The following is a 72,089-nucleotide window of genomic DNA, read 5'->3' as shown; positions in this document are numbered from 1 at the left end:
CGCGCCACCGAGTGGCGCGCTACGAGCTTGTAGGTCTGCTATTTTTGAAAAATCGAAGAACGACTGACATAGAAACACTGTCAGGATGTAGAAGACACTTTTAGAATCTGATCTCAGGTCAGAATTGGCTAATGGAGCGAGTTAGACCCCCCCCCCCCCCCCCCCTGAGCGACGGCAGACAGACTCGACACAGCTCAGCCGTCGATGGACTGCACTGGTGGCGGTGGGGATAGTGCTCAAATGTTTAACTTAGCTAAGTATTGCAGGGTGGTGGTGGCTCAGCGGTGGAGTGTCCTTATGGCATAAAACGATAGTTACGTATGTAACTACGGTTCTATGAGTCCTGAATGACCGCCAGAGGCGGTGCTTTAAGCACTGAATACGTCCCTTCGCGCATGCGCAGTCGAGTATTTTATACCAACAATGTCGGTTGACCCCGTGATGACCCGGAGTCGTCTATAACTTCCGGCAGTCGTCCGGGGCTCAGTCCCTACAGAATCTTCTCGCGAGAACACGAGGATTCTGAGTGACAAGAGTGCCTCTGGCGGTCATTCAGGACTCATAGAACCGTAGTTACATACGTAACTATCGTTCTATTTCGTCCCTGCTGACCGCCAGAGGCGGTGCTTTAAGCACTGAATGACTTATACCAGCCAAGTCACGAGGAATCCTGATTACAGACCTCAAAGGGTAGAACCGGAGGATTCGGGGAAGAGGGCCACGTCCACTGGGTGGGGAGTGGCAACATTCACCCTGTAGTACCTTGAGAAAGTGCCTGCCGAAGCCCATGAGGCGGCGGCACAAATGTCCTCCAAGGGCACCCCTCTCATGGCAGCCCATGATGTGGAAATGCTCCTTGTAGAGTGGCACCGTACCCCTGATGGTACGGGGAGGTTACTTGCCTCATAGGCGTGGCTGATTGTGTCTACAATCCAGTGGGACAGGCGCTGCTTGGAGGGAGCGCCGCCTTTGTTCACACCACTATGGCAAAAGAACAGCTGCTCTGCTCGCCTGATGCGTGCAGTAGCTTCAATGTAGGCTCTCAGGGCCCGGACTGGGCACAACAGCTCCAGTTTGTCTGTCAGCTCCCCAGGTGGGGGGTTGAATCGAGCCAGCCTGATAGGCCGGTTGAGGTGAGCCTGCGACAGCACCTTCGGGAGGAATGCTATGTTTGGCCACAGCGTGACCCCCGAGCCGTCTGCGTTCCACCTCAGACATGATTCGCTGACTGACAGAGCGTGCAGTTCACTGACACGCTTTGCCAATGTAATGGCCAGGAGAAGGGCTGTCTTGCATGACACCCACTTCAGCTCTGCCTGTGCCAAGGGTTCGAAGGTAGGCCCGCACAGGGCGTCCAGTACCCGGTTAAGGTCCCATGAGTATGAGAATGTGTGCTATAGAGCGGAGCGCACCACTTGCCGCTCCAGCACATTGCCGTGTTCGGCCCAGTAGACTGGCATAAACTTCATATGGGTCCCATCAGATTCAAGACATGTCGACACCCGTCTGTCTTGCGTCACGAGGAAGTATGTAGATCGGACTTCCCTTAGTGTGACTGAGGATATACAGCCTCTGTTGCGCCCTTGGGCAGGAGGACACATCACTCCTGGTCTGATAGTAGGGCTCTCGTCATGTTGCTGATAATGGCCATTTTGACCCGCCGGATATGGGGGGCTGGCGTCAGAAGGCACTGCACAGCCCGGAAAGTCACAGTCACAGTCAGGTCCCTGCGTGGGACGCCAGGGAACACGCTGGCCTCTAGTGTGGGCCGGCGGTGATACGCGAGCTCCGAGGGCAGTCAAGATGATTTCATCAATGTTGGAGCTCGGCCCTTTGGGAGGCGGGATGTGTCGTAGGCCTGCAAGCTGCAGCCTGGTCTTCCCCCCCTGGATGGTTCGCTCCGGCGATTCTCGCCCGGCTGAACCACCTAGTGCTCCTGGCTCCTCAGGGAGAATACGGAGAGTTGGCCTAGGCTCATCAGTCAAGCTTGACTGTGAAAACCCGACTTGGCGACGGGCTAGAGATACGATGGACATCAGCCGCCCACGCTCTGAGGACATGACGCCAATGCCTCCAGTGACACACCAAAGGTGACTGAGCCAGTATTAACGTTGCCACTATTAAGTGTGAACGGGAGGCCCCAGTGAGCAGGTTGTCTGTGCTCCTGCACTGGGGTCGAGGTCACCTAGCGTTCTGCCGCCGGGCCTCGTTGGGGAACACAATGAGGGATGCAATGACAGGCTTGGTGGCTGGCATGTAACCCAGGCCAGCCCTTATCGCCTTGTGCGTTCAAATCTATTAAAGTGTCACGTCGCAACGGGTTGTCTCAGGACACTTTTCCCAATCAGGGCAGGGCTGCCAGGATTTCACCATCGGTATAGAGATGGGAGAGGGCCCTGATCGTTCGCCCGGCAGGCCTGTAGCTGTCTCAGGTACAGGCGTGGGGGACGGCGAAGACAGCAAGAAGAAGGCGCTTGGAGGAGCCGACTGCCTGCTTTAGTATGCGTTCCACGGCTATGCGCATGAGCTGAGAAGTGGGAGGCCGGCTCTGATGCCTGGGAGGCACCGCCTTCTGCATCTTCCTCATAGTCATGGAAGTGCGTAGCTTAAGCTGTCGGGGAGAGCACATCAACCTCGAGTCAGTTGTGGCATCGGAGAGGTAGGCGCTTCGGCACCCTCCGAGGTGCCTAGGTGTTATCTGAAGTGAGCATGGCCCTCATGCGGGCCAACTCTGCAGATAGCTGAGCCCTCTCGGATCTGCTGTAGTCAGCGGTCAGACCTTTTCCTCCTGGCACACGGGGCAGGACCAAGGTCGGCTCACGGCTGAAGGAGAGCTTCACACGAGGTACAAAAGTGGGAGCTCTCCATTGTGGTGGCACCGGTTACTCTGGACCGGCCGGTGCACACAAGTCCCAACTAGCCCAGGGCGCGGACGCTACTGGTTGCTAGGTGTTGGCCATATGCTTGAGGGAGCGCATACGCTGTCTGTACCAGCAGAGGCTTTCGAGGTACGAAAGTGGGTGCTCTCCGTTGTGGTGGCACCGGTTCCTTTGGACCGGCCGGTGCACACCAGTCCCAACTAGCCCAGGGCGCGGACGCTACTGGTTTGCTAGGTGTTGGCCATATGCTGCAGGGAGGGGGCGCGTACGCTGCCTGTGCCAGCAGAGGCTTTAACTTAGATCGGCATATAATGACTTAATCGAAAAACTGAATGCTGCTATACCTGCCGCAGCATGTGAATATGCATTTACGTTTATGCAAATGCTCATTGCAGCACTTTGAGATTCAACCAGATGTAAAGTGCATCATAGAAACAGCACACAAACGTTGCTGTTAGATAGACTGTGCGACCTGCATGGTCGCGGTGGGGGAGGGGAGCTTTACGCTACCTGTACCCCCGGCGGAGGCTTACTTATAATTTATGATAATAAAGTAGCCTTCAGTCAAGGTTTGGACGCTGCTATGTAGCAGCTGTAGTGTTTCCTATGTGACCGTTTATCACGTCACTATGACGCTTATCCAAACTCCAGTGCATTATTATTTATGTTTGCTAGTCCAGAGCGAAACAAAAGACACTTCCAATACACTAGTCACGTGTGCACTACTACGCATTCATGCTGGGAGGAGGGAGCGCTACCGCTGCCTACCCCAGCCAGGTTCGGTTAAATAAACCGACACCAGCTAGTTTTGGAGAAAAGGCTACAACCGATAGCTCCACCGATAGGGGCCACCTGCTGAAGGAAGGGAGCGCGTACGCTGCCTGTATCAGCTGCAGCTAATGAACATAACAAGCTATACACCAATAGCTGTTAATAAATGCTTGAGCTAACAAACGATTAGTAGTAAGTAACATCAAGCTGGCCGTATGCTGGAGGAGCGGAGCGCATACGCTGCCTGCCCTGTACCAGCTGGGCCAACAAACAGTAAGGCAAGCTATATACAGATAGCTTTTTATCTTCCAATAGTATAATAAGCGCTTGGGCTACAACTACAGGTAGCAGCGCCAGTTAGAGAGCTATGCTGGAGACCAGCTAGGCTACTAAAAAACAAGACAAGCTATAGCCTGTTCATAAACAGCTTTAACTTTAAGCTACTGGTAGCAGCTGTGAGCTACGCTGTCAGCAGCGCCAGATACTCTGTGCTGGGGACCAGCTGGGCTAATAGGACCTACAGGTACCCAGGGGCACTAATCCGACCTGTGGGAACAAACTAGGTTGCACCCACTGTATATGCAAAAAACTGTTAATGGAGCTTTGAGCTCCAGACATACTGGTAGCAGCTTCAGCTAGGCCCACTACTGGGGGCCAGCTGGGTTAACAACCAGACAGGCTATGTACACCAGTAGCTGTTAATACTATTTTGCTACAAACTATACTGGTAGCAACATCAATACCCTGGGAGGACGCAGGAAGCTGCTCCTGTACCGGGCTGATAATAACAACAATACAGCTATTCGCAAAAGCAGTTAAGCTTGAATGCTGCCAATATCGGTATATGGCTTTGGCCAGCAAGGCTCTTGCCATCACCAGCAGGGGCTAAACAAAGCTTAAAAAGTAGCGTGTTTAACAAACGAAGGTAATATGACAGTGTTCTTATCCTTCGGCAAGTCTTATAGTCGCTTATAATAAGCGCTAGCGTTCACAGTCGAACAGACCTCGTATGCAGAGCAGGGAGGCGGCGCGAACGCAGCCTTTACCCACACACAGGAGGTTATGCCATGATAAGTATATGATATCATATGAACGTCTGTTTAGCGGGGATAGCGCCGCTTTAAACGATAACGTATCTTCTGTCCGGGGAGGGTTTTGTTAGCCTTCATTACCGGCGAGAGAGATTGGACGCTCCTGCGTCCACGTGACATGGGTTGTCACCGAGTGCCTCCCTCAGATGTTGGGGGCCAAGGCACCCAGGGCAGAGGTCATGCCCATCCTCTGGCCGCAGAGGAGCCTGGCAGGAGGTGCACAGGTGGTGGCGGGGTTCGTCCATTGGAAACCCGCAGATGTAGCCCAGAGCGCGGACGCTAGTGGTCGCTAGGGGTGGAGCCGTAAACTGGTAGGAAGGGAGCGCGGACGCTGCCTGTGCCAGTAGAGGCTACTGTAGCTGCTAAAGGCCGCTTAGCTGGAGGGAGGGGGCGCGCACGCCGCCTATGCCAGGTAAGGGGTGCTCTAGCAGAGACCAGTATATATGATATATATATAATGATATAGTTATATATATATAATTTCAGAAAAACCAACCTATAAAGTGGCAATGGCTCTGTGCCGAAATTAAAGTACACTATTTGAGAACAAGTGACTAAATCAGTCAAGCCAATTCATATAACCGGGGTTACTGACGTAACCTCGCGGTGGTGCTATATAGCTGGCCAGTGCCAGCAAAGACTCATTCAGAGAGGCAGAGTAATATAGCAGTAAATAAGTACACTTATAAGTAGTATAAGTATAAGTATAAGTAGTATAAGTATAAGTAGTAAGCAAATAATAATAGCGTCGACTCACGTGCTGGGAGCGGGTAGCGCTAACGCTTGCCGTCACTAGCACTGCGGCGCAGCCTTCGTGGGAAAACAAGACAGCGTAAGCTGTCAAAGAGAACGAGCTATCCGTTCACTTTGACGGGTGCTAAACGGGACGCTCAGGTCGCCGTTTGTAGCACGCGGCGGTGCTATATAGCTGGCCAGTGCCAGCAAAGACTCGCTCAGAGAGGCAGAGTAATATAGCAGTAGATAAGTACACTTATAAGTATAAGTAGTATAAGTATAAGTAGTATAGGTAAGTAGTAAACAAATAATACTAGCGTCGACTCACGTGCTGGGAGCGGGTAGTGCTAACGCTTGCCGTCACCAGCACTGCGGCGCAGCCTTCGTGGGAAAACAAGACAGCGTAAGCTGTCAAAGAGAACGAGCTATCCGTTCAACTTTGACGGGTGCTAAAACGGGACGCTCAGGTCGCCGTTTGTAGCACGCGACCGTGTGTGTTGCAGGGAAGCAGCGCGCACGCAGCCTATGCGAACAGGGGTTGTCTGCTTACCTTGTTCCCACGGGGAAAGAAGACGATGTGAAGCCCAGCTCCACTCGAAAACGATACAATAATAGTAGTATTAAGTCGCAGTCCCTGGAGGGCGAACGCACGCGTCACAGCTCCGACCAACAATGGTCGCGGGACTACCGGCGACTTAGTAGTAGCAAAGCAATAGTTCTGTTATCGTGCAGTTTAATTCTGCTGTAGAACTCTGTGCTATGTACAACTTGCGCAAAGCGAGAAGAAATTAGGGACTGAGCCCCGGACGACTGCCGGAAGTTATAGACGACTCCGGGTCATCACGGGGTCAACCGACATTGTTGGTATAAAATACTCGACTGCGCATGCGCGAAGGGACGTATTCAGTGCTTAAAGCACCGCCTCTGGCGGTCAGCAGGGACGAAATAGAACTGCGAGGTTGCCAGTTCGAACCCGGGCTCCCCCCCCAGTGTTAGTCTCGGAAACCCAGACGTTTTTTTATTTCCAGGGAGAAAGAAAAAAAAGTCTGGGGCCGAGTCCACTTCAATTCGGCATAGAGTAGCGCAAACGTCGATCACTCTCTGCCTATTTCTGATCGTCTGCACCTTTGTTAAATTGACGCACACACGCACACACACTCCAACACATTGGAACAACACATTTTCAGATGGGGGTCCGCGGCCAAATACAGATAATCCTGGGGGTCCTTGACATGAAAAAGGTTGAGAACCACATATAGAAACATGAAAACTGCATTTGTAGAATCTAGCGTCAGTCAGGTCTCTCCGTGGTTTCTTTTCATGTGAAAGCAAATTCCCAAAGCAGTTGTGCTCAAAAACCCTGACCCCCATACCACCCCCCCCCCCCCATACCACCCACCCAACCGCTGCGATCGACTGAGACGCACGGAGGAAGCGTTTCGCCCGGCGCAGTCAGATCCTCAAAATAATTGGTTCGGAAGCTGACCTGTGTGTACGCACACGTACAGTAGTCTCAGTGTTTGTGTATACAAATAATTGGTCTATATACTGTATACTGTATAGAGGGATAATGTTGATGCCGGTAGTTAGTGGCCCATTAACCCATTAAAACCCAGGAAAGCATCTTTATATCTTTAGACTATAGCCTAGTTACTAGTAGATATACAAGCTCATAGCGCGTGACGTTGTGCCGGTGCTGTACGGGCTTGTCGATCTGCCAGTTTTGGAGAAAAAAAAACAAACATTAATATTTGTTCAAATCTTTGAATATTTATATTCTGTTAAAGCGAACATTTGTATACTGCAATCCTTGTATCTGCAAAAACAGGGGGGGGGGGAAGAGAAAAATGTTTTGAGACGGATGGGCGGCCAGGCAAACGTATAGCAACATATAGTTGTTTTTCAATAAACTGTTTTAGAAGACATTCTGTAGAATGGGGTCGTTAGTTGACTATATATGCACACCGCAGCCATCGTGCCATATAAGTCAATGGCAAAGGTGGTAACTATAGTGTGCAACTTCCCATTGACAGCCCATACAGTACATCCAAACGGAAAAGGGACCATCATGTCTCACTTCCATAACGTAATGCAGCTTCTGACGCATGCATGCAGAATACACTTTGCCCTTTCATCATCTTCAGGGACGGGGCCTTGGATGTTAAAAATGAGGTTCCCTGAACTCATGCCCTGCCTTATAGCTCGTTAGATAATATCACTCAGCTGCCCTATACTGTACGTACACCACCTGTTTTTAACCCATTTTGACCCGGATCAGATTCTAAAAATGTCTTCTACATCCTGACAGTTTTCTGAAAAAGCTATGTTTCTATGTCGGTCGTTCTTAGATTTTTCAAAAAATAGCAGATCTACAAGCTCATAGCGCGCCACTCGGTGGCGCGCTATGAGCTTGTAGATCTGCTATTTTTCAATAGCTAACATAACATAGTGCTAACACCAAAAGGGGTTTCCGCCCAGAATGGGTTAAAATGTGCACATAACGCAGGAGGCAGCAGAGCGTTAAGCTTTACATGAAAACGAGCCCGTCCAAAACTCTGATGGCTGCAGAGACACGGTCTGGTCTGCAAAATGGTCAATGTGTGAAGAAGATGGACGGTAAAAGTGCTGACCGATAGAAGAGACATACTGTATAGCAGAGGTACAGTACAGTATAGTACACACACACACACACACACGCACATGCCCCGTGGTGACTCCTGGCCAGGTTCCAGCAGAGCTCTCTCTATGCGTCTCTAATCTAAAGGCCGCTATGACACGTGTTTATCGACCCCTCTTCTTATCCCATTCTGACCTGAGATCAGATTCATACGTGGTTTCCACTGGACACACACTGGTCTGATGAACCCATTCTGACCTGAGATCAGATTAAAAAAAATGTCAGTCGTTCTTCGATTTTTCAAAAATAGCAGACCTACAAGCTCGTATCGCGCCACTCGGTGGCGCGATATGAGCTTGTAGATCTGCTATTTTTAAATAGCTAAAGCATAACATGATGCTGACACCAAAATGGGTGCCCGGTCAGAATGGGATAATGATGTCTTTGTGACCTCCCCTCGCGCCAATTAACTGGCCCAGGGAATCCACTTCTCTTGACCTTGCCTCTGCACTCCGTGCTGAATCTGTGCCATTATTAGAAACCCCGGAGGAACGCACAGCCCCACGTGTCCTATAGCCTATGGAGGAGGGGTCCCCCCCAGGGGGGCAGTCAGACAGATATTTCGTGAAGCCACTAAGGAAATCGGGACTTCCTGAAAGTTCATATAATGGCCTGTTGTGGCGCTGTCTGTCATTGGGCCCAAAAAAACCCATATCTCCATAGAGGCCCATGTATTTGGGCCCAACTTCACCTAGACTGTATTACCTTAATAAACATGGTCATGAATACTTTCTGCTTCCAGTCACTAGTTTAAAGTCTCATTTCTCATGTCATAATAATCTTTTTGGAGGGCGTGGCTACCGTTACAGTCTATGAACGGGAGCCACCCCCCCGTTCAGTCAAAATAAAAACCAACGAAGAGTAAGGGGGGGGAAGTCCCGCCTCGTTGTCTGGGCCAGCCAATGGCCAGCTGGGCCCAAACGGAGCCAGCCAATGGCCAGCTGGGCCCAAACGGATCTAGAAATATGGCAACTTACAGTGCAAGGACTGACAGGCTTCATTTTACGTCCATGTTAGACCTGGGGAACGCTTTGTCCATATTTTCTTTTACAGTCTATGGTTCTCCCCCACTGTACCCCCTGTGGGGGTCTTCGAAGTGGTCCCAGGGAGGTCCAACTCCTGCAGATACAAGAATGGTATAGTATTAGGTCCCTTACAGATCTGTGACTCTGAGAGTGTATTATTTGTACACTCTCAGAGTCATGGGGGGTCCGTGAAATTAAAAAGATTGAGAACCACTGATGTAGAGGATGGAGGTGATCGATCAGAGAGAAAGATGACCCCCCCCCACCCCTCCCTCCATAACGCCCTTCCTTCGATTCCTCTATCAGGCGGCGAGAAGCATAATATTCCAGGTGAAAGTCAAGTTGTTTTCAGTTGAGTGACTGTCATACAACATATGAGAAAAACACGTTAAGAACACGTTATCGATTCATTCATGCTTGTGGGGCCAACGTGTCACTTCTTGCCCGCGGCAAAGAACCGACCTGCTATAACAACATGTTGTGACGCGACACGCACGCTTTACGAGATCACTTCTCCTCGGCAAACGGCACTGCCGCATGCCGGGGTACAGCATATACGGTATATATATATATATATATTTAACCCGTTCTGACCTGAGATCAGATTAAAAAAATGTCTTCTACATCCTGACAGTTTTCCATTCTGACCTGAGATCAGATTCTAAAAATGTCTTCTACATCCTGACAGTTTTCCATTCTGACCTGAGATCAGATTCTAAAAATGTCTTCTATGTCAGTCGCTCTTCGACTTTTCAAAAAATAGCAGACCTACAAGCTCATAGCGCGCCACTCGGTGGCGCGCTATGAGCTTGTAGATCTGCTATTTTTCAATAGCTAAAGCATGACATGATGCTAACACCAAAATGGATTCCCGCGCAAAATGGGATATATATATATATATATATATATATATATTGGGGGGATTGCGGCTTCCATCTCTGCGAGGCTTTAAACGATAGCCGGCCCTCAGGCGACGGTTGCTTTGCATTAGGAGCTGCCGAGCTTTGTCTGTCAGGTGAAAAATGTCTCTTTCATCTTCTTCCCCCCCCCCTCCTCTCCCCTCCCCACCACCCCCCCCCACCCCCCCCCCCACCCAGCGCAGACCGAAGCGGCGCTATAGGTGCAATAAGGTAGATAGCGCGTTACGTCGCTGCCTGTAATTACAGATAAAAAGAACATTAAGTTGGACAGATACATGTAAGCCGGCTGATGAGGGTGCCCATTTCAATTAAGCAGGACCTAAATGAGAAAACCTTATGGGAGTTTCTCTCTGCCAGACCTAAGCAGGATTAATACACTGAATAGGGCCATTTACTAGGGGCATAATTACTCCCTAATTAGCTATTAGTTATTCTATTACGCCTTTTATCACTTAGTCACGGTCAAAATGGCAGAAATAGTGGATAAGTCATCACCTTGGTACGGTAACAGATGTAATTAACACAGCACGGAGACATGAAAGAGAGACACAGAGAGAGAGAGAGAGAGAGAGAGAGTGAGTTAGTGTATTCAGTCAGGCTCGCTGCATTTCAGACTCTTTCCGCTGCGTGACCTGCTCTGCCACAATCAATCGAATTTCACTAGGAACACATACTGAGTTTTATGCACTGCGAAGGAAGGAAGGATTCTTATAGCTTCATAAGAACGGAAGCCCGTCGTGCTGTTCGTGTTCTTCTGGGTATTTGCTGTATTATTCTGTGGGAACAAACAGCCCCACAGAGGTTGTTATAGTAATACCCTTAAAAGAAAGAAAGACACAAATTAGTCGGATGAAGAGTTGGCGTCTCGCGGCGCGGATGCTGTCGAGCTGCTTCCCGTCTGCTTCTTGTGGGAATCCACTCCGGTGGTTAGACTAATCCACTCCGGTGGTTAGACTATCCCATTTAGAATCCACTCCGGTGGTTATACTAATCCACTCCGGTGGTTAGACTATACAGCAGTGCTTCCCAAATATTTCCATGTCAAGGACCCCCAAATTGACACTAATTAGCCCACGGATCCCCCCCCATTTGAAGAGATATGCCAGGGACCCCCATAAGAGAAGATTTCTACGGCTCTAGCAGTGATTTTCAACCATTTTCATTTCAAGGACCCCGCCAGTTCGATATGCAACAGGCTATGGACCCCCCATTTAATGGCATTTCTATCTATTTCTATTTCTATTGTAAAATCAAAGTTAATTTAATTGTACAAATGGAAGCAAATGAATCCGTTAGGGTCCATTTGGTTCCATTTGTACACTCTCAAGAGTTACAGACCCGTAAGGGAACATTTTGGTTCCTAACTATATCATTTAGCTGGGGACCCCCTGGAACTCACTCAAGGACCCCGTGGGGGTCCCGGACCCCCCTTTAGGGAACCACTGCCATACACTATACCAGCTATAGTGTAGTGTTTGTGCTACGACGCATAAACCTAGAATCTTTGCCCAGAATCTAATCTCGCCTGCATGAGGGAAGACAAAACACTCATGTTCCCCTTCCTTCTAAACCGTTTCCCCTGGCCTGTTTTTACCCCCAAATGCCGTGTGTGGATTTGAGTCTATTTTAACCCATTCTGACCTGAGATCAGATTCTAAAAGTGTCTTCAATTTTTCAAAAATAGCAGACCTACAAGCTCGTATCGCGCCACTCGGTGGCGCGCTACGAGCTTGTAGATCTGCTATTTTTCAATAGCTAAAGCATAACATGATGCTAACACCAAAATGGGTGCCCGTTCAGAATGGGTTAATCCCACATCTTCCCTCAAACATTTAAGCCTGATTCACACTTTATACAGTATATATCTGCGTGCTGGTTTAGCATGCAAGGGGGGGGCTTTTTTTAAACATGTTCTACAATCCGATCTACAAGCAATCCTGTACAGTACAGGATTATATATAAGTATATGCAGAGTACAGTATATGCCATATTCAGGTTCATATATGTGGATATATGTACATACTATCAGTGTTGTTTTCGTCGACTAAAACTAAGACGAAAAATGTTCGTCGACTACCTTTTTTCACTGACGAAAACTACACGGAAACGAAATGAAAACGGTGCTATGATGACGAAAACTAAGACTAAATAATAAGACTAAACAAGAGATGTAATTTTACCCTTGGTTGCATGCTGAAAATAGCCGATCTACAAGCTCACGCGCTGCGACGCGTTGTGAGCTTGTAGGTCTGCTATTTTTGAAAAATCGTAAAAATGCGGCAGAAATCTTTGAATATATATTCATTCAGAGCGAACTTTTTTTTTTAAGCCAGGCTTAAATGGCATTAACACAACGGATGCGCCATGCAGCATATTTCAAAATATAGGCGCTAGAGTAGAGTGCCAGATTTTACTCTGAAAGGTCCCCCCCTTCCTTTCCCCCAAAAAACCGGGAGGCATAATCTTCCGTTCTTACCTCACGCTGGTCACGCTAAAGTCTCTCTAGAAGCGTTTATATTCCAAACGAGAGGCTTCCTGAAGTCGGAAATGAAGACAAACATTGTCCTTCTGGTGGAAAAACCATGGAGAGTTACCTAGATTAGGAGATACGAGACATTCTTTTGGAGTCGTAAGCAAGGAAGTGAACAGCAGCGCGCATGATGCACGAAACAGCAAGGAGTGTGATGCCAAAAAAAAGTTTTATATCAATAAAAAAAGCTCTAAAGGGCCTGGGCCGTGGCTCAGCGGTCCAGGCACCTTGGCTGGTGTGTGCCGCGGGTTCGACTCCCGATCCCGACGGCCTTTACTGCATGTCACTCCCCCATCTCTCTCCCCATTTCCTGTCAAAAAAAATTAAATAAAGGCAGAAGCCGCAAAAAAACAAAACAAAAAAGCTCTAAAGACGGCCTCCTGCGGTTTGATTAGAAAAGACGTGTACAAACATCCTTAGCAAAAATTGTGTTAAGAAAATTCGTGCCACGATGTGAGCTTGTACATCTGCTATTTTTGGAAAGGAGAAGGCATTTGTGGAATCGGTGTTTGGTCTAAATGGGTGAATTATCACACCGCCGTATCTCCTCACCGCCTGCACCAATCGCTCCCACTTTTCACACAGGTATTGACCATAATAATATGGTGGCCACACATGATGCTAACACCGGTGTTAGCATCATGTCGTGCTTTAGCTATTGAAAAATAGCAGATCTACAAGCTCATAGCGCGCCACCGAGTGGCGCGCTACGAGCTTGTAGGTCTGCTATTTTTGAAAAATCGAAGAGCGACTGACATAGAAGACATTTTTAGAATCTGATCTCAGGTCAGAATGAAAACTGTCAGGATGTAGAAGACATTTTTAGAATCTGATCTCAGGTCAGAATGGGTTAATAATCGACTAAATCGCTCATGGTTGGATTAACTTGTTCATCCCAGGACGAAATGTCACACAATAACAGCCAAGAACCATGAATTACTCCATGCCAAACTGCTTCTACCATTTATTACACATTCTTAAATAAAAATGATTCACTGAACAGTTCCTTGCATAGAGAATATTACAATACCAATTTAAAAAAGGAATTATGAAACAAACCGGTAACAAAAATAAATCTTTCTCATTGTTTTTTTCTTTTTTTGTTTTCTTTTAAGTTTTGTTTTCTTCCATAATAAAGGACATTATTGTACTTGTATGTACGTCATAATATACAAATGATAAAATTTCAAACAACCTTTTTTTTGTACAGCGAAAAAAATAAGAGGAGCAGGAGGCGAGGAAGGGAAAGACAAGAAGTGGAATATATGAGAGAGAGAGACAGAGAGACAGACAGAGAGAGAGAGAGAGAGAGATTCAGGGAACAGGTGAAGAACTATTTGATTAGTGAGTGAGGCCTTATGGGAACAGATGCGTCGTGATGAATGATAATAATAATAACAATGTGTGTTCGCATGAAGGACATGATAGCAAAACACGTGCAGAATGAAGTGGTTACGTGTGTGTGTGTGCGTGCGTGTGTGTGTGGCGCGTGTGTGAGTGCGTGTGTGCATAACTGCATATTCACACACACACAGGTATTCCTGGGTGTTATCGCAAGTAAGGTGTGTATGTGTGTGCGTGTGTGTTTGTACAACGTGTGTGCATGTGTGTCAGCTCACATCGGCGCTGATCCATGTTCTCATCCACACATTATAGCCTAGTAGCGTGTGCGTGACAGCGAATGTACGGACAAGCACCAGCAGCGCACGTCACCACAAGGGGGGGGGGGGGGGGGGGAGGTGAGCGGTACGAGGGGGGGTGAGCGGTACGAGGGGGGGGGGGGGGGTGAGCGGTACGGACAGAGAAATGGTGGAAGCGGTGGCTTTCCTCAAGACGGACATCAGAGTGCAAAACAGATAGAAACGTACACAGCAACATTCATTTTGTAAGAAATAAAACTAATAAAAGCCGTGAAACACAGAACCTCCGAACATCAACCACACTGTTCCAGAAAGGACCACGATGCCCATTATGATTTGTACGGGCAGGGCTAAGCTGCGTCACGTGTGTCGTTTCGTGGGAAAGCGTCACATTAAAAAGGCAGCGTATGTGATACTTTTTGGTTAATACGAAAGGTTTTTGTTAAAGTGTTAAAACTCTATAATATCTATATTGTGACAGTAATCATTGCTATAGTGTGTTTGTTCAGTAACAGGGGTCTCCCGGTCTCTTTAATAAACCATCCAATCGGGAGAGAGAACCCAATATCAGCTTCAATTAAGAGTGTTCGAGGCTGAATTTTGTCTGCTCAACTTATTATTTTGTGTCAAAAATCGAATTAGAATCGCGATTCTCATTATAAATGATTCAAATGCGATTCCTAAATTTCCAAAAATCGATAAAAACAATTATATTAATAATAAATATTACTTGCATCAAGGCAACGCTTTAGGTGTCTGTAGCCTCTGTAGACTAACACTAGTACCTGAGGAATACATTATTGTGTGCATTTTATACTACCAGCTAGCCTAAGCCTACCTATTTTAATTATTAGCAGTTTTATTACTTTAATTCTGGTAACTGAATGAGAAGTGGTATATGTCAGACTCAGTCAGAAGTTAAAACCTTTTGTACTAATACATCTGTGCAGGCTTAAATAAATGACATGTTGTTGTCTTGCATGTTTACATCATTCAGTTGATAAAACCTTATCAATTATAAAAGCTTTTTTTTACTAAATGTACTTCGCTTTCATGCCAGAAGGCTGGAGTAGATCCGGCTGAAATCCTATGTATTGAATCGAGAATAATTTTGAATAGAGAATCATTTTGAAAAGAGAATAAAAAATAAAAAAAATCTTTTTTTGAAAATCAATTTCGAATCAAATCGTGACGCTAAAGAATCAGAAAAGAATCGAGGGACACCCAAAGATTCACAGCCCCATATTTGTCGTCATCTCCAATTTCCCTTGTTTCTCCTGTTGTATCCCGTCTGATTTCTCTCTCCTGCTCGGATCAAATCGTTATCCCCATCCCTACCTCTCCTGTTTGATAAAACCGTTATCCCCATCCCTACCTCTCCTGTTTGATAAAATCGTTATCCCTATCCGTACCTCTCCTGTTTACACAAGAGCTGGAGAGGCAGGGAGACTCCGGCTGTTGAACAAACAAACAAATACTCTACACAGCAACGATGACCATCGTAATATAGAGCCGTTCCACATCTATCTTAACCCATTTTTGGGCGGGAACCCCTTTTTGGTGCATTATGTTAAGCTTTAGCTATTGAAAAATAGCAGATCTACAAGCTCGTAGCGTGCCAGCTTGTAGGTCAGCTATTTATGAAAAATCTAAGAAACGACTGACTTTTTTTTTTTTTAATCTGATCTCAGGTCAAAATGGGTTAACATAAAGAATATCACCTTTCCTTTTAAATCAGCATCCGTCAAATCCGACTTAGACTGCCCTGCCATGGTGGGATTTGGGATTGTTTGGTTGTGGTCCTTTTGGGTCTCAGTGTGTGAAGAGGGGGAACGTGGTAGAACGTAGAGGGGGAACGTGGTAGAACGTAGAGGGGGAACGTGGTAGAACGTAGAGGGGGAACGTGGTAGAACGTAGAGGGGGAACGTGGTAGAACGTAGAGGGGGAACGTGGTAGAACGTAGAGGGGGAACGTGGTAGAACGTAGAGGGGGAACGTGGTAGAACGTAGAGGGGGAACGTGGTAGAACGTAGAGGGGGAACGTGGTAGAACGTAGAGGGGGAACGTGGTAGAACGTAGAGGGGGAACGTGGTAGAACGTAGAGGGGGAACGTGGTAGAACGTAGAGGGGGAACGTGGTAGAACGTAGAGGGGGAACGTGGTAGAACGTAGAGGGGGAACGTGGTAGAACGTAGAGGGGGAACGTGGTAGAACGTAGAGGGGGAACGTGGTAGAACGTAGAGGGGGAACGTGGTAGAACGTAGAGGGGGAACGTGGTAGAACGTAGAGGGGGAACGTGGTAGAACGTAGAGGGGGAACGTGGTAGAACGTAGAGGGGGAACGTGGTAGAACGTAGAGGGGGAACGTGGTAGAACGTAGAGGGGGAACGTGGTAGAACGTAGAGGGGGAACGTGGTAGAACGTAGAGGGGGAACGTGGTAGAACGTAGAGGGGGAACGTGGTAGAACGTAGAGGGGGAACGTGGTAGAACGTAGAGGGGGAACGTGGTAGAACGTAGAGGGGGAACGTGGTAGAACGTAGAGGGGGAACGTGGTAGAACGTAGAGGGGGAACGTGGTAGAACGTAGAGGGGGAACGTGGTAGAACGTAGAGGGGGAACGTGGTAGAACGTAGAGGGGGAACGTGGTAGAACGTAGAGGGGGAACGTGGTAGAACGTAGAGGGGGAACGTGGTAGAACGTAGAGGGGGAACGTGGTAGAACGTAGAGGGGGAACGTGGTAGAACGTAGAGGGGGAACGTGGTAGAACGTAGAGGGGGAACGTGGTAGAACGTAGAGGGGGAACGTGGTAGAACGTAGAGGGGGAACGTGGTAGAACGTAGAGGGGGAACGTGGTAGAACGTAGAGGGGGAACGTGGTAGAACGTAGAGGGGGAACGTGGTAGAACGTAGAGGGGGAACGTGGTAGAACGTAGAGGGGGAACGTGGTAGAACGTAGAGGGGGAACGTGGTAGAACGTAGAGGGGGAACGTGGTAGAACGTAGAGGGGGAACGTGGTAGAACGTAGAGGGGGAACGTGGTAGAACGTAGAGGTGGTAGAACACGTGGAAGAACACACATTCACCGGCAAGTCCAAAAGCCCCAGGAATGAACCATGAATGATGAATGCTAGGGGGGAGAGGGGGGAGGTAGGGGAGGGGGCGGAATAAAAAAACAAAAAACAAAGGCTCCCAATTATCACAAAAAGCATATTTCATAACCCCAACCATACACAAACACACACACGCGCGCATGTACACGTGCGCGCGCACACACACACACACACACACACACACACACACACCAAGTTCAACAGGAGACTGTATGGTGCCCCCCCCCCCCCCACGCCTCCCCCCTCCCCCGCTGAAATACTGAAACACACAAATAGAGCTGCCAAAAAACGATACAATCTTGACCCCCAAGCAAACCCCTGGTCAGACAGACAGACAGACAGACAGACAGACAGACAGACAGACACCCACCTGGCTTATAGCAGGAATACCACATCCACCCATCATCACACAGCTTCACATCTGAATGCAGGTATACTTGTAGATCAGTGATTCTCAAAGCGGGGTTCCAAATGGACCCTTACAGGTCTGTAACTCTGAGAGCATACAAATGGAACCAAATAGACTCCATTTGTATGCTCTCAGTTATGGGGGGGGGGGGGGGGGGGGGTAACCCCTTTTGGTGTTAGCATTACGTTATGCTTTAGCAGATCTACAAGCTCTTCTTCAAGAACTTGTAGGTCTGCTATTTTTTGAAAAATCTTAGAGCGACTGAATCTGATCTCAGTTCAGAATGAAAACTGTCAGGATGTAGAAGACATTTTTTTAATCTGATCTCAGGTCAGAATGGGTTAAGGTTATGCTTGAGAACCACTAGAATCTACCGTCTATAAGCCTGACAACGTGACGTTAACCGAATCCATTTGAGTTTTTTTACATTGTGTTTGTGTGTCCGCTGTCAAAAAGACTGTATGATGCAAACCTCATTATTTTTGTACAACATTAATAGCCGTCAATAGAGACTAGTGACAATGCTAATAATAATAATAATAATAATAATAATAATAATAATAACTGTATTCATAAAGCACTATATATCAAAATAAGATTACAAAGTGCTTTACATGAAACTGAATCAAGATCAAATCAGCAACAGAAAAAAACAAAATAAGAACAAGTTAGCAAAGTGTGTGTGTGTGTGTGTGTGTGTGAGAGAGAGAGAGAGTGCATTTTCCGGCAGTGACATCAGTCCGACACTCAAACCCAAACCCTAAACCTATAACCTACAAGCTGCACGACGCAAAGCGTGTTGGACCAACGCACTGCCGCGGAAGCCAGCGGCAGTGGCAGTTTCCCCGGCAGATGCGGCGTGGAGCGGTGGCCACGAGATGGAGCGGCGTTGGAGTGACATAATACCCCGGCAGATGACACACCCCCCCTCCTCCCCCCTCCCCTCCGGCAGCACCACGGCTGTTACCGGCAGTTTACCGGCAGTTGCGGCGTCTGGAGCGCGGCTGGCCAACGAACCGACAGAGCAGCGGAACGGAGCCGTCATAATCCACCCCCCTGGCAGCGTTGCGGTAACCTGACTCTGCCAGACGGGGGCGGTTTTGGGTAACCATGTGTTCCCCAACACAGCATCCATCTGAGATCGCTCAGGGGATTGAGCTAACACCAAACCGCTCCCGGTTCGAACCAATCAGCGTGAGCTAAGGGCGGGATATGTATGAAACCGGATGTCTGGGGAACATGGTTACTCAATATGATTGGTTGTGTTTGCACGCCCACACGGTGATAGACAGACGGTCCCATCCAATCATCTATACCAAGTATCTTGAAAAAAAGGAACAGCCCCGTCATCGAATTGGCTCCCCAGATCCCAGATCCCAATAAGCTGTGAAACAATGTGTAGCAAGCTTCTTGGATCTGGCACATAGAGTTATATATCTATAGAGAAGACACCCGAGTTCTCCTCCCATCCACTTGCATTAAGTTGCTCAAAAGCGCATGAGGCGGATTCACTCCTCCTTCCTGGTAGGAACAGAGTGCATTCTGGGACGGATTGCAATGGTGAGTGGCCCCAAACACATGAACGCGTACAATGTTAGTCAACGGACAGCGCGTTCATGTGTTTGGGGCCAGGCTGCAATACCTTCATTCGGCCACTATGTCCATTTCGCCTCAAGATTTCCTCTGGGTGCCTTCTCTATAAATATATATACTCTAAGATCTGGCAGCGTCAGGTTAGCGTTGCGGCTCGTTGCCGGAGAATGCACTCTCTGCTTCTGGGAGTGTGTGTGTGTGTGTGTGTGTGTGTGTGTGTGTGTTTTCCGTGTGTATTTCTGTGCATTTCTCTGTGGGACCAGGCATAGTGTAGTATGGGTCTCACCACCATATAGCTCCATTTATACTTCGTCGTACAAGAGTGTCGCAACACACGTAAAATACCGCGCGACACCATTGGCTTAGATTAGCATCACCACACCCCCCCCCCTCCCGCCCGCCCGCACCCCCCCCACCTTTCCCACAATCCCATGCAAACAGGTAACCAACGCAGACAGCCACAACCTGCCTCTCCTCTGGGTTCTCGTGAACCCAGCAGTCATGCGTGGACCTTAAAGGGACACTTCACCCTTTTTGCAAAAAGATATATGTTAATGACGTTTAGAAGCATTAGAACACTTTCCTGGGGGTCTTAATGTATGTAATATGTGGTTTTAGATATTTTAGATTGTAGCAGTGAGCACAGTGTCTCTGATGTCATGGACACTGGGCTCACTTCCTTCCTGGACTACATGTCTCAGTAAGACAGCTCTCCCCCTATCCACAAGGATAATTATGGGAATTGTAGTCCAGGAAGGTAGTGAGACCAGTGTCCATGACATCAGAGACACTGGGCTCACTGCTAAAATATAAAATATCTAAAAACACATATTACACACATAAAGACCCCAGGAAAGTGTTCTAAAGCTTCTAAACGTCATTAACATATATTTTTTTGCAAAAAGGGTGAAGTGTCCCTTTAAGAATGTCTTATCGACCGAGCCATTGTCAAAAGCTGCCAAAAAGAAGAAGAAATTTAACAAACTGTCTTTTTTTTTCTTTTCTTTTTTCTTTTTTTTTACTAGCTAACGTTTGGGCCATGTGTCTCTGTCAAGGCGGCCGTGTGCATTTGCAAAGAACAACCGTTCATATTTTTTACTTTTTTTTTTTTTTTACATGGGGGGGAAAAAAAGGAAACTTCACCTCAGACCAATATTATTGTTCTGACAAAATGTCCACTTTTTAGCTCTTCATCCCGGTTCCTTCAATTTGTCAGAAACACATACAGACATACAAAGGGATACATTCATTTAACTTATTGGCTCGGAGAAAACCCCAAATCCATTGTTGTTGTTGTTGTTGTTGTCGTCTGTGACCGTTTGGACACATGATATTTTTACCAACCATTGTTTTTGTTCGTTTGTTTCCAATTGGATGAAAGTTGAAAGTACAGTGTCATACTTTCATGTATCGTTACATGTATGTTGGTATTAACTTGCAACGTGATCTCCGAAATTCCCATTTGAACAAAATAGTCGAGGTGAGTCTTTCTTCCTTTAGAACTAATAATATAACCAATCTCGTACTTTGCTCCGCTGTCCAATGACCATCAGCTGCGCTCACTTGTGCATTATCCGTCTATCCCAATCAGATCCATCATGTCCTACGACGGTCCAATCCATTGCGAGTCCCAAACTGTCTCACCAGTTCGAGACTGTACTACTTCTTTCTTTTTTTTTAAATTATTATTATCATTTTTTTTCTGTTAAAAGAAAAAGAAAACAAAAACAGTTTCCAAAGAGTAAAATTGTGCAACAAAGTTGTGTGAAAATGTCTGTGCTTGTTGTAACAGCTCAGACCGCGGAGAGGAGAAGAGGCGAAGGAGGACGTCGTCTTTTAGTTTCTTTTAGTTCCAGGACGTGAAAAGTGTGTGAGTTGAGTCGAGTTATGACTAATTGTATGATCCATGGTATATAATATACACTTTTCCATGAAGCACGGTGCAACGCGTGCTATAGCGTCCGCAACGTAACTATTATTCAAAGGCCGTGTTGAACCTTCGGCTCATCCATCGAGTGATCTGTGTGGACCTGTGTCGACAGGGTAATGTTCAGGTGGAGTTGCGGTTGTCGCGGCGTCGGTCTTGGGGGGAGGAGTCTCCGTGCGGTGTGGCGTCATGATGAGACGTGCTCTGGCAGACAGGCGAGGAGGAGGAGGAGGAGGAGGATGAAGAGGAAGCTAGTGAGAGAGTGGCGACACTATAGCGTTGACTCCCACTGTAACAGTGGAATGCGGAAGAAGTGCTGATTCTATCTCAATGGGATATAGTTCCAATGTTTGGAACTATAGCCCATACTAGGCACCCGCTTTACGGGCGAGATCAAAGCGTGCCGCCACTCTCATACTGTTCCACTCGGGGGGGGGGGGGGGGGCGTGTCAGTTGTTTTTGCACGAACCGTGACGTAATGATGATGATGATGTCACGCCAAAATCTGTCAGGCTCCTCCAGGCGATGTCTGCGGTCCGCCGGACACCGTTGTCTGTCTGTCTGTCTGTCTGTCTGTCTGTCTTGTCTGTCTGTCTGCAGCCGGCTCCATGTTACGGTATGTGTCTCTCCCTCGTAAATACACAATGAATCAATTACAACAGCGGTTCTCAAAGTCCTCGGGTTCTGGTTCGGAATGGACCCTTTTACTGGTCTGTAATAACTCCTGAAAGTGCACACATGTAGAGGCCTGCAGGGTCCATTTGGTTCCATCTGTGCAACTCGCAGACTTATGGGGGGCTAATTTAAATTAAATATAGTTCAATGTTAGTATGTTCAATGTATAGTTCAAAGTTCGTTTCATATGAAGCAGAACCTCGAAAAGCACTGAATGAATGAATAAATAAATAAATAAATAAATAAATAAGGACTTTCGTAAACGACACGTCGGCATTCTTTCCGAGTGTCCAACGATCATTCCTGGTGCTGTTGTTCAACAAATTATGCTCTTCTTTGCTTCTCCTCTTTCTCTCTCTTCGTGTGTGTGTGTGTGTGTGTGTGTGTGTGTGCGTGCGTGTGTGTGTATCGTTCTCTGTCCTCCCTCTCTCTCTCTCTCTCTCTCTCTCTCTCTCTCGTTGACCCCTCTCCGACCTCCAGAGCGCCTCAGATGTGCCTCTTCATGTGCAACGCCAAGTGATCTGACCGCGAGAAACACCTGCAGGGACAGACGGGGAGACAATCAGAATGAATCACGGTCAGCTGTGTTGTCACGACGCGCACACGGCTGCTTAACCCATTCTGACCCGAGATCAGATTCTAAAAATGTCTTCTACATCCTGACAGTTTTCATTCTGACCCGAGATCAGATTCAAAAAATGTCTTCTATGTACATCCTGACAGTTTTCATTCTGACCCGAGATCAGATTCAAAAAATGTCTTCTACATCCTGACAGTTTTCATTCTGACCCGAGATCAGATTCTAAAAATGTCTTCTACATCCTGACAGTTTTCTGAAAAAGCTATGTTTCTAACTTTCTATGTCAGTGGTTCTTCGATTTTTCAAAAAATAGCAGACCTACAAGTTCATAGCGCGCCACTCGGTGGCACGCTATGAATAGCAGATTTACAAGCTTGTAGGTCTGCTATTTTTGAAAAGAATCGTGAAAATGTGCCTCAAATCTTTGAATATAATATTATCAAACAACATGTTTTCAGATGGGGGTCGGGCGGCCAATTACATATAGTTTTTGGGGTCCTTGACATGAAACATTGAGCACCACTGATGCAGAAAAATAGCAGATCTACAAGCTCATATCGCGCCACCGAGTGGCGCGATACGAGCTTGTAGGTCTGCTATTTTTTGAAAAATCGAAGAACGACTGACATTTTTAGAATCTGATTTCAGGTCAGAATGGGTTCATCAGACCAGTGTGTGTCCGGCGGAAACCTCGTATGAATCTGATCTCAGGTCAGAATGGGTTAAATGTCGACGTCAGGCCTGAATGGGTTAAAATAACAATTTAGCTCCCGACACCGATATATGTTAATTTAGTCCCCCACCCTTTTGTGCCAGGGAAACAAATACATATTCAATGCAAGAAATACATGTTCAGAATCTACAGCTTAATTGGTAGACTACAGATAACCAACACACCAACATAGCCAATGTATGCTCATGAACTACAGATAAAACATCGGCTACTGCCATCGGTTAATGACCGGTAACGGCAATATCTGCCAATACCGATTATGTGGCCGATACATCGGTGCATCACTAGTTTCTGTGCATGGTTCCCGTCATATCGTTATGAAGGAGGAGAAGGAGAAGATATGGAATACTTATGGACGTTAGTGCTATACACCACTTTTCAACCCATCTTCATATAATTGGTCCTCACTAATATAATCGTTTTCTACTCTCTGTCTCACAGGAGGGCTGTGGGCAGTTCATAATAAACCCCTCCACCAGTGACACCATTGTTAGGCAGATATTTAGATTTTTGTTATCGCGAGAACGATGGCTTCCATTTACGTATTGCAACTTGTCATGAATACCGTATAAGCACACCTAGGATTCCATGCGCGGACAAAAGAAGCTGTCTGCCGGCGTCTCTTCCGGGGTTTTTAGACAGCTGGTGGATGAAAATGAAGCTCCACCCACGAGGCAATCTGCCGCTTCGGCCATATTCCCGGAAAAGCTTGCTTCATTTCCATCCACCAGCTGTCTAAAATCCCGGAAGAGATGCGGACAGACAGCTTCTTTTGGCCGCGCATGGAAGTTGAGGTGTGCCCAGGCTGATAGAAAACCTGCGGTTTCTATTAGCTTGGATTCCCCGTCGATGATGTCACTGGTGGACGGGTTTCTGAACTGCCCACAGCCTCTCCTATGAGACACAGACTGAGTAGGAAAATAAATGTGGCGTTTTATCATGAACATTAGTGAGGACCAATTATATGAAGGTGGGTTGAAAAGTGCTGAAGTGGTCCTTGAAGCTGCAAAATGTCACATATTAAGGTAGACTGACACTGGAATAATCCGCAAGTAAAGACAGACAGACAGACAGACAGACAGACAGAGAGAGAGACAGACGGAGAGACAGACAGACGAACAGACAGACAGACAGAGAGCTTGTTAGCGCCGATGACTATCGCAGAGGCGAGGGACGAGAGGAGTTTGTTTAGTCAATAGAGCCAAAATGTTGCCGTTCGCTGCCAGCGAGCGCTTATGCACACGCAATTAGTATATGTGTAATTCATAATCAGCATTTTCAAGCAGCACCCACTCCTAATGACTTCAGCTGGCGCATGAATAGCTTAGCAAGAGGCCCTGCAGATGGATTTGTTTAACGCATTTTGGGCGGGAACCCCTTTTGGTGTTAGCATTACGTTATGCTTTAGCTATCGAAAAATAGCAGATCTACAAGCTCGTAGCGCGCCACCGAGTGGCGCGCTACGAGCTTGTAGGTCTGACATAGAACGACTGACATAGAAACATAGCTTTTTCAGAAAACTGTCAGGATGTAGAAGACATTTTTAGAATCTGATCTCAGGTCAGAATGGGTTAAAGAGTGCAGTTAGGGTGGGCGGGGGAGGTGGAGGGGGGTGCGTACAGTAACAGTACATAAACATGTGCCGCGAAAAAAACAAGAGTTAAATTAGACGAATCGGAGGCAACTACTCTCGCCTGGAATCGGAGCGCCGTTGACGGGAACCACAGTCAGCCTGCGTTAGATTTCCACTCAGCTCGTGTTCCATTTCCACGGATATTACATTATAATACATTACATTATTATAACGCAATTGATGCAAATGGACGTACAGTACCGCACCATGATGGAGGTGTTTACGCATGCAGGTCTACACGAATGACGTGGGGTTCCATTTGTAAAAGAAGACAAAAACAAACAGCTGGGGAGGGCATTGTATTATTACCCATTTCGACCGAGACCGATTCTACAAAATGCCCTTCTAAATCATGACAGTTTTCTGAAAAACCCCATGTTTCTATATCAGTGGTTCTCACACTATTTCATGTCAAGGACCCCTGGAATCATGTATTTGGCCTCCGACCCCCCCCCCCCCCCCCCCGGAAGCAAAGAGTTTATGAGCTTGTAGATTTGCTATTTTTCAATAGCTAAAGTATAACATAATGCTTAAAACACCAAAAGGGGTTCCCTGTGAGAGTCTAGATTGGCTTTGTTTGCCCATACCCGAGGCGGGGTTGGCGAAAGGGCCCTTCTGTGTGGAGTTGGCATGTTCTCCCCGTGTCCCCTAGGGTAGGTACCCTCACATGTTCTCCCCGTGTCCCCTAGGGTAGGTACCCTCACATGTTCTCCCGTGTCCCCTAGGGTAGGTACCCTCTCATGTTCTCCCCGTGTCCCCTAGGGTAGGTACCCTCACATGTTCTTCTCCCCGTGTCCCCTAGGGTAGGAACCCTCACATGTTCTCCCCGTGTCCCCTAGGGTAGGAACCCTCACATGTTCTCCCCGTGTCCCCTAGGGTAGGAACCCTCACATGTTCTCCCCGTGTCCCCTAGGGTAGGTACCCTCACATGTTCTCCCGTGTCCCCTAGGGTAGGTACCCTCACATGTTCTCCCCGTGTCCCCTAGGGTAGGTACCCTCACATGTTCTCCCCGTGTCCCCTAGGGTAGGTACCCTCACATGTTCTCCCCGTGTCCCCTAGGGTAGGTACCCTCACATGTTCTCCCCGTGTCCCCTAGGGTAGGTACCCTCACATGTTCTTCTCCCCGTGTCCCCTAGGGTAGGTACCCTCACATGTTCTCCCGTGTCCCCTAGGGTAGGTACCCTCACATGTTCTCCCCGTGTCCCCTAGGGTAGGTACCCTCACATGTTCTCCCCGTGTCCCCTAGGGTAGGTACCCTCACATGTTCTCCCCGTAGAAGGAAGCACGAGGACCACTGTCACTAGAGAGAGCAGCAAGATGGTTAAGGGCTTGGCTCAGAGTAATATTTTAATCATGAAAAACTTTCATCAAATTAATGGCTTGTGGAAGTTGGCCTGGGGCCAAGTACATGCAACCGCAGCAATATATTTTGGATTTTTAAGATGCACGGCGGTAATGGGTCTCGTAGGGCCAGTGATGTACATCCCCACCACTCAACTGAAGCCGTGAAACTGTCAAGTATCTTTGGCGTTTTTTTTTTCTTTCTGCTTGCAATTCTGACTTTGGATCTAATCATTCTGGGCTATTTTCTCATAATTCATGTGTCTTGATAGTCCACGCTTCAGAGTTTGTCTTCTCAACCAATTGTGAGATATATAGGCAAGTGTCTGTGCGTGTGCGTGCGTGCGTGCGTGTGAGAGAGAGTGTGAAAGAGAAAAAACAAAAACAAGAGAAAATAAACATTTAGGGCCTCATTATACATTCCGCAGCAGCAGAAATTGGCTTCGATAGACCACTGCTGGTTTTCTATTCCCCGTTAATTGCATTCACCTGGGGTCTCTCACGTCTGCATTAGGCTCATGCAGAGCACATGTGTTACGCTTTGGCGAGCTGTCTAGAAGAGGGTCTGTCTGTACGCCATACACTACAGTGTGTGTGTGTGTGTGTCTTTCCACGGCTAATCTTACAAACCAACCAATACAATTTCCCAAATATATTTTTGAGAGGTGCATGCCCAACCGCTCCAATGACTAGCAGGGCACACGCGTGCGTGAGCCGTCTGTCTGTCTGTCTGTCGTATATGAACAGCAGCAATACCGCTGGGAGACATAAAGTGGCACTGTTGAGCCGCCAAAATTGGCCATTCACACTGAGCACTATGACTACAACTAACTGCGGCCAGCCAGCCAGCGGTGTTGTTGAACAGCCTGCACCGCTCAGTTCACATGGGTGTGATTTGTGTTTTTTAACCCATTCCGGGGCGGGAACCCTTTTTGGTGTTAGCATTATGTTATGCTTTAGCTATTGAAAAATAGCAGATCTACAAGCTCGTAGCGCGTCACTCGGTGGCGCGCTACGAGCTTGTAGGTCTGCTGTTTTTGACAACGACTGACATTGTAGAAACATAGCTTTTTCAGAAAACTGTCAGGATGTAGAAGACATTTCTAGAATCTGATCTCAGATCAAAATGGGTTAAAGATCTGACAAAAAAAAACAGGTTTCATACAACAGAATTTGCTTTTGCCTATTTGATATTCTCCTTTTGTTCCTCTTCTTTCCAATTAACCCATGTGCCCCCCCCCCCCCCCTCCTCCCCCCTCCTCCCCCCTCTTGATGAAAGCTGGGCTGAGCCATTACTCCCAGGACTCTACAGACTATAACATGTAGCCAGTGTCTGTGTATAAAATGTAGCCAGCGTCTGTGCCGCGCAGTGTGTATAAAATGTAGCCAGTGTCTGTGCCGCGCAGTGTGTATAAATGTAGCCAGCGTCTGTGCCGCGCAGTGTGTATAAATGTAGCCAGCGTCTGTGCTGCGCAGTGTGTATAAAATGTAGCCAGCGTCTGTGCCGCGCAGTGTGTATAAATGTAGCCAGCGTCTGTGCCGCGCAGTGTGTATAAAATGTAGCCAGTGTCTGTGCCGCGCAGTGTGTATAAATGTAGCCAGCGTCTGTGCCACGCAGTGTGTATAAATGTAGCCAGTGTCTGTGTATAAAATGTAGCCAGTGTCTGTGCCGCGCAGTGTGTATAAAATGTAGCCAGCGTCTGTGCCGCGCAGTGTGTATAAAATGTAGCCAGTGTCTGTGCCGCGCAGTGTGTATAAATGTAGCCAGTGTCTGTGTATAAAATGTAGCCAGTGTCTGTGCCGCGCAGTGTGTATAAATGTAGCCAGCGTCTGTGCCGCGCAGTGTGTATAAATGTAGCCAGCGTCTGTGTATAAAATGTAGCCAGTGTCTGTGCCGCGCAGTGTGTATAAAATGTAGCCAGCGTCTGTGCCGCGCAGTGTGTATAAACTGTAGCCAGCGTCTGTGCCGCGCAGTGTGTATAAAATGTAGCCAGTGTCAGTGCCGCGCAGTGTGTATAAAATGTAGCCAGCGTCTGTGCCGCGCAGTGTGTATAAAATGTAGCCAGCGTCTGTGCCGCGCAGTGTGTATAAACTGTAGCCAGCGTCTGTGCCGCGCAGTGTGTATAAAATGTAGCCAGCGTCTGTGCCGCGCAGTGTGTATAAATGTAGCCAGTGTCTGTGTATAAAATGTAGCCAGCGTCTGTGCCGCGCAGTGTGTATAAAATGTAGCCAGTGTCTGTGCCGCGCAGTGTGTATAAATGTAGCCAGCGTCTGTGTATAAAATGTAGCCAGTGTCTGTGCCGCGCAGTGTGTATAAAATGTAGCCAGCGTCTGTGCCGCGCAGTGTGTATAAAATGTAGCCAGCGTCTGTGCCGCGCAGTGTGTATAAACTGTAGCCAGCGTCTGTGCCGCGCAGTGTGTATAAAATGTAGCCAGTGTCTGTGCCGCGCAGTGTGTATAAACTGTAGCCAGCGTCTGTGCCGCGCAGTGTGTATAAAATGTAGCCAGCGTCTGTGCCGCGCAGTGTGTATAAAATGTAGCCAGCGTCTGTGCCGCGCAGTGTGTATAAAATGTAGCCAGCGTCTGTGCCGCGCAGTGTGTATAAACTGTAGCCAGTGTCTGTGCCGCGCAGTGTGTATAAATGTAGCCAGCGTCTGTGCCGCGCAGTGTGTATAAAATGTAGCCAGCGTCTGTGCCGCGCAGTGTGTATAAAATGTAGCCAGCGTCTGTGCCGCGCGGTGTGACATGTACATGTACAGTGTGACATGTGCAGTACATGTCACATTGCAGCGGTACCGTCGCGCACCTCCCGTCCGGTGATTGGTGGAATCGATGAGGTGTGTGAACGCCAGCCAACCAGCTATAAGGCACATCTGCTGAGATCACATCATGTCATGCATCAAACTAAAATAAATACAAAAAATAAATAAATACATAAAATAACTGAATAACCCACTTTGAGCATTGAACACGAGCTTGTAGATCTGCTACTTTTCAATAGCTAAAGCATAACATAATGCTAACACCAAAAGGGGTTCCCGCACAGAATGGGCTATAAAGACTACCGGTATATAAAAGCAATACCCAACTGGACTGGACTAACTGACATATTGGTGTCATCATGTCCAGCTGTGCTGCCTCACAGTAAAGGAAACAGGAGATACAGGAAAAGTATTTCAGTAAAAGTACCAATACTGCAACATAGACGTGCTCTGTTGCAAGTAAAAGTCCTGAATTAAAAATGTACTTGAGTAAAAGTACAAAAGTATTGGTTTCAAAATGTACTTAAAGTACCAAAAGTAAGAGTACTCACTATGCAGAATGTACAAGCTCATCAAACACATTGTGAGCCATTTTCAAATGGTCAAAATGTGTATAGGGCCGAAGTGGTTAATTTTTTTTTTTTTTTAATTTAAAGTTTTGTGATAATAATCCAAATCTACAAAGTAGTAATTAACGTTAAAAGGACCGTAAGAAGCGAGTGCTGGTGATCTTTTGGTGCGGTTATTATTTCTGAACCGTGCAACCCGATAAAAGATTGTTGTTTTGCGACGAGTGCTTAGTTGACATTCCCTTTGCAGCTAATTAACGTTAACATTTTCTCCTGACATTGTTTTTGAACCTTTTTAGACCTGAGGCCGATTCAAAAAGTGGCGTCTAAAACGTTTTATTTTTTAATAAAGGTCCCTGGAGGTCCCTGGAACAACATATTTTGTTGGGGTCCTTGACATGAAATATTGAGCACCACTGATACAGAAACGTAAGGTTTTTCAGAAAGCTGATTTCAGGCCTAAATGGGTTAAACCTTACAGTATGTTAGTATATTCTGGGTTGGAACATCTGTGTGCAGAGCTGCACGCATGCAAGGACAACAACTCCATCAGACAACCACATGGTCTTATCCTGTTGCTTGTCATTTGAATGGACGTTCTCCTCCTCCATCTACCTCTCTGTGATTCAATTGAACATTGAGCATATTGACTTGCCGAGTACAGAGCGGAGATATGGAAATGTACGCAGATGATATTCCAAAGGGAGCTCTGTTGGATTGACACTCGAGATACACTTCAGCCTCTACGGCCGAGGGTTTTAAAATGACATATTGTCGCCGTTTGGCAGAAACCTTGTATCTCCAATTGTCTTTTTTACACTATGTCATATTTCATTAAACAAGAGTGTCGAGCAAAAGTTGTCGAAATAGCCGATTGACAAACTCACCACACGCCGCATTGCGGCGCATTGTGAGCTTGTAGATCAGCTACTGTATTTTCTGAAAAAAAAACCAGTTTTGTTTTGGACACACAAGGTTTCCACGGACACAGCGATGGTATGTTATGCTGTAATCCATCACGTTTCATTCCCTCATCTCTAGTGTAGAATGTAGAATTTGTATAGGTTGCCTGACGCCTCTCCATAGCGCCGCTTCCTTGTGTTTTTGGGGGATCTCTGACTCTGTGGTGGCTTAACCCATTCTGACCTGAGATCAGATTCATACGAGGTTTCCACTGGACACACACTGGTCTGATGAACCCATTCTGACCTGAGATCAGATTCTAAAAAATGTCAGTCGTTCTTCGATTATTCAAAAAATAGCAGACCTACAAGCTCGTATCGCGCCACTCGGTGGCGCGATATGAGCTTGTAGATCTGCTATTTTTCAATAGCTAAAGCATAACATGATGCCAACACCAAAATGGGTGCCCGTTCAGAACGGGTTAAGCCTGAACCCTCCCAAAGTCCAATTACTGTGTGATTAAATTACATTATGTGTGACACCCAGGTGAGTCTATATTCAGTGTGTCAGGCAGCACTTTTTGTATTTTAACCCATTCTGACCTGAGATCAGATTCTAAAAAAGTCTTCTAAATCCTGACTGTTTTCTGAAAAAGCTATGTTTCTATGTCAGTGGTTCTCACACTATTTCATGTCAAGGACCCCTAGAATCATATGTATTTAGCCTCCGACCCCCATCTCAAAATATGGTGTTCCAGGGCCCCCCCCCCCCCAGAGGCAAAGAGTTGAGTTAAAAACGCTCGCTTTGAAAGAATATATATTCAAAGATTTGATGTACATTTTCACGATTTCTCAAAGTCGTCAGTCGTTCTTCGATTTTTAAAAAACAGCAGAACTACAAGCTCGTATAAGCGCGGCACTCTGTGCCACGCTATGAGCTTGTAGATCTGCTATTTTTCAAAAGCTAAAGCATAACATGATGCTAACACCAAAAGGGGTCCCCGCCCAAAATGTGTTAAGCTTGAACCCTACCAAATTCCAATTACTGTGTGATTAAATTACATTATGTACTATGACACCGAGGTGAGTCCGTATTCAGTGTGTCGGGCAGCGCTTTTTTTTTGCATTTTAAAACAAGTGGCTTCCACATGTATGCCTCGGCGCACCATGTCGTATATGGACTCAATAATTTGTATACTATAATCATTCTATAATTTGGATCAAACTACATTTCTGTGCTAAGTAAGCTGTAGTAGCCTGTCTGTCTAGCTGAAAGCAATAGTACTCTGGGAACCATCGTTCTTTGCATATCTCATGTTTCTCAAGGCAGTCAGTCTCAGAGGCCTGTTTTTGATATCTAAAGTCAAGGTGTCGTTGGCCTGTTTTACATGCCTTTTGTTTGTTTGCATACTATTGTCTCAACAACAGGTCACTTGATTACATCTCAGACGTCACTCTTTATGCATTCCCCCACTGTTGATATGTAAAGGTGTAAAACACCTCTGTTTGATGGAACTGTATAAAATGTCCCTTTGTAAGTGAAAGAGGGGTCTGATAGCAGGCTAGCCACGGAGAGGTGGTTAGTCTGTGGTGTGCTCCCGTGGCAGAGAGCATGCATGGCCACGGGGAAGCTCTCTGTCTTGGTCTTTGTTGCAATAAATACAACGCTACACTTCAGCTCATCTCTGCCTGCGTGTTTCTTCGTCCGATCGTCTGAGGCTTTGACGCCGACTTTTCGTCCGTTTTTGTCTCTATTTTAGTCCAGTTTAGTTAGTGTACTTGAAGTTGAAATTATATCTCAACCACATTCAGTACAAAAAAAAACACTCCTCTGTGTGAAGTGATGGGCGATCTTATCATCATACATCATGACGTAAAAATAGACAGTTAGCCTTTTTTACTTTGAATATGTATGTTTTGTATTTGTACAGCAGTTCCCAAACCTCTTACCTCCTGACATAGCTGATGCACCCCCAACATGGACATATAAAATGCATAATAGAGACATATATTTCCTATTTATCCACATATATGAACCTGAATATGGCATATACAGTATATGTATACTATATTCTGAATATACTTGGCATATATTGGCATAATATGTTAATATAATTTAAAATAAAACCATATAGCACCACCATTAGCCTTTTCCTGTGGCGCACCCCCGCCTAGAAGACGCTCGCGCACGAGTGTATAAAGAATGCTTTATAAAAAGAGGCAAATGATTGACTGATTGTCATCATGGCTACACGAGACTGTAGACCCACAGTGAGACCCTGGAGATGTACTGTATGTACATTAACCCATTCTGACCTGAGATCAGATTCATACAAGGTTTTCCACTGGACACACGCTGGTCTGACGAACCCATTCTGACCTGAGATCAGATAAAAAAAATGTCAGTCGCTCTTCGATTTTTTCAAAAATAGCAGACCTACAAGCTCGTATCGCGCCACTCGGTGGCGCGATATGAGCTTGTAGATCTGCTATTTTTAAATAGCTTAAAGCATAACATGATGCTGACACCAAAATGGGTGCCCGTTCAGAATGGGTTAACCGCTCAAACCCTGAGCCCATACAGTACAGTATACAGTATAGTGCATATACTTCATTGTCCAGGGGTTCCTCCAGGGGTCTGTACTTGGCCTCCCCCCCCCCCTCCCCCCTCCTCAACACAAAAAAATCTCTTCACGGTATTTCTTTTTTGCTGCAAGTGTAAAAATGGCCTCTTATGGGCCCCTTACGGGGGGGGGGGGGGGGGGGGGGGTGTGACACTTATTCAAGTGTCAGCTGAAGAGACTGTAAATATGGTACACCCCCCACTGTGACCCCCCCCCCCCCCACACACACACACACACACACACACACACACTCCCTTCGGGGCACCACCCACCCCTGTGCCCCCTCCCCCCCTCTCCCCCATGCATGATGGGACCCCCTCCAGGCAACAGCCATTACCTCTGTCATCCTCCCTCCCCCCCCCTCCCCCTCCCCCCATCCCAGGGGGGGAGGGGGGGGGGGGAGGAGGAGGAGGGGCCAGTGAGGAGGTAAAAGTATACTCAACCCTGCAGTACTACCAGTGGTGGAAAGATTTACTCAGTTGTTTTACTTAAATACCGCAATATAGAACTACTCGGTTAACCCATTTCTGACCTGGGATCAGATTCTAAAAAATGTCTTCTACATCCTGACAGTTTTCATTCTGACCTGAGATCAGATTCTAAAAATGTCTTCTACATCCTGACAGTTTTCTGAAAAAGCTATGTTTCCATGTCAGTCGTTCTTCGATTAAAATAAATAAATAGCAGACCTACAAGCTCGTAGCTATGAGCTTGTAGATCTGCTATTTTTCAATAGCTAACACCAAAAGGGGTTCTCGCCCAAAATGGGTTAAACATACAGTAGGAATCTGAACTGAAAATCTACTTGAATGAAAGTACAAAAGTATCTCTATCGAAGAATTCTTAAAGTAGGTACCAAAAGTAGAAAGTACTGAAAATTGCAGATCTACAAGCTCACATGCGTCGCAGATCGGCTATTTTCAAATGGCCGAAAAAAGTATATATATGGCTGAATTGGTTAATAAATGTAAGTTTTGTAGCATTTCTGTAGACTTAGATAGCATCTGATACAGACTTATAGCATGTTATGTAGACGGCACTATAATTGCATTGTATATAGTCATAGCACGCCATAGTACATATGTATAGCATAGTAGTATATATATATATATAGTTTATATGTATAGTCTCATAATATAGATATTCCACTGTTACTTTCTTAGCTTACGCATGTTTAATGATAAATGCTTTTGTGATGTATTCCCATGCTTTTGTTCTTGATTATTGTAAGTCGCTCTGTCATATTTTATACTTATAGTTAAAGTATAACAGCAGCTATTTTCATTATATTTGAAAGTGGTTATCAATTTTTTTCAATTCAATTTTATTATAGTGTCAAATCACAACGAGTTGTCTCAAGACACTTTACAACCAACAAAGATCCACCCAGAGCAAGCAATATTGCGAATTTGTGACAATGGCAACGAAAATTTATTATTTATTTATTTCACAATGTAAGTTTAGGCCGCTGAGAGTCCCTTCCTAGAAACGTGGTCGAGTCAAAAGTACAGTACGTGCAGAGTATAATGTAGTGAAAGTAATAAAAAGAAGAAAATATGTTATGCTTTAAGCTGTTGAAAAATAGCAGACATACAAGCTCATAGCGCGCCACCGAGTGGCGCGCTATGAGCTTGTATGTCTGCTATTTTTTAGGGGAAATGTGGCACAAAAACATTTGAATATATATTCTTTCAGAGCGAATGTTTTTCAACTCAAATCTTTGCTTCTGGGGGAGGGGGGGGGGGTTCCTGGAACAACATATTTTCAGATGGGGGTTCACGGCTAAATACAGATAATTCTGGGGATCCTTGACATGAAATAGTTTGAGAATCACTGACATAGAAACATAGGTATTTCACAAAAGTGTACTCAAGTACAGTAGATGTACCCTAACCCTCTCGAGGAGGAGGAGGAGGAGAGGACAGAACTGAAGAGTGATGGGAGAAGGGTGGGGGGGGGGTGAGATGAGGGGTGGGGGGGTTGGGGTAGAGATGAGGGGTGGGGGGGGTGGGGTGGTGGGGTAGAGACAGACCCACGGTGTACCAGCTGGTGTCATGCCCCCCAGTCGTGACTCATACTTCACCATCTGTCTGGGCCAAGTGCACCCGTCCGTCCGTCCGTCCGCACACGCTCACACACGCTCACGCTCACGCTCACACACACACACACACACGCACACACACACACACACACACACACACACACACACACACACACACACACACACACACACACACACACACACACACACACACACACACACACACACACACACACACACACACACACACACACACACACACACACACACACACACACACACACGCATTCAAAAATAGACACTTGCAGACATACTGTGGTGCCACACAGACAGACACAACTCTCCGATCACATTAAGCACACACACACATTATATGCCAGTGTTGTTTTTGGCAGCAAATTTCTATTTTAGTTTTAGTCATAGTCCCTTTAAACGTTTTCATTTAGTTTTAGTCACATTTTAGTCACCTGAAATGTTTTAGTGTTTAGTCTAGTTTCAGTCAACTAAATATCATAAGATTTTTTGTCTTATTGTTTTAGTCACCATAGCTTAATTTTTATTTAGTTTCCATTTAGTTTTCGTCAGTGAAAAAAGGTAGTCGACGAACATTTTTCGTCTTAGTTTTAGTCTCGGTATCGACATTTCTGTACGGCCATTTTATAAGAACATTTCAGGGCCTGCGTTTAATCGTATCGTACCAGTACTGTCACCCAAAATACCTGATCTCCAAGCTCGCACAACGTGTCATGTTGACTTGAGACGCTTTTGTGAGCTACAGTACAGCACACAACTATAGTATTAAATCAAGTCCCCGAATAAAACAAATGCTCTATCTATGAAGCAACCATTTGTCTTGTGACGGGCCAAGGGAAGAATTGTCCTCACAATGTCATATTTATTTCAAATTCTACTATGCTTGTGGGGACAGTTTGGCGCCTCACAAGTGCATAGTAACACACACACACGCGCGCACACACACACACACACGCACACACACAGAGGGGAGTGTCCCTAGCGTCCCTCCACACGTATGTACGGTGCAGTGCAGTGTGAGATGCAGGTGTGACAGCGGGGCCGGCTCCCCAGTGCGTCGTGGGGCGCGGTGTGATTCCTCCCTCGGGGCCCGACGCTGATTCATCCAGACGTTTAAGACAGCACAGCCTCCTCCTCCGTCTCTCTCCCTGACAGCTGACTGCTTGCCTCTGAGGGGGCTCTGCTTCACACCTCTGCTGCTATAGCTAGTTATTTATTTATGGATTTATGGATTCAGTTAGTTATTTTGGCTTTAGTTTGATGCGTGTGATCTGCCTGGCGAAACCTGCATCAGTCCATTATAGACCAGTTGGTTTTCAACTGGTCTATGTATTCTGTATTCTGAATTTGATGATGAGATTTTGCCTCTCAAGACCTAAAACTTTGAATATTTTGCTATCGTTTGGGTAAAGAAAATGAAATGTCTTCTACATTCTCTTCTTGAAAAGATCTACAAGCTCATAGCGCGCCACCGAGTGGCGCGCTACGAGCTTGTAGGTCTGCTATTTTTGAACGACTGACATTTTTTAGAATCTGATCTCAGGTCAGAATGGGTTAATCAGACCAGTGTGTGTCCAGTGGAAACCTCGTATGAATCTGATCTCAGGTCAGAATGGGTTAACTAATGCAGATATTTTCACAATAATGTAACTCTTAATATGAAACCAAATGTACCCATAAGGGTCTATTTGGTTCTGCACTGGTCCCTGACTCTCGTTTGACCGGAATAGAACAGAGCCTTCATTAGCATCATTGTAAACACCTGTAGAAGGAATTAACCCATTCTGACCGGGCACCTATTTTGGTGTCAGCATCATGTTATGCTTTAGCTATTGAAAAATAGCAGATCTACAAGCTCATATCGCGCCACCGAGTGGCTCGATACGAGCTTGTAGGTCTGCTATTTTTTGAAAAATCGAAGAACGACTGACATTTTTAGAATCTGATCTCAGGTCAGAATGGGTTCATCAGTCCAGTGTGTGTCCGGCGGAAACCTCGTATGAATCTGATCTCAGGTCAGAATGGGTTAAAGATATATGGCTGCCGTACGTCTCTGGGAACCTCAATGCACACTGTGAATCTTTTGTACGGCTCTATAGCAGTGATTAATTATCCACCCATTTAATTTCAAGGACCCCCAGTTTGACATCCATTAGTCTACATACGGACCCTCAATTTATATTGTAAAATCAATGTTAATTTAACTCTGAGAGTGTACAAATGGAACCATTTGCACTCGTCCATTTGGTTCCATTTGTACACTCTCAGAGTTACAGACCCATAAAGGCCTATTCATAGTCTGGATTTTCGGTGGTGAGGTGACCACCGCTCCGGTGGTGAGCTGACCACCGGAGCTGAAATAACGTTGAGCGGTGGTGAGTAAAAACAGAGAGAAGGGCTGGAGCGGTGGCGGTGGTTTGCTCTTCACCGCGGCTCAGTGACGTCATGTTGTAGTTCGGTGGTCACCCCACCACCGTAAAACCAGACTATGTATGAGCCTTAAGGCTCCATTTAGTTCCAAACTATCATTTAGCTGTGGACCCCCTAGAACTCCCTCAAGGACCCCTGGGGGTCCCCGGACCCCACTTTGAGAACCACTGCAATAAACAACCTCGCTGATTCAGCACCATGGACAGTTACTGAACCAAATTAGCCCATTCTGAACGGGAACCCCTCTTGGTGTTTTAAGCATTATGTTATACTTTAGCTATTGAAAAATAGCAGATCTACAAGCTCATAGCGCGCCACCGAACTTGTAGATCTGCTATGTTTGAGAACGACTGGCATAGAAACATGGGGGTTAGGGTACTGGCATAGAAACATGGGGTTTAGGGTTAGGGTACTGGCATAGAAACATGGGGTTTAGGGTTAGGGTACTGGCATAGAAACATGGGTTTTAGGGTTAGGGTACTGGCATAGAAACATGGGGTTTAGGGTTAGGGTACTGGCATAGAAACATGGGGTTTAGGGTTAGGGTACTGGCATAGAAACATGGGGTTTAGGGTTAGGGTACTGGCATAGAAACATGGGGTTTAGGGTTAGGGTACTGGCATAGAAACATGGGGTTTAGGGTTAGGGTACTGGCATAGAAACATGGGTTTTAGGGTTAGGGTACTGGCATAGAAACATGGGGTTTTTCAGAAAATATTTGTATCAGGTCTAAATGGGCTAAATTCCTAAAAGTTGGTTCTGAACTGGAACCAAAAAAATACTTCTTGCCCTGAAGTGGGAACCAAGGTCACTGTTCAGGTTGGAACAGAATAAAGAACAGAAACCAGTTGTTGAACCAAAGTTATTTTGGTGGAAAAGAGAGTGTACACATGGACCTAAAATGTCCACTTGGTTCCAATGTGTGCCAATGAAGTTTTTGTTTTTGGAAAATCCATAGAGAAGGCATGGCAGTGTTGACAGAGTTACAGACCCGTAAGGGTCCATTTGGTTCCATGTGTTACGTTAACACGTGTGTGCGTTTGTGCGTGTGTGCGTGCGTTTGTGCGTGTGTGCGTGCGTTCTGACAGACCTGTCACAGTGGTTACACTTAAAGGGCTTGGCGCCGGTGTGTTTGCGGTAATGCCTCGTCAGCTCGTCGCTCCGGGCGAATCGCCACTCACAGCCGTCCCACGAGCACTTGTAGGGTTTCTCACCTGCACGAAGAACACACACACACACACACACACACACACACACACACACACACACACACACACACACACACACACACACACACACACACACACACACAGCTTTAAAATAAATACCACCTGCACAGGGGGAACAGAGAGAGACAACACACACACACACACACACACACTGCTTTAAAATAAAGATCACCTGGTCGAGAATCTCTCCTTCCAAAAATATATTCATGTATTCATTCATGTATGTATACTGTTCCTGCCCTAACCTCTGGTTTAATCCTGAGGTTAGCGTGTGTGTGTGTGTGTGTGTCTGTGTGCGTGCGTGCGTGTGTGCCTGCCCACCTGGAACCCCCTCAAGGCCCACTCGTGGTCCCCGGACCACTGGTTGAGAACCACTAGCTGTTCTACATCTATTCTAAGATTAATGAATTAATACAAAAAAATAAAAATAAAAAACACAGCCTGGTTAAAATATGAGCCCTTGGGGAAATGTAATTGGGGAACCCTGGTATACTGTATAAAACCCTGTGCTTACTGTAAAATAAATCACTCTGGACTAAGAGCGTCTGCTAAATGCCTACATTGTAGATTGTCCTAGAGTGAGTTTAACCCATTCTGAACGGGAACCCATTTTGGTGTCAGCATCATGTTATGCTTTAGCTATTGAAAAATAGCAGACCTACAAGCTCATATCGCGCCACCGAGTGGCGCGATATGAGCTTGTAGGTCTGCTATTTTTGAAAAATCGAAGAACGACTGACATTTTTAGAATCTGATCTCAGGTCAGAATGGGTTCATCAGACCAGTGTGTGTCCAGTGGAAAACCTCGTATGAATCTGATCTCAGGTCAGAATGGGTTAATCTTGGGGGTCCTTGACATGACAATGTTTGAGAACCACTGACATTTTTCAGAAAACTGTCAGGATTTAGAAGAAGACATTTTGTAGAATCGTTCCCATGCGGTGAAAATGGGTTAACCCCTTCTGAACGGGCACCCATTTTGGTGTCAGCATCATGTTATGCTTTAGCTATTGAAAAATAGCAGATCTACAAGCTCATATCGCGCCACCGAGTGGCGCGATACGAGCTTGTAGGTCTGCTATTTTTGAAAAATCGAAGAGCGACTGACATTTTTTAGAATCTGATCTCAGGTCAGAATGGGTTAATCAGACCCAGTGTTTGTCCGGCGGAAACCTCGTATGAATCTGATCTCAGGTCAGAATGGGTTAATAAAGGAGACATTGTCTGAGTGGCGTGCGCACGGTTCCCAGACGACACGCACGCGCCGCACGCCGGCGTTCAGGTTTGGAGACGCAGCGAGACGCAGAGAGAAGGGGGACGACGCCGTGGGCTGTTCGCTGACAGAGCGCCGTGTGTAACCTGTCTAGAGCGGCGAGATAGTGAAGACGAGGGTGCTTAACTCTTAAGAGGAAGAGAGGCTCCCGTTGCTCTCTCTCCCTCTCGCCCTCTCTCTCTCTCCAATTTTGCTGAACGTGCATAAGGCGAGTGGCAAGTGGAGTGCAGTGGGGGGGCGGGGGGAGAGGGGAGTATTGTGGAGGAGGGGGAGGAGGAGGACGCAGTGTCGAGTGGGTTCGAGGAGGTGATGAGGGAGTTGGGGATGCGGGGGGGGGAGGGGGGGGGTGGTTTAAATGAGAACTATGGTGGAATGGTGAGGAGGAGGAGGAGGAGGAGTGGGGATGGGAGGTGAGAGGAGAGGAGAGGAGAAGTGCTATTGAAAAATAGCAGACCTATACAAGCTCGTAGCTCGCCACCGAGTGGCGTGCTTACGAGCTTGTATAGGTCTGCTATTTTGGAATAATCGTGAAAAGTGATATGAAAGTGTTTGAGAACGACTGACATAGAAAAACTGCTTTTTCCAAGAAAACAGTCAGGATTTGGAAGACATTTGCAGAATCGTTCCCAGGTCAAAATGGGTTAAGGGTAGCGAGGCTGCAGATATGCCAGCGGAGGGGAAGGCTAGTGATAATTAGGCCAGTCTCATGACAATAATGGCGTGCACACAAATAGCAAAGTGTAAATACATTTGTACACTTTTTTCAGAGTTAAATTATAGCCCACTGGGTTTTGTGTGTTCCTGTCCCTGCGTTAAAAGGGCCATGAAACTAGGGCAGATTTTTTTTTTTTTTCGTTTGTTTTTAAAATCGGTAACCACTTGAACCCTAGTAGTGGTTCCCAAAGTGGGGTCCGGGGACCCCCAGGGGTCTCTGAGGGAGTTCCAGGGGGTCCCCAGCTAAATGATAGTTAGGAACCAAATGGAAGCTTATGGGTCCGCCAAAAGCGGAAGGTTATTACATTCCTTATGGCGGAGCGTTCCGCCAAAAGTAGGGAGTGTGTTAACACGGCTCGGTTGAGTGCTTGATTCTGATTGGTCAATCGCCAAATTCAGCGGCGTGTTATTTCTTGATAACAGACCACTCCGCTCTATAACAGACTGATGTCTAATCAAAGGCTCGGAGCAGCCGCTGCACTGCTTGGATTTTATGCTGTACACCAGTGGTTCCCAAAGTGGGGTCCGGGGACCCCCAGGGGTCCTTGAGGGAGTTCCAGGGGGTCCCCAGCTAAATGATAGTTTGGAACAAAATGGACCCCTATGGGTCTGTGACTCTGAGGTGCTATTTACATGAGGATGGTGTTCATATAAAACGTCAAAATAAAGTATCGTTTGCTGCTGTCATTTAGACGAGAACCGTGTTCTCAGGAGGTGAAAACGCAACAAAGTGAAACCGCCTCCCAGAGTGGAAATCTTTTAGATCGCCGTTTCCTATGGTCTCCATATAAACAGGCAAAACGGTGAATCCGCAAAAGTTATGACATCATGGCTCACGTTGGCTCACAGCGCATATGTTTATTACATTGATGCAGAGCAATATCATTATGATATAATGGAGTTCCTGAACAAGCCTCCCTCCTCGCCTACAAAGTGCTGCTCATCAGCGATGGTGAATGTAAAACCATGATGTAAATAAAAAGCCTTGTGATAGACGGCAGCCGCGGCAGCAGCGTTTATTTAATACATATATATCATCCCGTGGCGCGCCCAGAGCAGTGTTGCGCCGCTTGCGTCTTCTTCTTGTACGTGGGTGACCTGTCTATTTGGCAGCCCGTTATCGCCACCTAGCGACAGTATAGCATAATAGCACATCATATCATAACGTGTGCGTTCTCGTGTAAAGGGTAAGAAAAAATGAGAACGCAACGGGACTTTGACGTGTTATATGGAGATGGTCGCCGTCTAAAAGAGGCCTCAGAGTGTACAAAGAGTGTACACTCTCAGAGTTAAATTAACATTGATTTTACAATATAAATCAGGGCCTCAGAGATGGAAATGCCATTAAATGGGGGTCTGTAGACTAATAAGCATGTCAAACTGGGGGTCCTTGAAATTAAATGGGTTGAGAATCATTGCTAGAGCCGTAAAAATCTTCTCTTATGGGGGGGGGGGGTCCCTGGCATATCTTTTCAAATGGGGGTCCGCGGGCTAATTAGTGTCAATTTGGGGGTCCTTGACATGAAAACCACTGCTGTACCCAACATGACAGCCATGGAAACTAACACACAGTGTCATTTAACCCATTTTGACACGAGATCAGATCTAAAAATGTCTTCTACATCCTGACAGTTTTCTGAAAAAGCCTATGTTTCTATGTCAGTCGTTCTTCGATTTTTCAAAAATAGCAGACCTACAAGCTCGTAGTGCGCCACTCGATGGCGCGCTATGAGCTTGTAGATCTGCCATTTTTCAATAGCTAAAGCATAGCATAATGCTAACACCAAAAGGGGTTCCCGCCCCAAAATGGGTTAACTAAACAACATGCTTTCAAGAACGATTTGGAAGACATTTGAAGGGAGAAATAGATGATGCAGTGAATCCAAAATGTATTCCCTTTGATCACAACACTCACTTCCTTCCTTGCTTCCCGAGGCGACTCGTCGCGCTCTGCCGGGGCCAACGTTGGAACACTTTAATTACCGTAAGCAAGGAAATATTTGTTTAGTTGTCACTTTTGGGGGCAAATGTATTAATTTGTGTATTAACCCATTCTGGGCGGGAACCCCTTTTGGTGTTCATAGCATTATGTTATACTTTGGCTATTGAAACATTTAAATAGCAGATCTACAAGCTCATAGCGCGGCACACACAAATGTGGTGCAAATCTTTGAATATATATATTCTTTCAGAGCGAACGAAATCTTTGCTTCTGAGGGGGAACAACTGGAACAACATATTTTCAGATGGGGGTCGGCGGCCAATTACATATAATTTTGAGGGTACTTGACATGAAAAGGCTTTGAGAACCACTGACATAGAAACATGAGTTGAGGTTTAATAAGCGGGATAATGTACTATGGCTGAGTGGTCATTGTTTATAGATAAATCACTCTGTCTGTGATTTATCTATCAACAATGACCACCCAGCCAGACATTATCCCTTACTTGTGGTTATTTGACCAGACAAATCTATGTGCGACTAATCTCCCCCTCTGTCTCTTTGTCCAAAACAAGACAGATTACGCGTCAGCCCCGTTTCTCTCATTATGCATCAAGTTAACCCATTTAGACCCGAGGCCGATTCTAAAAACAAATGCCTTCTAAATCCCAAAAGCTTTCAGAAAAACCCATGTTTCTACTGTATGTCAAGGACCCCCCAGAATGATCTGTATTTGGCTGCGGACCCCCCATCTGAAAATATGTTGTTCCAGGGACGTCTTGCTCAAGGACACTTCGACACTAACTCTGAGGGAGCCCCGGGATCGAACCGGGAACCTCACGGTTCCCATTCGGGGCTGCTCTACCGGCCACTTTACCGCTAAGCCACTGCCACAATGTCATTGCTCTCAGGCAGAAACCTTGTATATATCTCCATATATATATATATATACGGGGGTGGCGGTGGCTCAGGGGTAGAGTGCCTGGATGGTAACCGTAAGGTTGCCAGTTCGAACCCGGGCTCCCCCAGAGTTACTGTCGAAGTATCCTTGAGCAAGACACTGAACCCCTAATTGCTCCCGATGCGCTGGTTTGGTGCCTTGCATGGTTTCCGCTGCCATCGGTGTACACGTATGAATGTGTGTGTGAATGGGTGAATGTAATGCACAATCTATGTAATGCGCCTTGGATAAAGGCGCTATATAAATGCACCATTTACCATTTATATATATATATATTTTTTTAATATATTTTTTATCCCACGATTTTGTAACCCATTTTTCACCCCGTGTCAATCATCTAATGTGATCCTGGGCTCTACACACCCTCCACCAACCTAGTCCCCATATATGGGGGACAAGGGGAGAGCAACGGACTTTAACTCATGCTTCCTTCATGCCTGAGTGTCCAAGTTGCTCCTTTACACCTGACAGGGGGGAGTTTCCCTGGTTGGACGTAGCGCGTGGAAGGAACACGTTATTCCAACCAGTTCCTTTCCCCTCCATCAGGCGCCCCGGCTGGCCAGGGGGAAGCAGTTTAGAGACCAGGATTACTGCATGTTTTTGTGAGGTATACCTACCCTAGGGGACACGGGGAGAACATGCAAACTCCACACAGAAAGGCCCTTTCGCCAACCCCGCCTTCGGGTATGGGCACTGATGACGTGGAGGAGGAAACATGCCGGCAGCACCCACAGCGTCCCGAGCGGGAATCGAACCCAGGACCTTCTAGCTGCCCCCATATATATTTCAACTCAGTAAATTAATGTTTGCCAAACAACAGTGGCATGCTGGTTGGGTATACCTGCCAGCCCGGCATGGGTCACTTCCCAGTGACCGATGCCGGAGGTACAGAGGTAGCTAGACGCAAGCCCATACGCCTCGTACTGCCTCTGTGATCCTCTGTGTACCTCTGTGAGGTACAGAGGTAGCTTGACGCAAGCCTATACGCCTCGTACTGCCTCTGTGATCCTCTGTGAGGTACAGAGGTAGCTAGACCTAGGCCTATACGCCTCGTACTGCCTCTGTGATCCTAGACCTAGGCCTATACGCCTCGTACTGCCTCTGTGATCTAAACCTAGGCCCATACGCCTCGTACTGCCTCTGTGATCCTAGACCTAGGCCTATACGCCTCGTACTGCCTCTGTGATCCTCTGTGATCCTCTGTGAGGTACAGAGGTAGCTAGACCTAGGCCTATACGCCTCGTACTGCCTCTGTGATCTAGACCTAGGCCTATACGCCTCGTACTGCCTCTGTGATCTAGACCTAGGCCTATACGCCTCGTACTGCCTCTGTGATCCTAGACCTAGGCCCATACGCCTCGTACTGCCTCTGTGATCCTCTGTGTACCTCTGTGAGGTACAGAGGTAGCTAGACCTAGGCCTATACGCCTCGTACTGCCTCTGTGATCCTAGACCTAGGCCCATACGCCTCGTACTGCCTCTGTGATCCTAGACCTAGGCCTATACGCCTCGTACTGCCTCTGTGATCCTAGACCTAGGCCTATACGCCTCGTACTGCCTCTGTGATCTAGACCTAGGCCTATACGCCTCGTACTGCCTCTGTGATCCTAGACCTAGGCCCATACGCCTCGTACTGCCTCTGTGATCCTAGACCTAGGCCTATACGCCTCGTACTGCCTCTGTGATCCTAGACCTAGGCCTATACGCCTCGTACTGCCTCTGTGATCCCGGTACTGCGTTGAGAATGGAGAATGCAGAGTACAGTATGCCTACATTTCAACTACATGGCATTTCGTAGGTGGAAGTCTTAGGCTGGTCAGTACGTTGCTCGTATAACACGTACAGTATACGTAATTTATTATCAGAAAGCAGGTGTGTAACATTCCGTAATAATAATAGTAAAAGCATTATAAATGGCTTTTATATACAGTATATTCTATAACAGTGGTTTTCAACCAGTGGTCTGGGGACCACCAGTGGTCCTTGAGGGGGTTCCAGGTGGTCCCCGGCTAAGTGACGGAGATGGACCCTATTATTAGATCTTTAACTCGAGCGTAAAATGAAACCGGGTCCATTTGGTTTCATTTTATGCTCTCAATAGTTCAATTATTGTAAAATATCTACATCACTTACTTTACAAGAAGTCTACATATGTATGTAGAAGAATTGTTATTTTGTTCAACGTTTGCCTGTTGTCTCCCCTAATGGTACCAACATCACCACAGCATGGAACTGTGGACACAACGATAACAACATATTCTTTCGTTTTGGGTCTGAGAGGCTAAATGTCACCAAATGGTGGTCTCAAATGGCGCATGAATAATGGATCATGATATTAAAAGGGTTGAAAAGCACTGCTCTATAATTGGCCTTGTAGGTCGAAATGTGCTCAGTTTGGGATATTTAGTGTTCGGCTTTATACACACATGTGGTTCACACCTCAGTGAAATTATTACAGTGGTAGAAGTACAGTATACAGAGCAGAATCAGTGCATGCCATGCAACCATTTGTCTATCATCCATCCACCCATCCACCCCTCCCTCCCGCGGTAAACAGTACGGTGTTGAATTCCTCTTCGCTCCCTGAAACGGAGAGAGAGAAGGAAGGAAGAACAAACCGGTCCCCGGGTTTTCCTTTGGCGGACCGGGGGGCCGGCTGGCCAATCAAATCCCCCGGAGGCAGGGATGCCTGACTTTGTTGCCTAGCAACCCGGTGTGATGGAGTGTACGTGTGTGTGTGTGTGGTGGGGGGGGGTGTAGGGGGGGGGGGGGGGGGGGGGGGTGAAACATGAGGAGGCAGTAGTAGCAGAGTCTGTGCAGCTGGCTGAGGGAGTCTGGCAGCGGTACACATGCAGCCCAATGCCACCGCCGGCCAATTACCTCCGCGCGCTGGCAGAGCACAGAGGCAGTTGCCTAGCAACGGTAACCGTAGCGCCGTACGTACGGGGCAAGGAGCCGTGTTTGTGCGTGCGTGTGTGTGTGTGTGCGCGCACACACACACACACACGTGTGTACGTGTGCTACGATTTTACCAGGGCCCCTTGAGGGCCAAAATTGTCCCCGCAAGTATAGTAGAATTTGAGACATTGGGAGGAAGATTTTCCCGGGGTTTCTCTCACATGAAGGAGAAATGTTTGTTTTTATGGTTAAAACGATGCGGGGAGCTAGAGGCTTATACATTTAGTTGAAGTTATACTAGGATCATGATCAGGCATTTAATTAAAGCAGTGGTTTTCAACCAGTGGTCCGGGGACCACCAGAGGTCCTTGGAGGGGTTCCAGGTGGTCCCCCAGATAAATGATGGAGAGTTGGTAACCCAAATGGACCCGTACGGGTCCATGTGGTTTCATTTTACGCTCTCAAGAGTAAAATTATTGTTAATCAGACCAGTGTGTGTCCAGTGGAAACCTCGTATGAATCTGATCTCAGGTCAGAATGGGTTAAACACCTATATGCTATACTTACAAGAAGTCAACACAAAATCACTTGTTGTCTTGATGGTTTCCCTGTTATCTCTCCTATGGTATACCACATCAATACAGCATGGAATTGTGAATAATCTGATCCAACGACAAACGGAAAATATTCTTTAGTTTTGGGTCTGCGATTAACAATGTCATCAAATGGTGAATAAAAAAACGGGCCTTGATATGAAAATCACACCTGTGTGAACCGAGTGGTGCAACTCCCCTCTCTTCCCCCCCCCCCCGGGGGCCTCTCTCTCTCATTAGCAGGCAACAGTGCAGCACGTGCAGCACTGTCTCTCTCTCTGTTTCTGGCACAACAGCGCCTCTACTGGTACTAATAGTCATTCTGGTTCTCATGGCCACATACATAGGAGAACACATAGGTGAACACGGACATTGCTGTTCCTTGGAGTGCGGTTGAAAACCACTGATTTGGAGGTTTAGGTTTTAAGGGGTTAATGCCAGGATTTACATACCTAGTTGCGCAGCGGCGTATATCATCATGCAACATTAAAATAGCAGATCTGCAAGCCCACAACGCTGCCACATGTTGTGGGTTTAAAAAAAAGGCAAAACATATTAAAAAAAAAACGGCACTAGTGAACTCACAAGAATAGTAAGAGAAATGTGTGTGTGTGCGTGTGTGTGTGCGTAGAGACCGGAGCCTGCAGCAGTACATAACCACTCGGCTACCGACTCCTCCAGTGATACGCCAGACCCCCTCGTCGCCTGGCAACAGCCCCCCCCCCCCCCCTCTACCTCCTGGTGGAGCGCTAGCATGAGCGGTACGTCAGTGATTCTCAACCTTTTTTTTCATTTCAAGGAGATGGTTTAAGGCTGTCGTCCCCCACTTTGAGAATCGTGGGGTCCAGCTATAAAAGATTTGGGGCCCTATTTTCGCCATGCTATTATACCCATCCATCTTCAACCGCTTATCCGTAGTCGGGTCGCGGGGGCAACAGCTCCACCAGAGTGTCCCAGAGTACTTCCCTCTGCAGAGCAACATTAGCAATATGCTTATATACCCCTTTAATCCCTAAACTTCTTTGCCTTTTTTTAGGGGCGCGCTAGCCCCTCCTATGTGTGTCTGTCAGTGTTGTTTTTGGCAGCAAATTTTGATTGTCTATAGTTTTAGTCGACTAAATATCATAAGATTTTAGTCTACTAAATCTACAGTTGCTTTAGTCGAACAAAATGTATTTCGGCGGGCCTTGATGCCGCCGTAATTTCACTCGCTGGAAATAGCCGATCTACAAGCCCACAACTCGTCGCGCTGGGACGCGTTGTGGGCTTGTAGATCGTCTATTTTCAGCATGCAACTAATTGTAAAATTATTTATATCTCTTGTCCACTAATAATAATAATAATAAACTTTATTTATATAGCACCTTTCATACATAAATGTAGCTCAAAGTGCTTTACAGAGCAGAAAAAATAATAAAAACAAAAGCAAAACAAAACAGGCATGCAGTTAAAACAATAGGACAATAACGCAGTGTCAAATCAGGAGAAGGCAGTGGTACAAAGATAAGAACAGATAAAATAAGGCAACGACATTAAAAAACAAGCAGTAATACAATACAGTGAGGACGTGAATAACAAAAAATAAAAGATCACTTAAAAGCAATGTTGTAGAGGTGGGTCTTGAGCTGAGCTTTAAAAATGTCTACAGAGGCTGCCTGATGAAGGTACAGTGGGAGATTGTTCCATGCCGACGGCCCGTAGAAGCAAAAAGCTGCTTCCCCGTATTTTTTAGTTGCCATTTCTTTAGGCAAAGCGAGCAGTCCCTTCCTAACATTTTAGTCTAGTTTTTATTTGTTGACGAAATTGTCAGTATATTTAGTCTGAGTTTAGTTTTTATTTAGTTTCCATGTAGTTTTCGTCAGTGGAAAAAGGTAGTCGACGAACATTTTTCGTCTTAGTTTTAGTCGAAATCTGTGTGTACCATGGAAATGATTTGATTGGCTGCGAGCACGGAATTTGATGTATGATGATGTACGATGATAAGAACGCCCCTCACGTCACACCAGAGTGATTTTTGAGGGGCACAAGCCTGCAGGCGTTGGTGTTTGTCCTACACAAACACTCAATTCTCATTGACAATGAATGGAGAATTCAACGTCATATAGTGTCTAATGTTTTACTTAACCCCTTTTGGTGTTTTAACTAAGCATTGTGTTATACTTTAGCTATTGAAAAATAGCAGATCTACAAGCTCGTAGCGTGCCACTCGGTGGCAGGCTATGAGCTTGTAGATCTGCTAATTTCTTTTATCGTGAAAATGCGGCGCAAATCTTTGAATATATATTTTTTCAGAAGACTTTTTTTATTTCGATGTCAGGTCTGCATGGGTTAAGTAAAAGTATCAATACTGCAATGTATATATACTCCATTACAAGTAATAAAAGTCCAGAATTCAAAACTTGAGTAAAACTACAAAAGTACTTAAAGTACCAAAAGTAAAAAGTACTCATTGTGCAGAACGTCCCATTTCGAGTTTTAAAATGTATACCAAATCATTTGAAAATAGCCGATCTTCAAGCTCACAATGCGTCGCGATGCGACACCTTGTGAGCTTGTAGATCGTCTATTTTCAAATGGTGGAAATGTAGACCTACATAGGACTGAAGTGGTTACTGTATGCTCTGTAACAGTAATGTAAATCTACAAACTAACTAGTAGTAACTAAACGTTTTCAAATAAACGTAGTGGAGTAAAAGTACAATATTTGGATCTGAGATGTAGTGAAGTAGTTTGTTGGAAATACTCAAGTAAAGTACAAATACTTCAAAATTGTTCATGTATTTAGTAGTTACTTTACACCACTGGCCTACAGTACAATAATCTTAATTTAACCATGAAATAATACTGCACACGCGCACGCACACGCGCACACGCACAGGCACACGGACACGGACACGGACACGGACACGGACACGGACACACACACACACACACACACACACACACACACACAGGCGCTAGCCTCCGTGGAGCCCCTGTGTTGTAGTTAATTGCATTGCAGCCATTAGCTGGAGCGTTGCGTCCGAGAGGGTCTCCGAGGCCATTAGTGGAGGATCTAGGAGAACGTTTTATGGACCCTCCCTCTGGCCAAAGTATCAAAAGTAGTAGATATACAAGCTCGAAAACGTGCTCAAAGCACTTTAAAATGGTTCATTCATTCATTCATACATTGGGAGGTGAAGCGGCGAACAGTCGACGCCAGCCTCCTCACTTCCCACATTCACACACCAACGGTGGCACAGCTCACACCGACCGACTCATTGGAGGCGATGTAGGGTTCAGTGTCTTGCCCAAGGACACTTCGACATGTGGACAGGAGGAGGAGCCGGGATTCGAACCACCGACCCCCCGGGGATCATTGGACGACCTGCTCTACCTCCTGAGCCACAGCCACAGATGTAGTGGAGAAGTATATAGGTATACAAGTAACGTAGTATTTGAGTAAATGTACTTAATAACTTTCCACCGGTGAGACAGAGTGAGACGGTGAGAGACAAGCTCTGCAGATTGATAGAGAGACAAAGAATGAGAGGGGGGAGGGGGGGGGGAGCGCAGGGGCGACCAAATTGATACAGAGAACAATGAGGGAAGAGCTAGCTAGGGGGGGGGAAATTGATAGAGAAGGAATGGAATGGGAATGGTACAGAGATATGTGTGTGTGTGTGTGTGAGAGAGAGAGAGAGAGAGAGAGATCAGGAGAAGTTGGTGAGAAATTGAGATAGAAAAAAGGGGAGCTTGAGTGATGGAAGAGTTGGAGGAGAACAAAATGAGTTAGAGGCAGACTGCATAGGAGTGGTGTCCGAGAGAGAGAGAGAGAGAGAGAGAGAGAGAGAGAGAGAGAGAGAGAGAGAGAGGTCGCACACAGAGAGAAAGGCTTACAAAGGCTTACAGCAGACCTCATGTTTTAACCACTCAAATCCTATATACTTCATTGACCGGCGACACCACCCAGAGCTCTATCTTTGCCCCCTGCACCCCCCCCCCACCCCTAACGGGTTCATTTGGTTCCAACATTGATTTTACAATATAGTTTGGGGTCCCAGAGATATAGGAATGCCAGTGCATGCAGTCCCGTATAGCCTGCTGCCTAATGCATGTCAAACTGGGGTCGTTGAAATGAAAATGGTTGAAAACATCTTCTCTTATGGGGGTCCCTGGCATATCTTTTCAATGGGGGTCGGTCCGAGGCCGATACGTGGTCAATTTGGGGGTCCTTGACATGACATTTTTGAGAACTACTGCTATAGGGTTATAAGTGGTTAAAGGGATTGTGACATTAACAGTTTGACTGCGGAAAACGATTTACCAGACTTTTAATCAACCCCCCTTCACTGCCGAGATTGTTGTATTACCTTTAGAGCATACGCTGAATTATTTGGGCTTTTAATCCGCGAAAATCGAGCGAAAAAAGCTTCCCCCGTTTGTTATGAACGGCCGGACCACCCGCCATCTTGGTACACCCGGAAGACGCAGCACAGGAGCCTCCTCCATGAGGCGTTGAACCCCATTCGTTTGCATTGGCCTCAATTTCCCAGAAGCCCTAGCAGCCCACAGCATGTGACGATTTCCGGTTTCATCATCCAAACAGATGCATCTACTCTCTTTCTCCGCGGCGAAGAAGGATTTTCTATTTATTTTTTACATTGCGGCGGATTAAACACATAAAACTAAAGTCGCGTATGTCCGATATGGCAGCGACATTAACCTGGAGTAATCCATTCAAAGCACGGAAACTGTTAAAAAAAAAAAAAAAGGTTTTCTAATCTCAATTGCACCCAAAAAACATGAACTTTTTAACATTCAGTAGATTTTCTGTGATCTGGGGTTTTCTGGCTCAAACAGGTGCTCTGATTTGCCGGCAGTAAGTGACATCACTTACTGCAAATCCCATATATGTCAATGGGATTTGCCAGCAGATGTCACTGTTTCACTGTGTTGCCTGTTTTCATTGTAGCTCAAAAGGCCCAAAAAAAAAACCCAAAAAAACTTCAGACCACAGAAAATCCACTGAATGTTCAAAGTTCAGGTTTTTCGGGTGTAATTGAGGTCATAAAACCTAAAAGAAAAAAGAACAAGAAAAATAAATGAAAATGAATGTCATAAAACCTTTAATCGTTCAGTCACTTGGCCCCACGTTGGAGAGAAGAGACAGACAGACAGACATGTGTTCAGCGCCCTGCCAGCCACTTGGCCCCCTGCACAATCAAATTGTTCCGTTCCTTATCTGACATAAGCCTATTCTACGGGACCCCGCACCATTCACCACTCAGCACCGTCTAATTCCAGATTACATCGTGGTCCTTCTCTTCCCTCTCCCCCCCAGTGGTTAATTTATGGAAATAACAAGAACAGAAAAGAAAAAAGATAGGATTTGGGTAATGACATCTTTAAAACTCGTCGGGATAATAGCTGGCTAGAGAAAGATGGAGGGGTGTGAGGGAGGGAGGGAGGGAGGGCCCCGAGGCAAACAATGTCTCCTTTCTGAAGACGACGATTCTTTTTTTTGGCCCCGTTTCATTCCATTGACACCTGTGGTGCGCTTCGTTTAACAGTGCTTAATAGAGGTATTAATGACAGTAATATTAACAGTGGTGGAAATAGTACACACATGTCTTACTTAAGTAAAAGTATCAATACTGCAGATACTGTAGAAGTACTAGTAAAAGTCCGCTATTCAAAAAGTACTCAAAGTATACCAAAAGCAAAAGTACTCCGTATGCAGAATGTCTACAAGCCCACAACGTTGTGGGCTTGTAGATCGTCTATTTTCAGCATGCAACTAATTGTAAAATGACTGGATCTCTTGTCCATAGTCCCTTCCTAACATTTTAGTCCAGTTTTTAATTTGTTGACGAAATGGTCAATATATTTAGTCTTAGTTCTAGTCATCATAGCTTAGTTTTTATTTAGTTTCCGTTTAGTTTTCATCAGTGGAAAAAGGTTGTCGACGAACATTTTTTGTCTTCGTTTTAGTCGACGAAAACAACACTGGTCCGACTGTCATTAGACCGACAACGTACCTCAAACAAACCCTAAACGCAACGGGTCCATTTTGGTGCCATTTGTACACTCTCCATTTGGTTCCAAACTACCATTTAGCTGCTGGGGACATCCCTGGAACTCAATCAAGGACCCCTGGGGGTCCCCGGACCGGACCCCACTTTAGGGAACCACTGCTGTAATAATACTGCTGCCATATTGTGGCCAGGCCGCATCTCATCCATCTGACCACAATCAACACGAACGGCTTTGGTCAGATGGTGGTGGGATGCATGCATTCAACCAACCAACCCATAGATTGTGTTATGGCTTGAAATCAATGGATCTAACGTGGTATTCTAAAACAAAACATTCTCTGCAGTTTTTGGGCTGGGGGGACCCCCGGAAATGCTTTGACCATGTCTCGCGAAATCCTGCACAGCAGATCCCTCCCCCCCGCCCCACACACACACACACACACACACACGTGTCACACCAACGCTATATAGCGCCTCCGTCGTCCCGTTGCGTTGAAACATGGCGCCTGTCAGCCTAGACTTATGGAAGGCGTGGAGAATGGGAAGGGCCTAAAATAAACCATGGGAATGGCGGTGTATATCCAGGTCAGGCCATCCATCACCGTGCAGTTACTCAGACTGGGGTGGGGTGGGGGGGGGGGAGTAGAGGGTGGTATGGGGGGAGGGGGGGTGGGGGGTGGAGGACAGTCCACTGACAGGGGTCTGAGTGGTCCTGGGATTGAGATCGAAGAGAGGCAGAGTTATGACCCCCACACAGCCCCCCGCCCTCTCTCCTCCTCCTCCCAGCCCTGCCTGAAAGGGACCTAGAACATCCTGTCCCGTCACGGCCCAAGAGCGGTGTCCTCAGATCAGGGGACGAGGGGACAGGACAGGGGTGGTGAATCTGGATTCTGACCCGAGATCAGATTCTAATCATGTCTTCTACATCCTGACAGTTTTCTGAAAAAGTTTCATGTCAGTCGTTTTCAAAAATAGCAGACCTACAAGCTCGTAGCGCGCCACTCGGTGGCGCGCTATGAGCTTGTAGATCTGCTATTTTTCAATAGCTAAAGCATAGCATAATGCTAACACCAAAAGGGGTTCCAAATAATTGTCAAATAATTGACAAAACACTTAAGATTTTACTGACAATATGACATTAATAATATTAACGTTAAAGATATCTAAAAGAATGTCATGGTATTTTCTTGTTACATTTCTTTTAATTGAGATACACACAATTCAGATGCGGTGTTGCGTCACAAATGCCCTCACCAATCAGATCCTCACTAAATGCAGCATTATGCAATGTGGACATACTCACTGCTATGCAGGGACAGTGAGAGAGACAAAACAAGCGCTCCCCATAACCTGACAGTAGCATGCATGAGGTAGCTATATCGACGAGGGAGGGACTGCCTTGATGGTTTTCGTCTGCATGTTTAGTGCATAATATCTTTGATTACCTATTGTTCTGGTGGATCAAACCTCTGCATAATTCATAAGGATATTGAATACTAACTGAGGGTGAAGAAACGAGCAAAGAAAAAGTGTATTTATTGATCAGAGGATTAAAACCACGGAATAATAGGGTCTTACTCTTAACCCATTCTGAACGGGCACCTGTTTTGGTGTTAGCATCATGTTATGCTTTAGCTATTGATAGCAGATAGCAGATCTACAAGCTCATAGCGCGCCACCGAGTGGCGCGCTACGAGCTTGTAGGTCTGCTATTTTTGAAAAATCAAAGAACGACTGACATTTTTAGAATCTGATCTCAGGTCAGAATGGGTTAATCAGACCAGTGTGTGTCCAGTGGAAACCTCGTATGAATCTGATCTCAGGTCAGAATGGGTTAAAAAAGGATGTCTTGGGTCCATTAGATTTTAATGAAACAACTCCACAAAGCTTTGAGCAAATGCACGGTGACAAGCCAACACACACACACACACACACACACACACACACACACACACACACACACACACACACACACACACACACACACACACACACACACACAGTCACACACACACACAATTTTACAATTGCTGAAAATAGCAGATCTACAAGCTCACAATGCGTCGCAGTGCAAAAACTGTCATTACGACGGCATCAAGGCCAGCCGTAAAGGCTTGCTGTAAAAATGTGCAATGTGCCAAGAGTGTGAAGCAGGTGGGATTTTCTTTTAGTAGATAAGGTTTTAGTTTAGTGATGAGACGTCCCACCTATTCTGGATCGCGGCACCCATTCACAAGGCCAGTGTTGTTTTTGGCAGCAAATTTCTATTTTAGTTTTAGTCGTTGTCTCTTGAATAGTTTTAGTCACGTTTTAGTCACCTGGAATGTTCTAGTGTTTAGTCTAGTTTTAGTCGACTAAATCAACTGTAGATTTAGTCTATGTGTTTTGACAGGCCTTGATGTCGTAATGACATATTTTACACTTTGGTTGCATGCTGAAAATAGCAGATCTACAATCTCGCAACGCGTCGCGGCAGATTGTATATCTGCTATTTTCAGCATGCAACCCAGAATATAACTGGATCTCTTGTCCACTAGTCCCTTCCTAACATTTTAGTCTAGTTTTTATTTGTTGACGAAATTGTCAGTATATTTAGTCTTAGTTTTAGTCATGATAGATTAGTTTTTATTTAGTTTTAGTCAGTGAAAAAAGGTAGTCGACGAACATTTTTCGTCTTAGTTTTAGTCGACGAAAACAACACTGCACAAGGCGATGATGTACGATGATAAGAGCGCCCCTCACTTCACACGGGTGTGATTTTTTTTTAATCACACCCGAAGGTCCTTAAAGTCCTCAAATTGTCACTTCACTGTCAAATGGAGACCCCATTAAAATCATCGACCCACATGATTGTTTTCTTTTTCTTTTTTTTTGGTGTCCCCAGATGACAGTAAAGTGACAATTGAAGGACTTTTTAAATACCTTAATACCAACAGAAATCAACAAACTATACGATAAAAACGGATCAAACATTGGCCAAATTGTCAAATAATATGACATTATTGTGAAAATAGCCGATCTACAAGCTCACAACGGTGAGCTTGTAAATGGGCTATTTTCACTGTTGAACCCAGTCAAACTAAATGTAATGCCTCATCTCCTACAATTCCAAGTGCTTGTCAGGGTGGGGGGGGGGGGGGGGGTCTGATCCCCCCCAGTTCAAATATGATTATTATTATTATTTGTATTACATTACATAGTATTTTACAAATGCTTTCCTCTTTCCAACCACCAAAGGAGAAAAACTGTAATTGAAACGGGACCACCAGCCATTGAGAGAGGTCGATTCTGTGTAAGCTTTGTTTTGACACGTTTATTTTTAATTTTATTTCTCCTTGAGCTCCCTTTCTCTGTCGTCCCCCCCCCCCCCCTTTTCTTTCTTTTCGTGAACAACAAAGTGATGGAGCTTGGCTGCACAAACACTCGTTTCACCCTCTGTAAACCTGTGATGTGACAATAAACCTGATTCTGAAACCAAGGAACATGGTGAGGAGGAGGAGGAGGAGGAGGAGGAGGAGGACGACGAGAGGAAGGGGGGAAATGCAGGAGAAGATGGTGGATCAAAAAGGAATGAACTGACGGATAAGGATAAAAGATGGAGACACAAGAGGCGTGCAGAGGAGAAGAAAACGGAACAGAAGGAAAACATTTCAGGAATCAATTAGAAGACAAAGAAAAAAATAACAAGACGAATCGGAGGTAAAAGCAGAAGAAAAACCAAAACAAAGAATCATCAGAAGAATCCAAAGGCTCATTAGAAATCACTAGACCTGTGCCTGTTTCGGCCACCGGCCTACTTGGGAACGATACAAGTTGGAAACCTAGTATGTATGCAATACCCGTTGCCATATGGAGAAATCTCTCTATCTGCCTGCATGTGTCTGAAAAGTGAAAACCGACTGTGAAAAGTGGGCTGGTTTAAGAAAATCAAATGGCAGGTGTGGGGTTGCCGTGGCAATCGATTGGCTAAGACAGAGGCTGGGAATTATAGGCTCATTAATTAGGTCCACTGGCAGAGCCTTTTACGCCGGTGCTGGACAACCGTGTATCCGACCGACTCAAGGCTGTATGCACGCACAAGCGCACACACACACACGCACACGCACACGCACACACAAACACACACACACACACACACACACACACACACACACACACACACACACACACACACACACACACACACACACACACACACACACACACACACACACACACACACACACACACACACACACACACACACGGCGTGCTGACCTGTGTGTGTTCTCTGGTGAGCCTTGAGGTGGGAGCTCTTGGTGTAGACCTTCCTGCAGCCGTTGAACTGGCACCGGTGGATCCTCTTCCTGTTCTCCGGCAGCTCGCCACCGCCGCCGTGCACGCCCATCCCGTGGCACGTGGTGGCGCCGCCGCCACCGCCGCCCCCCTCCTCCCCCCCCTCCTCCTCCTCCTCCTTCACCCGCGGGTGCCCGCCGTGGTGGCGGTGCGCGGCGGCGGCGGCCACCAGCCGCGCGGCGCTCAGGCCCGCCACCTTCCTCGCCACCAGCTTGAGGGTGAGGGTCCCGTCGGCCGAGGCCGTGAGCGTCTGCTGGCTGCTGCTGGAGGAGGACGACGCCGACTTGACCACCAGGTGGCGCCCCAGCTCCGGGGACGAGGGCGGCGTCAGGGAGGTGACGGCGCTCAGCTGGGCCAGGTGCACGCCGCCGCCGCCGCCCCCGGCGCCCTCTGGGGGTTCTGGGCCGTCGGTGCAGGCAGAGCTGTCGGGATCAGTGGAAGGATTTGTTTTACTTCAAGGCGATTAACCCATTGTGACCTGATTTAAAAACATTAACATTAAGAATATATATTCAAAGATTTGCGACACATTTTTACGATTTTTCAAAAATAGCAGACCTACAAGCTCGTAGCGCGCCACTCGGTGGCGCACTATGAGCTTAGATCTGCTTCGTAAACAAATGATGCAAAGGGCAGATCTGACAAATAACTTGCATAAATAAATGTCCGGTATATTTATTAACGTTATACTTTTAAATAGAGATGTCCTGATACCGTCCGATCGGTATCGATAAAGTATCGGTGAATATGCCAGTCTAACCACCAATCCGACACAGGGGTAAGGGGTCGACACTATGGCAGGTAAATAACATGTGGAGTTTGCTTTGGAGTTGCCCAAACGTGCACATTTGAGTGAGGAGTCTGCTATAAACACAACACAAGGTATAGCTATACACACGACACAAGATCACAACACTGGTATCGGTATTCTGTATCGGTTAACACAGAAATGGTGGTATTGGGATCGGATCGGGACATCCCTAAATTACTTTTCAAATCTAAATGAAAACAGTGAAAATAGATGATGTAGATCTTCTATTTTCACATCTTATGTTTGAAAATGTACGACCAATGTTTCAACGTGGAAAACGACGACGGAAGAAATAATTGCAAATGATCTCAAGTGCAATTGCGATTGGGCAATCAATCGATCGATGGATCATGCAACAACAGCGACAGTCCCCCCCCTCTTAACCCATTTGAAACTGCATCCTTTGAATACTCAATTGCTAGGAGGAACAAACAACGTCAAAGGAAAGTTCCATGAAATATGGGACTACTTTTCTTTATATATTAAAGGATGGTTGCAGTAGAGTTCTCATCGGGCCCGAAAATTAAGGCCCGGCCCTAACTGGGCCCTAACTGATCAGGCCCTAGGCCCGGCCCGGCCCGACTAATTAGCATAGATTTTAGGCCCGACCCGGCCCTAAAACGTCGGGTCGGGCCTGGACGGGTTTGTGCAGAATTTGAGAACTCTACACAGAGTCAAAGTGAAACGCCAGTCAGCACCATCTTCATAATAGATAAATAGACAAACAGACAGAACAGAACTATTATTTATTCTAAACAAATTCAATATATATATTTTTTTTCATGGAGCCCCAGGCCCGGCCCGGCCCTACTGATTAGCATACATTTTAGGCCCGGCCCAGGCCTAAAATGTCGGGTCGGGTCGTGCCTGGTCGGGTTTGGGCAGAGTTTGAGAACTCTAGGTTGCAGTAACGATTTGTATTTATACACTACAGTCAACAACAGAATGTGGAGGGGTGTTGTCCATGGTTTTTTTTTTTCCTTTTTTGACTGCTAGTTGTGTTTTGTTTTTTCTTGTCTTTTTCTTTTGTGTAAGTCATGTGTATTTTGTATGCTTTATTGAAAAAATCTTATAAAAAACTTTGATGACAAAACAAAGCTCATAGCGCGCCACCGAGTGGCGCGCTACGAGCTTGTAGATCTGCTATTACTGAAAAATCGAAGAACGACTGACATGGAAACATAGCTTTTTCAGAAAACCGTCAGGATATAGAAGACATGTATAGAATCTGATCTCAGGTCAGAACGGGTTAACCAACCTGTGGCTTTTGGGTTTGGAGTCCCGCTTCAGGGCGGCGGCAGCGGAGGAGGAGACGAGGAGCTTCCGCACGGGGCAGAGGGTCTTCAGCGGGCCGCCCGGCGGGCGGGGGGGCTCGGGGAGGAGGAGAGGAGAGTCCAGCAGCAGCAGCTCCTCCTCGCTGTCCTCCTTCAGGTAGGCGGGCGTCAGGAGACCCTCCAGGTCCTGCTGGTCGAACAGCTCCGACAGACGCTTGGGCTCCGTCTGGAGGTAGCGCTCCAGCTCCAGGCAGGTCTGGGAGGAGGAGGAGGACAGGGGAGAGGACGGTCAATGGTCGGTTTAGCGCCTCCCCTGGTCCAATGTGGAACTGTTTTTCCAACTGACTTCAGTTAAGTCGACATGCACAGGCACAGGCACGACTTCCTTGAAAAACAATGAAGAGGCTGACTAAACAAAGCGATGTAAACGCTCGTTTGATGCCGCAACTTGGCCGTTCTTAAATTAAATTTAGTTTAGCTTAATTGTTAACAGACCTTCACTTTTCGGATAGAATCTTCAGAAAAGCGGCTTTCGTGACCTCATCTCAGAGCTACAGAACGAGCGTAGGGGCCGAGGGAACGTATACCGGGGCCAGAGGAAACCATGCAAGGCACCAACCTGCACATCGGGAGCAATTCGGGGGTTCCAGTGTCTTGCTCAATGACACCTCGACACTAACTCTGGGGGAGCCCACAGGGTTCGAACTGAGAACCTTGCGGTTACCATCCGGCCACTCTATACCCCTGAGCCACCACCACCCCCAGGACAGGAGAAGACACGACTAAAGACTATGCAGAACACAGAGAGGACGACAGTTATGGTATACTCGTCATTGTACACTCTAGGGCAGTGGATCTCAACCAGTGGTCCGGGGACCACCGGTCCCCAGCTGAGAGTTGGTAACCAAATGGACCCTTATAGATCTTGAAACGGGTCCATTTTGCTTTACTTTGCAAACTCCTAGCCTAAAAAACGAACGCCATTCACTCCCTCGGGGACCACTGTGGGTCCACGGACCCCACTTTGAGAAACACTGCTAAATGATTGACCAGTAGGAACCATGCACACGGACCCTTGCGGGTCTGTAACGAATGGAACCACTCTCAGCGTGAGTTATGGGGGTCCACGGACTGATGCATATCAAACTGCAGGGGGTCCTTGAAAAGCAACGCTCCAGAACCACTGATTTAGACGATGTATAGCACATGGAAACATGGCGCGCACGCACAGCACACACACACACACACACACACACACACACACACGGTGCCCAGCGAACAGATAGATGGTAATAACAGTCAGCATGCGTGCTATTCTCTGGGTCTGTACATGTGTTTATGCACAGCAGAACCACCCGTGTTATACCGACCGCTCAGCCAAATAACATCTCCGCTTCAGCCTCTCTGCCAGGTGCCACCACACACACACACACACACACACACACACACACACACACACACACACACACACACACACGCACTAATATAGAGACGCACAAGTGCACACACAGCCAACCTAGACATCCGGCGGTACTTGGCATTTCCAGTGAGATGACTGATTACGCGCTGATTGATTACAGTTGCTGTAGTGCGTAACGGAGGTATAAGTGGTAGGAGAGGAGAGGAGAGGAGAGGAGAGGAGAGGAGAGGAGAGGAGAGGAGTATAGAGGAGAGGAGAGGAGAGGAGAGGAGAGGAGAGGAGAGGAGGGGAGGGGAGGGGAGGGGAGGGGAGGGGAGAGGAGAGGAGAGGAGAGGAGAGGAGAGGAGAGGAGGGGAGAGGAGAGGAGAGGAGTATAGAGGAGAGGAGAGGAGAGGAGAGGAGAGGAGGGGAGGGGAGGGGAGGGGAGGGGAGGGGAGGGGAGGGGAGAGGAGAGGAGAGGAGAGGAGAGGAGAGGAGAGGAGAGGAGAGGAGAGGAGAGGAGAGGAGAGGAGAGGAGAGGAGAGGAGAGGAGAGGAGAGGAGAGGAGAGGAGAGGAGAGGAGAGGAGAGGAGAGGAGAAGAGAGGAGAGGAGAGACCACAACTCAGCAGAGCGCTTTATAGAGCCCCCCTATGCTTCCTGCTGGCTGCCTAGAGAAAGATTTATCCTGCCAATAGCTATAGACCGTGTTATGCCCATTACTCTACACGCCTCCCCTTTTGGCAAATATAGCTCCGATTCATACATCTTCGGTGTCGCGTGCAGAAATTAGGCGATTCAACAAGCTCCGCGGCTCGCTGTTGAGCTTGTATGAATCGCCCTAAATCGCGTCACCGCCGTATATACGATCGACAGAGCACGCGAGGCCAGGCCGGGCCGGACCCAGGGCGCACGCACGCCCCCATCCTGATTTGTGCGAGGCGGGCTATAGCATATCCTGAGAAGTCTATTACCGCATAACCCATTTTGGGCGAGGAACCCCTTTTGGTGTTAGCATCACGTTATGCTTTAGCGATTAAAAAATAGCAGATCTACTTGTAGGTCTGCTATTCTTTGAAAAATCGAAGAGGGACTGACATGGAAGACATTTTTTTAATCTGATCTCAGGTCAGAATGGAAAACTGTCAGGACGTAGAAGACATTTTTAAAATCTGATCTCAGGTCAGAATGGGTTAATATAGACGGCAGTCCGGGCGGCGTTCTTAGAAAGCGCCGGAGCTTCTTTAGCGAGGCGATGCGAGGGGGTGGGGGAGGGGGGGAGGGCAGCGCACTCGTCGCCGCAGTCTGGGTCCGGCGATAAAGCCATTATGTTTGAACAGGCGCCGGGCCGTTTGATCCCGGGGACCGTCGTCCGCTGCTCGCTATGTAGCGCGCCGTGTAGCGGCTAACCACTTTTGACAGGCGGGATGGGGGCTGTATAGCGGCTCTGCCGGGCTCCGCTGAGCTAGCCACTTCATTTGTGTGTAAATAGGTAGTGACAGACAACACTAGCCGGCTCCATTATCGGGAATAAGGTTGTTCCGAGCGGAATGCATCAAGAGGACGTTTACAAGCTTATACGCACACCCGCGCGCACAGTCTCACACGCACACGCACATGCACACACACACACACACCTCACCATGTTTTGTGGCTTCTAAAAATAAAACATCACAAATTTTGGAAAGCTGTTGTTGCCAGGGAAGTGAGGGAGGGAGTGAGGGAGGGTGTGTGTGCGTGTGTGTGTGTGTGTGCGTGCATGTGTGTTTGAGACTGCGTGCCCTTGCTTCCTTCCAGGAATAAATAAAAGCGATTTGGAGGGCTGTTGTTTTTCATTTTTGTCTGTTTACAATATTTGCATACCGAAATGAAATTAAAAGGCACTGTAACTCGGCCCACACAGGGAGAGAGAGAGAGAGAGAGAGAGAGAGAGAGAGGGAATATATATCATTTCCTCCAGCATGTCTATGATTTTTCTTTTTTCGCAGAGGCTTTAAAAAATAATAATTTCTTTCATTTGGTTTATCTGAGAGGAGGAGGAGGAGGAGGAGGAGGAGGCGGGGGAGGATGAGGAGGAGGAAGAGGAGGAGGAGGAGGGGGAGGGGGAGGAGGGAGGAGGAGGAGGAGAGGTCTCCACTGTTTCCTTGACGGCTGCAGTCAGCGAGTTGTGAATTGAATTAACGGCCGGGGTGAAGGCTTTTTGCTCTCTCTCTCTCTCTCTCTCTCTCTCTCAGAGCGCAATTAAATATTGAAGGTCCCGCTGAGGAAATGCTGTGAGGTCTTTACTGATGACTGGACATCTGTCAGCACGACAGACATGATGCCGTTGCTGCTGTACTTAACCTCTCTCTCTCTCTGTGTCTCTCCTGATGTTATCTTCTACACCTATAAATGCACCAAGTCTCTGTACATGTGTATTAATCCATGTTAACTCGAGAACCGTTCGCCCCGCCGACATCAAATTCGACACGGGCGTTCCACACCCCCACAGGGAGCGCAGCGCCCGGTGTCGGACCTACACGGTTGTCCAGAACCGCCCGAAAAAGGCCTCTCATGCCCGGGCTCTGCATGGACGTCTGCATAATAGACTCAATATTTGGGCATGCCTGGCAAAGAACTCCATATATGGGCATAAAAGGGACACAGACATAATACTATCTGGGTGGGGCATCCATTTCCAACTTGGATCGTTCCAAGTAGGCCAGTGCCCGTTGGGCACCGCTGTAGAGGCCCCACGGGCACCAACCAGTGGTCCTTGAGGGGGAGGGGGGGGGGGGGGGTTCCAGGTGGTCCCCATGCTAAATGATGGAGAGTCCAAAACGGACGCTTATAGATATTTTTGGTTAAAAATCTGCATTACTAAATGACTTACTTAATTCACAATTAGAGAATGTAGAATAATTGTTATTTTGATCAACGTTTGCCTGATTGAGTTGTCTCTCCTAATGGTACCACTTCATACAGCATGGAATTATGAACCAACGATAACTCTAAGTCTGAGAAATCACATCAGATGTTATTTATTTTCTCTCTTCTGCACTTCTCTCCCTCTTTCCCTCTCTACGTCCATTTTCTGTATACCATATGTGACTAAATTTGACTGAGGGACTGCCATTGGATAAAAAAAAAAACTTCTTTCATGTCATGTGAAAGCAGGGAATCATAGCTTCAAATTGACCTATTGGTTGTTCAGTTTGACTCACCAGGTTTGGAGATATGGCTTATAGAGTAATGTCTTGCAGAAAACAGCGATTTGAGAAAACAGGCTTGAAAGGTTCACTTCTGTGGTCTCTAACATTACTCCTAGCTACATGTTTAAGCATTTATTTCATATTTACATGTCGATTTCAGCTCCGACACTTATTTCAGACATGCTATAGTGCCATTAACTCATTTTGAAAAAAATAAAAAAGTTTTTCTCCTCTGGTGAAAAGCTGTAATTTGCGCGATGGCAGTCTCTCAGTCAAATCTGGTCACATATGCTTCATTGGGGTCCCCCCCAGTACTTGGACACATGCCCTATACAAAGTTACATTTTTGGCTGATATTGTAAGTGTTTCAACTGGCAAAAGAGATATCGGCAAATAAGTGATATTACACTAATTGTAAATAATGTTGTTGAGGTAATTGTTCATCCCCCCAAAATCACAGAGGCTAATTTGACTTTATATACACACATAAGTCGGCGTGTCCAAAAAATACGTATAGTTACTGGCTGAATGTTCGCCTCGGAAAAGTCTATATATACACTGTATAGGGGTTTCATATATGTGGTTAAACTCGCCTAATCCCTGAAACCAACCAAGCATTCCCTCCAGCTCGCTCAACCTCTGACAACGAACAGAGAGATGAGCCGCAAGGTGTCAAGTCTCTGGACAGAAAGGATTCACAATGTGACACAGGTCAGCCATTCTATTATTAATAGGGCAGCTTCGACACGAACCACCGGCAGCTTTTTTATTAGGGGGGTGGGGGGGGACAGTCGGTCTGGACCACAAAATAAAATGTATTCCACCTTGAATCCTTTATCCCTGCCCAGAGAGAGAGAGAGAGAGAGAGAGAGAGAGAGAGAGAGAGAGAAATATGCGACATTACAGTATTTCCCGCTTCCTCCTCCTCCAGCTCACTCAGTTTACTTTTTTTGGAGCATATTCACTGGCGGAACAAGTCAAAGCCGGGACCCGAGGGCTGGGTGCATTAACCCCCCCCCCCCCCCCCCCCCCCCCCCTAGCGCGCCACGAGCTTGTAGATCTGCTATTTTTCAATAGCTAAATTATAACCTAATGTTTAACCCATTCTGAACGGGCACCCATTTTGGTGTTAGCATCATGTTATGCTTTAGCTATTGAAAAATAGCAGATCTACAAGCTCATAGCGCGCCACCGAGTGGCGCGCTACGAGCTTGTAGGTCTGCTATTTTTGAAAAATCGAAGAACGACTGACATAGAAACATAGCTTTTTCAGAAAACTGTCATTTTCAAACAGACATTTTTGGAATCTGATCTCGGGTCAGAATGGGTTAAAACACCAAAAGGGGTTCCCGACCCAGAATGGGATACTGTGTAAATAATAACCCATCAGGGCTTGACATTATACTTCGCTCTAAACAAACTTTACTGGGAAACACATTCCCCACGTTGTACATTATTTAAATGCTACTTAGACCATTTTGTTATATGATGTATAGTTTGTTTGATTCGTAAAAAAATGGACAAACAAAGCCAGGGAAACGATAATATGTAGCGACAGCCAGCGCATGCAAACTGAAGAAACAGTTCAGCACCATGGACAGCGATCGTGTCATTTTGGAGCCCACTTCAACTATGGGCAACTGTTAACCCATTCTGACCTGAGATCAGATTCTATAAAGGTCTTCTACATCCTGACAGTTTTCTGAAAAAGCTATGTTTCTATGTCAGTCATTCTTCGATTTTTCAAAAGTCGCATCCATCCCCATCCACCCTTCCACTTCGATGTCTCCCTTTTGACTGATACCTGTCCATTTAAACTCTATAGACGGGCCTGCCACCAAAGCTATCAGTGCAGCCGGCACTGCCCGGCAGCCGGTGAAAACTAGAGTTCCCAACAGGCCCGAATACTCCCCCATGCCAAAGCGCAAGCACTCGCCCAGCAGTCTGCTCTGCTGTCACCCAGGCAGATAACGAGGTGGCTTCTCTCCTTCAGGCGTCTATGCTGGTTATATCAACAGATCCATTGTTTTGGATATGTTGGCATGGCATTCCGTTGTTCAAGTACGTGTCGGACAAAAAACGTTTTATGATTTTACGTAAATTGTTGTCATACTTTTGTCATATACTACATTGTCACACAAAAGTCGCAAAAATAACCTATTTACAAGGGAGTCTGGATGTTCCGGGGACCCCCTGGGGCCCCCCCCCACACACACGGTGTCTGTCGTTTCTCCAAACTGTTTCGGACTCGGGAGGGGCTCGCGAGAACCGGGCTGGCCCCATGGGCGCGTTCCTGGGTGTGGGACTGTTCCTGCCCCCAAAATGGGTTAAATTCCATAGCACGCAAAAAATGTATAGTGTGTTAAAATGTGATATTATTGTTATTATCCCCCCCCCCCCCCACCACCACCACCTCAGCAAATCAAACCCAGAGGAGGTCAGTGGGTTCTGCGGTGGAACCCTGTTCTCCTGTTAGCGGCGGAGGAGATGTGTGGAGCGGCGCGCGGCGCGCGGCACGCCACGGCCGGGGAAACTGTAGTCGCATTAATTCATCATCGGGCTGATCGCAAAGTGGAGCGCTCAGCAAAATGCTCGTTCCGCGTGGAAGTTGGCAGGGATTGCACAGACCTCCTCCTCCTCCACCGTAGTGTGCAGTCTGGAAGGCAGCTCCGTTCCTTCTATAGTGCTCTCTCTCTCTCTCTCTCTCTCTCTCTCTCTCTCTCTGGCTGTATGTCAGCACATACTGTAAATCCCAATCGCCTTCATCAGATGACCCAGTGGTGGAAAGTAGCTAAGTATGTTTACTCAAGTAGCTTAGATTAAAGTACAAGTTTGAGGTATTTTTTTTTCTTTTTACTTTTCTTGGTTGTTTAAAAAAATATATGCTTTATACTTCTACCGCACTATATCTCAGCGGTAAATATTGTACTTTTTACGACACTACAATTATGTGATCGCTTCAGTTAAATGGTAAAATGGTATATGGTCGCATTTACAGTATATAGCACCTTTATCAAAGGCATTTTACGATTTTACAGAGATTGTGCATTACATTCACACACAAACACACGCCGGTGGGAAACCATGCAAGGCACCAACCTGCACATCGGGAGCAATTAGGGGTTCAGACTAGACTTGCTCAAGGACACTTCGACACTAACTCTGGGGGAGCCCAGGGTTCGAACTGGCAACCTTGACGGTTCCCATCCGGCCACTCTACCCCTGATCCACCGCCGCCCCTTACTATAGTTACTAGTTAATTAGATTTGGATTATTGAGACAAAACACTAATGAAATGTGCTTAACCCATTCTGGACGGGAACCCCTTTTGGTGTTTTAAGCAATAGCTTCTGAAGAATAGCAGATCTATGATTAAAAACAAAAATAGCAGACATACAAGCTCGTAGCGCGGCACCGAGTTCCACGCTACGAGCTTGTAGGTCTGCTATTTTTGAAAAATCGTGAAAATGTGGCCCAAATGTTTGAATATATTCTTTCAGAGCGAACGTTTTTAACTCAAATATTTGCTTCTGAGCCAAGCACTTCAGCCAGACCCCTGGGGGACACCCGTCAACTGCAGTACAGTATATACAGTCTGAGTGGTTAATACAGAACAGAAGTCTGTGATCTGAAAGCTATTATCCTTGCTGAAATATCCATTAGACCTCATGCCCACCTTTACTTGGTGTTAAGTACAGGGCAGCGCTCCTGATCCAATGTTGACTGGACCAGAAAACGTTTAAACAATGGCCCCACTGCACTTCCTAAACAAGCGCCCTAGATGGTAATATTATGAGTCTGTTTTGAGGCAACCAGCATATTGGTGATTCAAACTCTTCCCCTGTACAACAGCTAATAAAGTAATATAGCAGCTATTTTAGTTTGGACAATATGTGGACGTTTCTGACCGAGGCTAAGTCATTGAATTGTTTTAGTTTTCATGTCGTATGAAAAGCAGGGAATCATAGCTTCAAATTGACATATTGGTTGTTCAGTTTGACGCACCGGCTTTGGAGATATGGCTTGAAGAAAACAGCGAGTTGAGAAAACAGGCTTGAAAGGTTCACTTCTGTGGCCTCTAACATTACATCTAGCTACATGTTTAAGCATTTATTTCATATTTACATGTTGATTTCAGCTCTGACGTTTATTTCAGACATACATCTAGAGTCTAGATGCATGTGAAGAGGCTGCCAAACTCATTTTGGATAAAAATAGTTAGTCTTGACTGTGTCTGTATCAAAAAAGAGTTGTGCGAATTGTGCCACATACCTTCTCCATCACTCCCTCACAGTTCTGTTTGAAGTTTGAACATTCCCAGTAACTGTAATGTATCGTCTCTGTCTATTTATATCCAAAACTGTTACTTTTCAGGATTCAAATAAAAAAAGTATCCTTTCTTTTAACCCATTCTGACCTGAGATCAGATTCTATAAACGTCTTCTACATCCTGACAGTTTTCATTCTGACATGAGATCAGATTCTATAAACGTCTTCTACATCCTGACAGTTTTCTGAAAAAGCTATGTTTCTATGTCAGTCGCTCTTCGATTTTTCAAAAATAGCAGACCTACAAGCTCGTATCACGCCACTCTGTGGCACGATATGAGCTTGTAGATCTGCTATTTTTCAATAGCTAAAGCATGACATGATGCTGACACCAAAATGGGTTCCCGTTCAGAATGGGTTAAGTTTGAACGCCAATCTGAGAATGACTGGTATATACTATTGACAGAAAACTCCCGCCACTGCCACAAAGAAGTAAATTCAGCTTTTTATTGTTTTCCCGACAGTTCCAAATAAACCACAGCGTGTTCACAAAAGAATAGATCTTGCAGCAACTTAACATTAAAGTGCCAAAAGCCAGAAATGGACTTCTCAATTGTCAGGAGGTGAAGGCCTGTAAACCTGCCAGGGTTAAATAAAACTGCCCGGCAGTCTCGATATGAAATCATGTGCAATATATGATCTGTCCAAGTATTGTGCTTAACCAATTCAGGACGGGAACCCGTTTTGGTGATTTAACCATTATTTTAAACTTTAGCCGTTGAAAAATAGCGCGTAGCGCGGCACCGAGTGCCGCGCTACGAGCTTTTTATATTGTGAAAATTAATATATATTCTTTCAGAGTGGAACGTTCATATCGTTCATATATCTTTGAGTGGTGCACTTTTGATGAACTAAATATCGATATATTACACACATAAAGACCCCCGCAGGGAAAGTCTGGGTGAGGTTTTTATTTTATTTTTATTTAAAGTACAACACAAAGGCACGTGCAGATACTGCTAAATGCTCTGTCGGGCGTGACTAAGCTGAGCATATTGACGACTCAAAGACAAATCCAATGCGGGGTCAAAGGTCAATAGATCCTAAGCAGATGCCAGTGGGACTCCGAGGGGAGATTTCAGCTGCAGCTTTTTAGCACCACACCACACCAACCCACCCTGGATCTAAAGATGTACCATGTTTCACCACACCACACCACCCTGGATCTAAAGATGCACCATGTTTCACTACACCACACCACCCTGGATCTAAAGATGTACCATGTTTCACTACACCACACCACCCTGGATCTAAAGATGTACCATGTTTCACTACACCACACCACCCTGGATCTAAAGATGTACCATGTTTCACTACACCACACCACCCTGGATCTAAAGATGTACCATGTTTCACCACACCACACCACCCTGGATCTAAAGATGTACCATGTTTCACTACACCACACCACCCTGGATCTAAAGATGTACCATGTTTCACCACACCACACCACCCTGGATCTAAAGATGTACCGTGTTTCACTACACCACACCACCCTGGATCTAAAGATGTACCATGTTTCACCACACCACACCACCCTGGATCTAAAGATGTACCATGTTTCACTACACCACACCACCCTGGATCTAAAGATGTACCATGTTTCACTACACCACACCACCCTGGATCTAAAGATGTACCATGTTTCACCACACCACACCACCCTGGATCTAAAGATGTACCATGTTTCACCACACCACACCACCCTGGATCTAAAGATGTACCGTGTTTCACCACACCACACCACCCTGGATCTAAAGATGGACCATGTTTACACTACACCACACCACCCTGGATCTAAAGATGTACCGTGTTTCACTACACCACACCACCCTGGATCTAAAGATGGACCATGTTTACACTACACCACACCACCCTGGATCTAAAGATGTACCATGTTTCACTACACCACACCACCCTGGATCTAAAGATGTACCATGTTTCACCACACCACACCACCCTGGATCTAAAGATGTACCATGTTTCACTACACCACACCACCCTGGATCTAAAGATGTACCATGTTTCACCACACCACACCACCCTGGATCTAAAGATGTACCATGTTTCACTACACCACACCACCCTGGATCTAAAGATGTACCATGTTTCACTACACCACACCACCCTGGATCTAAAGATGTACCATGTTTCACTACACCACACCACCCTGGATCTAAAGATGTACCATGTTTCACCACACCACACCACCCTGGATCTAAAGATGTACCATGTTTCACTACACCACACCACCCTGGATCTAAAGATGTACCATGTTTCACCACACCACACCACCCTGGATCTAAAGATGTACCATGTTTCACTACACCACACCACCCTGGATCTAAAGATGTACCATGTTTCACTACACCAAACCACCCTGGATCTAAAGATGTACCATGTTTCACTACACCACACCACCCTGGATCTAAAGATGTACCATGTTTCACCACACCACACCACCCTGGATCTAAAGATGTACCATGTTTCACTACACACCACACCACCCTGGATCTAAAGATGTACCATGTTTCACCACATCACACCACCCTGGATCTAAAGATGTACCATGTTTCACTACACCACACCACCCTGGATCTAAAGATGTACCATGTTTCACCACACCACACCACCCTGGATCTAAAGATGTACCATGTTTCACTACACCACACCACCCTGGATCTAAAGATGTACCATGTTTCACTACACCACACCACCCTGGATCTAAAGATGTACCATGTTTCACCACACCACACCACCCTGGATCTAAAGATGTACCATGTTTCACTACACCACACCACCCTGGATCTAAAGATGTACCATGTTTCACCACACCACACCACACCACACCACCCTGGATCTAAAGATGTACCATGTTTCACCACACCACACCACCCTGGATCTAAAGATGTACCATGTTTCACTACACCACACCACCCTGGATCTAAAGATGTACCATGTTTCACTACACCACACCACCCTGGATCTAAAGATGTACCATGTTTCACCACACCACACCACACCACACCACCCTGGATCTAAAGATGTACCATGTTTCACTACACCACACCACCCTGGATCTAAAGATGTACCATGTTTCACCACACCACACCACACCACACCACCCTGGATCTAAAGATGTACCATGTTTCACCACACCACACCACCCTGGATCTAAAGATGTACCATGTTTCACTACACCACACCACCCTGGATCTAAAGATGTACCATGTTTCACTACACCACACCACCCTGGATCTAAAGATGTACCATGTTTCACTACACCACACCACCCTGGATCTAAAGATGTACCATGTTTCACTACACCACACCACCCTGGATCTAAAGATGTACCATGTTTCACTACACACCACACCACCCTGGATCTAAAGATGTACCATGTTTCACTACACCACACCACCCTGGATCTAAAGATGCACCATGTTTCACCACACCACACCACCCTGGATCTAAAGATGTACCATGTTTCACCACACCA

The 72,089-nt window shown here is 46.4% G+C and overlaps 1 protein-coding gene across 1 annotated transcript; it reads right to left on the bottom strand.

Moving 5' to 3' along the window:
• Window positions 1-22,463: 22,463 nt before the first annotated feature.
• LOC310853980 (Krueppel-like factor 7) lies at window positions 22,464-62,397 on the bottom strand (the record flags this gene model as incomplete). The annotated part of the gene is made up of 5 exons (XM_083758455.1): window positions 22,464-22,515; window positions 38,717-38,840; window positions 57,511-57,978; window positions 59,674-59,929; window positions 62,275-62,397. The coding sequence occupies 5 exons, from the start codon at window positions 62,395-62,397 to the stop codon at window positions 22,464-22,466; spliced, it is 1,023 nt and encodes a 340-aa protein (XP_083614581.1).
• Window positions 62,398-72,089: the final 9,692 nt, after the last annotated feature.

The sequence above is a fragment of the Protomyctophum parallelum genome (genome assembly GCF_964188405.1).
Source record: "Protomyctophum parallelum genome assembly, chromosome: 23".
Taxonomy (NCBI): Eukaryota; Metazoa; Chordata; class Actinopteri; order Myctophiformes; family Myctophidae; genus Protomyctophum; species Protomyctophum parallelum.
This window is presented reverse-complemented; position numbering and strand designations above follow the sequence as displayed.